Here is a 54,210-nt window from a genome sequence, read left to right as displayed (position 1 = left end):
CACTTAGGTGTTCTTTACGGGGGCGAGGCACGAAATATCCCTCAACACGTAGTCTACTTTCACTTTCCCCGTACTCTCATCATAGTTGCAGACGGCAACTTTGGCTCTACGAACCACAGGCTTCCCTTTCCTAATTTGTGGAACTACCTCATGCACCCTCCCAAGTTGATACTTCCCACGTTTACCAATGTCTTGGAGAGAACCTACCACTACAAGTTGACCAGGCTCCAAATTCTCGGCCATTTTTAGCCATTTTTTCCGGCCCTGAAGACCTGGCAAGTAAAAATCGATCCATTTACTCCAAAACTGCTGAGAAAGTGACAAATTGAACCGATAATCCCTTCTTAATTGGTCACGATCATGTGGTTGCCCAACAGCACAGTATGGGTCTAAGTATGGGGTCAAAAGTGAGGCAGGGGTGATGACAGTAAAATCCCTAGGGTCGTCACTCAAAGGTACCAAAGGGCGTTCGTTCACGATCCGAACGGCACTACCTGTGTACGTAAGCAGTTCAATAAAACTGGGCTTACGTATTGAAGAGTCCAAAATGTGAAAAAAGTATTTGGTCACATCAGCCATGAAACCAAATCTTTCAAGCCGAAATCTAGCCAAGACATCTGCCAGAGGGTTTAACAAGTCAGACAAGTCAAGACAAGAAGACATTAAATCATTAACACAAGTTCCTCGAAATTCAGACTTGCCATCGTAAACAATGCGCTTTTTTAATTGTGACGTCACAAAGTATGGTAAATACCATTCAAATCCCTTGACATTTCCTGCTTCACCAGCACGCTCAATATAGCCATTAGATTTAAGATCTTTCATGGTGTCAGTAAGGAAATCACGAAGTTCAGGTTGTTTTAAAGCCTTCTTTCTTAAAGCAGCAGCTCTATCTGACGCCAACACAAAATTGTTAGGTAGATCAATATCTTCCTTCAACGGAACAGGTATCTCAAATCGACCATCTTTCAACTCAATATTCGGTTCGACAAGTTCTCTAGCCAAAATATCATTGCGAGACAATTCACAGGTTTCATTTTGCAAAGTCAAATCCTGAATGACTTTATTCAGGTCTGCTATTTCCATATCGCGAGACTCAATTTTACGCTGAAAGCCAGAGATGACATCCGACTCTGAAGACGTCTGCACTCTGCACACTTTAGCAACGCTTTCAACTAAGGGTGACTTACCACCACAAGCCAACCAACCGAGAGGAGTGAGTAAAGCATGCGGTTCACTGCGATTTTCACCAACACGTTCTTCTTTTGCCCACATCAAATAAGCGTTGTCATTGCCAATCAGTACATCTACAGTACTACAATCATTCAAATGAAACATATTCACGTCATGAAAATGACGGAAACTACTTAAATCCTGCTTATGTGGTAAAGTCTTAACATCGTCAGCCCAAGCTGGGTTAACCACCGAGGTTATATCACAAAACAGTTCATCAGTCTCTAACGACTGGATGTTGAGTTTAACAAGGTCAGCACAAGTAGGTTTCTGACCAGCCAGAGTATCCATTTTAAACGACGCTTTATCATACGGTTTAAGACCAAGTTCGCACACCAAGTCACTCGAAACAAAGGTCAACTGCGAACCAGGATCATGCTGACAATACACCAACTTCGATTTGCCAGTCATTGGATTCAAAACACGAGCAGCAGTAACGCGGTTAAAGGCTGCTTTAACATTTCCAATCTTAACATTACGCACAGGAACTCTGGCACCAGCATCATCTTTACCGACCAAATCCAGAGAATCACGTGACGTCACATAAAAATCATGCAGAAGATAATAGTGTTTCCTATCGTTGGTAGGTCCACACTTACGACAGTTGTTTGCATGATTACAGTCTCTAACCATATGCTGGCGCAAACAGTTCAAGCATTTTCCAGCTTTCACAATGACATCTCTCCGACGTTTAGGTGTCAAGCGCAAAAATTCTTTACAATTAGACAAAAAATGATATTCAACTTGACCACGTGACGAACAACAAAAACACGCCGGTATGTCACTATGTCTGGCCACACCGCCGCGCGGTGCGCCAACAGCAGTCGAGTACTGCGAACTCCCTGAAATCACATTATCATGGGGTTTTACCGACGTCTGCCTAACCGGACATGAAGGCAATTTTCCTTTGCCAAACTTTTTAAAATGCTGCGACTCACCAGAATCGCCCATTAGCATAATGCTAAAATCAGTCGACTTGCGCGTTTCCTCCCGTACTACAAAATCAAACAAACTCTGAAAAGTAGGTTCCTCAGTGCTACCATACTGATCACCTAAAAAGTCAAGATAACGCTGCTTAGCGTCAAACGGGAGTCGCTTAGCCAAATCCAAAACAAAACGTCCTTCTAATTTATCACGCTGACCATAAGCTTTCGCGTAAAGCAAACACTGCGACAATTCATCTTTAAACTCTTTCAAATCACTGGAAGAGATAGAAGTCAATTTGCTACCATAGCGATACTTTCTAATTTCTGGTTCTGCGAAAAGACCTCCACGAACTCCAAAACGTTGGGACAAGCGAGCTAACGACATTTCTATCCTGTCTTCCTCTGACAAGGCAGGAGTGTCAGAAACCAAATTAGCAATCGTTTGTGCAGCTGTTCTAACACAAGCTGCTTGCAACAAAGTCAAACGAGTTCCCTTAAAGGGCGAAGCTGCCATCAAGGCCATAACACGATTTTTAAAGAAGACAAATGGCATATTATTACCATCGTAACCAATCAAGGCCGCCTTATCGAAGAACGTCCTACTATTTTGGTATTCAAAAAAGCAATCCTGCTGTTGAGAACTCGATTTAGCGGGAGAAGACAAGCTATATCCCTTAAGGGGCTGAGTGGGCTCAGTCACATGCACAGCCCGATCACGATCCTCACACACGTTAAAATCAGGAGACGCGATACGCCTCTCACAACCACCCAAATTACGTGTAGCTGGGCGATCAAAAACTAGCGGCGCTGAAAACTGTGAAGGGGGCAAAGCATTACTGCTAATGGCGGCCCCGTGACCTGTACGCTCTGGGGGAGGAGTTCGGTTGTAATTTGCAGGCCTTGGCTCTACAGCCTTCGGAAGACCCTTAGCCGCGGCCCCGAGACCTCCTGAAACAGCTGGAAAACATGTGGATTGTACAGGTCCACTTACGGATTGAACAGGCGTCTGGAAAAGGTTAGGTAAATTAAACTGTGATTGATGTTCACTTCTGGAATGCCTAGAAGAGCCCTTCCTAGAACTACGCCGGGAGCCCAACTCAGAACGATATTCAGCTAAAACTACCTCTTTACGTTGTTCGGCCCTCAACTGAGCGTCTTTGAGTGCGAACTCAGCAGCTCTCGCTTCGGCTCTCGCGGCGGCCTCAGCAGCTCTCGCTTCGGCCTCAGCTCTCGCGGCAGCCTCTGCTCGTGCGGCCTCAGCAGCTCTCGCGTCGGCCTCAGCTCTCGCGGCAGCCTCAGCTCGTATGGCTTCAGCAGCTCTCGCGTCGGCCTCAGCTCTCGCGGCAGCCTCTGCTCGTATGGCTTCAGCTCTTGCGATGGCCTCAGCAGCTCTTGCTTCGGCCTCAGCTTGGATCTGGAGCTCCTCTCGTCTTAACTGTAGGTTAATTTGTGCAACTATCCGTGACGAGCTCTCAGACATCCTAGTGCTTACATTTGAGGCGCTATCCTCAGGATGTATGTCAGCATCCAACCTATCTGACAACTCACTTTCTTTTTGTTCGAAGTTATTTTTTAACGAGTTAAATTCGGGATCTACCCTATCACGAAGTTCTGCCAAGATTGCAGAGTTAACAATTTTACTCAAAAGAGCATGGAAATGCCGTAATTCCTCTTCTAAAGTAGATAACTTAGATCTAAAAATTAACAGTTCCTGCTTATCACTCAAAGAACCTAGGGCTACAGAAAGTTTCCCAATTTGAGTCAAAATATCCCGTCTAAGATGCCGGGCCTCTCGAACTGACTTAGCCTCATCGTTAATGGGTCCCTCCCCAGAATGGCCTGCCCGACCGCAAAGAACATCATCAGGCTTAAACTCAGTCGAGTCGACGGCGGTCGAGTCCCTGTCACCACCGAGTGTAGACATATTAAATGTTAGGGCTAAATTTAACAATTAAAAAATTAAGTTACACAAACACACAAAATTACAGTAGTTATAAAAAACTTAACTGCAAAGACCGTAAAAATACAAAAAAGAATTTAAATGCACGATACCGTAGCTGTACGAGTATGTGAAGTCCAAACGTCCACAAAACTTGCTTGGATTCTTCCACTTGAATCTTCAAGCACAGATGGATTGCCTTTAATCTTCTTTCTTGCCAATGAATGTCAAAGTTATTTTTTTTTCTGTACCAAACTGAGAAGAAATGTCTTTAATTTTCTTTGCTTCTTTAGACTACCAACCAACAAGATCTTCTTTTATTATTTCTTTGCTTCTAAGTGCTTCTTGGCCTACCAACTAACTAACTTCGTCTTTTATTTTTTATGGTCACAGCGGTAAACCATAATTTCTTCGTGGGAAAATTGTAACTTAAAGTTCCCGGATCCTTTCGTCTGCATATAATGACCGAAGAAACACACACTTGAACTTCTTTTCAAACAGTGTATTTCTGTAAAAATTAGCCCACGGCTACCAAAAACGAGGGGGTGCAACGCGTACACCACTGAAAATTGTCACTACAGAACAGATTACTTGGATAAAAGACGGAACCTTTGTCCAGCTAGCAAGCACTAAGCCAACAGTTAAATGTGCGGCCAACTTTCAAACAATCATTTTACGAATGACCAGAATAGATATCAATATCTCAAATTCACGTAGAAAGTAACTGTGACGCAATAAATGAAAGACAATTATGAAGTCATTCCAACAGGTGTTTAAAGCTGATGTAATATTTCCTGTTTAAACAGGCCCAAACAAGTCCAAACAAGTTTGACACAAGTCTATGAACGATGGTGCAATTTTGGCACATTTTCTAGCAACTTCCATGACGTAATATTCAGTAGACTTGAACGGTTTTATATGACGTTTGATTTGTACAGAGATTGGCCGTAACACAAGTATAAAAGTTTTCAAAATTGTCGATACTCTGTTCTACATTCAAAGCATTCAAAGCAAAATGTTTTTTTATACAAAATGCAACACTATAAAGTTATTAAACTGGTAGAATGTTGAAAACTTATGGTAAGAATTGATTTGTCCAAATAACTAGACATTTTTGTCCAAACGATTTTTATAATCAACTACATTAGTAGGATATTGAGAAAAAACAAAAAACCTCATAAAGTTACCAGTACCGTACCCAGTAGGCTTTTAAATCTTACCCATGAAGAAATGCAGCCTACGTATTATGGTAGTGAATATCAGTAATAAGCTTACATCTGTTTGCCAACTGTGCTTTTTTACAGTTCTATTTTGCAGTTGTGGAATAGAAACTAATCATTCTGCCCAGATTGCAATGCCACATGCAACAGTTTTCAAAGTCGGTGATAATACATTTACATTCATTGGAAAATATTAATGTAGCCTATCTCATAACTTAAATTACAACAATTATGTAAAGTTTTTACACTGGTGAGGCGTTGAAACATTGTGGTAAGATTGATTAGCCCAAATAACTGGACATTTTTGCCCAAATTTGCGACATTTTTTTTCAGTGGGGGAGCGACCGCCCCCCTGCCCCCCATCTCCTACGGCTATGTAATGTAGACGCAAGTAGCTAAAAGTGATTACCACCAAAAACACATATATTCAAATTAAAGAGTGGTTGAAGATACTATTTCGTGTTTTTGAAAAAAAAATCGTGGTTAGGGAAATCACTATACCCGGAAGGGGGCCCAGTACTTTACCATCTGATGGCTGAAGTGGCTGTTTTAACCTTTGATGGCAATTCCTTTAGATCTGATTATATTAAGATCTTGATAATGTTTGAAGTCGCGGGGAATCTTTTAAATCCGGGCCCCCTAAATATTCCGGGCCCGGGTCCAAAAGTACCACCTAGACCCCCCTGTCAACGCCCTTGCTTAAACGACTTCAATAAAAGTTTGTACACAACCTTTATATTCATAACTTTGTCGATGAAGGGGGCCCGAAAATAAATTGGTACCGTGCCCGAGAAATTCTGTCAACAGCCCTGGTTACAACGCCCGTCTAAGATTGTTTACAACAACAATTCAACAAGGTCTACATTTGTAGGCCTACAGAAAATGCTTTGAAATCAAACACAAGCTGTCGCCGAAAAGTTACACAACAATAAAATGTGCTAGACTAGACACAATAAAATCCTGCTGAAAATATAAGCAAGAAACTCAAAATGTCAAAAAAGAGGACATTTGAGCAATTTTGAGTGTCCTCGGCTCGGAGTACCATTCAGTTTTCTTGAAAAAGGAGGACAAATCCTCCTGAAAGAGGACATATGGTAGCCCTATGCCCATACGTCTTCAATAATAGGTTAACCCGTTGGGCAGGAAATGGGATGGAATGGAATGGAAGACAGATTGTGGTATGGAAGATGGAAAATGTCAAAGATGGAAAGGAATGGAAGATCTTGATGATGAGATGGAAGACAATCTTCCATCATTCCATCCCAATTCCATCATTAATTTTCTAACGCTTTATTAAGACATGCAAAAATATTACGACGTTGCTTGCTGAAATAATTCAATCGGTAGGCTACGTTCAAACAATAATTCAAGCACTACATAATCCTTAGGGAAATACTGCTGTTAAATTTTTAGCCTAATATTTAACCTATGGTTTTTAGGTTTATTTGTGACATATTCAGCGCGGAGATCATAAAATGTGAAGATGGAATGGAAGATGGAAGTGATTTCTGAGATGGAATGGAAGATTTCTAAGATGGAATGGAGATAGAATGGAAGAAAATCTCAGGATGGATGATGGCAAAAACGTCTTCCATTCCATTTCATTAGCCTACCCAGGCTACCCTGCCGTTGGGTTATTGAGCCCAAAACAAGGTACCGTAGGCTATATGGTAACTATAAATGTTTTCGGCAGCCAATTGTAGCAAGAATTGATTACGATAGATATCGGTGTTTTGTTGTCTGTAGCTCCTGCGAGCTTTAGGCTCAGAGGCGTAGCAAGCGCCCTCCGAACCCTCCGACCGGAGGGGGCCCCGCAAGGAATGAGGGCCCCTAAAATGTTTGGGTGGTGCCTAATAATTCTAACCGCTGTGCTGCGACTGCGAAAATATTCATCAAATTAAAGAACTTTTCAAAGACCACCACCAACAAGCTAAAGTTAACAAGCCAAGTTTGCTGTTTGCGCGACAAAGCCATAGGACCAACGAGATATAACACAATGAGTGGAAACTCCTCTTTTTGCTCCGTTTTACGTGTCGGCCGTCACGCTTCACTACAGACACTTGCGCAGTAGATTAAACGGACATCACAAGAGTTTTAGATGGGATGTTCCTTCGATTTTATATGCGTTGAGCTCTACCACTGAGCTATCTCACCGCCTAAGGTGCTTGGCTAATTAGTAATATAGTTTTGTACCATGGGTAAGGTGCTAGCCACATCTTAGGCTATTTTCAACCTATTATTTAACATTATGTTATTGTCAGAAGCCTAAAATTAAACTCTAGTAGCCTACAGCCCTAAAGTTAACCCAGCCAGGCTACCGTTAGCCTGTCAGCAACTTAATCAATTTTGAAGGACCTGAATTTCTAATAAGCCGTCTAGACTAGCGTCGTAAGTCTTACAATGTTTTTAAAACCTTAGGCTATAGTCTTGCACTGTTGCTAGTTGAATCGTGAAATTATAATAATAATAATAATGATAGCATTTATATCCCGCTCAGATTAATGAATGATTGATATCAGAGCGGCTCTCAATTTAATGTTTAGGTATTAGTTGTTAGGTATTTATTGTAAAACAACGAGCAATATTCCGTACATTAGTGTCTTTACTGTAACGCTTTACGCAGACTGATGTTGTTTTTCTGAACATCACCAATGACTTTGAGCTTTAAAATCTTCGTTTTTTGATAGGTACGAATTTTAAAATATAGCTTGCAAATGTGGTTTACAATATATGACACAATGTCCCAGTCGTTGGTTAATAAATACAAACTGTTTATATCAATCTCCTTAAACACAGTCTGCATTGTATTACAAAAGCTGAAATGTTTTCGAAAATCCACTTCCAGCCTCAGCAAAATTTTCATCAGAGTAGGACTTGGCTTCAGTAATGTTCCGTATTCGTCGTTTTGTAGTGTGTCAATCATAGATGAACCCGCTGTGCAACTGGTGTCACTTTCTAGTTTAGACAAAATGCCTTGTTGTTCATCTGTGCCACTGCGCTTCAATTTTCGTAACACGTATCCCCCAATATATTCTATTATGTGTATTTCATCAGTTGTAAGCACCGTATTAGTCGTTTGTTGTTGTTGTGAAACTTTGCTATTTTCATTTCTGAAATGTAAATTTCAAAACGTTAATGTTTGTGTATTGAACATAGATGCTGGCAAGAGTATTTAATGGTATACAAATCGTAAATTCGTGCTATTTTTTACGGTAATGTAGGCAAAGTTAAAATATGCATCTTGCCCCGTTTTATGCATCTTGAGTATGTCTCATTTACTGGCTGGTATAGACAATTGCGTTATCTATTTGGCGACTTTATATGAAGTTTTTGGATATCGAACAATAAATACAGACTGAATTAAGACAAGTTTCGTACTTGAAGATAAGACGGAGAGATTGGGATTGGCTCAGTCAACAGCAATCCCACGAGATCACTGGATAAGCATTTTAATCATTGAAGGCAGTTTCTGAAATCTGGCAGAACTGTCGTTCGTCGTACCAGACATGATTGAAATAAATGTAAATCACTGTTGATAAGCTACATTGGTTAAACAAGCTATAGCATCGGTATAGAATGAAAATGCCACTATATGTTTGGTTTTTACCTCAGAAACACATCAAACAATTTTCTTGTTTGCTCCTTGTTTTTCGGACATAAGTGACATCTGCAAAAATACCGGATAATATATCCAAACAATTTTATTCAGCTTTCAACACACAACTGCACAATTTAATTAGAGGTGCGAGGTCCTTTGAAACGCTTTCTTACCCAAATTCACGTTGCACTGTAGACGCGCTCGTTGAAATGGGAATACTTTGAAATTCTTCATCTTCGATTATTTCCACAAGATACTCGACGGTTAAATTATCAGAACTGTTTTCCATTGCACTGTTATAAAAAGCCAAACTTCTTCTAGCCCTGTTGGTTGTTTATAGCTGGATAAGATAAACTTTGATAACCATATAGCCTACAGTCAGTCGTTTTGTATCGTAGGCTATTTCGTAGACCTTTGCTACCCTATACTAATTTAATATTGTTGTTAGCAAGAGCCTATGTATTTACCCTGCTTATTGACCTGTAACATCCTGATTAACCTACTTCAAAATTTCACACAATAATCTGAAAAGACAAGCGGTAACGAAAATAAACTTTTAAACCACCTAACAATAATACTATGGTCGGAACAGTCCAATTGCTTCGTGGTATTCGCCGTCACTTTAGCCTTGCTTTAGTGCATTCTAAGCACGCCGTACACCCGTACGGTCGCAGTCTGTAGCCTTCCATGTGCAAGCAGTGAACCATGAAACGAACGACGTAAGGAAACGAGAGAGATAAAAGAGAAACACTAAGAGAAGAGTGAGTTTCCACTCATTGTGTTATATCTCGTTGATAGGACAAAGCTCTATCAATTGTGATCTGCCTTCTACTCGCTGTGATAAGAGCGAACAACAACACTGTGAATAAGAATGTTTGATTACGAATGTGCTGATGATTCGAGTCTTTCTGCTGAAGAAAAATTAAAATCGCAGTTTTTTCTTGTTCTCACTAATCAGGCCATATCTTCTGTTTCTTCGCTCTTTTGACCAACTCGATCGTGGAGTGGTAGACCTACAAGTTGTTTAGATTTCTGTATAACGCTAAAAGCCTGAAGAAGTGTCTAAGAGAAAATAAACTGGAGAATAACTGCAAAAATTTAAAAAGAAGAATAGGAGACGCTGATGCCAACGAACTAATAATAATGGAATTGAATCGTTTTCTGGGTAGCCTACCCTATGTCATCGCGAAAAAGAGAGGACTTCTCACGGCAATTTTATAACGTAAAAGAACTGCCATCAGGAGATATTTCTGAATCTTTGCATTTGCATCAGAATTCTTCTGACCGCACCAGTTACTGTCGCCAGTTCTGAAAGGACCTTCAGCCAGGGCCCGATTAACCATGAGGCACACGAGGCACAGGCCTCAGGCCCCCTGGTTTTAGGGGCCCCCAATTGTTTTACATTAGTACCGTAAGCGTAGGTAGTGAAAGTTGTTGTGCCAGTGTGTGTGCACAGTTGTTATTTTTGAGTAACGATTTCAAATTGTGTAACGATTGCTAAATAGAATAACGATTCCGAATTGTCATGCTTTTGGCGAAGTTACTGGCAATGCTAGGCAAAAGTAGAGCACTGCTACTCTGCATCGAAAGCGATTGCCAATAGGGGCCCTTAAAATTAGCTGTGCCTCGGGCCCTCGTGAGCCTTAATCAGGCCCTGCCTTCAGCAGAATGAAACTGATAAAGAATACCCTGCGCTCAACTATGACAGATGGCAGGCTTTCTGCTCTTGCTATTAGGCTATATCCATTGAAAGTAGGGTTGCTAGATCCCTGGACTATGATGCATTGATGAAAACAATTTGCGCAGAACAAGGCTCGAAAAAAGTGCTTTGCGTAATTATGGAATACATGTAGCCTACACACTGTTACTGTAGACCTACATAACCTATAGCCTACACAGTGTGGGCGCAGCTAACGTATAAGTTAGCTTTCAACAAAGAAATCAGCGGATTTTCAATAACTTTACTTTCGCTAACGAGTCCGCTAAAATTTCAAAGTAGCCTATTAGCGAAAATGCTTAGGCCTATCTGCGCTTCGTTAATTAGCGGTCAGCGGAACTGTGCCCTCTACTGTGTAGACATAAAATGAACCCCGCATTTTGTTTAAAATAAATACCGCATTCCAGTTTCTGCGTTGTAAGGGGCCCCGAAATTATGTTCGGAGGGGGCCACGTTCTTTGTTGCTACGGCCCTGTTTAGGCTACATAGCCTACGTCATTTCTATGAGATGCACAGAAAAATGGGGGCGTCATAATTGCATCGGGTCCCCAACTGACGAAGTTAGGCTACGACTCTGATTAAATGGCAGTCCAGCTCAATAAAACCATGGTAGGCTATGCTTTCTCTACACTCTACAGCTGTGATATAGCGTAGCCTACCTCAAATATAATTTTATAACCATTAGGCTACCTATATTGTTATTCCAAGTTTGTTTAATTTAGCTAAATCAACCAGCTTGGTGAATGACATTCTTACAGTTATGTCCCTTTAACAAGGCTTACTAACCTACTCCAGTTGATTCATATTCAGTGCAAGCAGGCCATGAGTGATAGCCTACATTGTTTTTACAAGAAGCAAAAAAGGTTAGGCTACAAGCGAAAACCTAGGCTACTTAGCAAATGACAATAATTCTCATTTACCATTGTAAAGACACAGGAATGCATGAAGGAATTTTAAGTCTATCAGAATTGTAAGCCTACAGCGTTTTGCTTTCACACCAACACACGCTACCAGCAGTTCTTTCAAGTGTCACAATCATTGTATCACTCGGCCTCTTTTTCTTATAAAAGTAACTTGAATAAAATATAACAGTCAGTTCTTGGTTTTTTAACGTTGATTCCTTGTTTTTACGAAGATTCTACTAACTGCTAAACAAGTTATTAAGTAAACAGACACAACTCAGCAGCAACACTACCGTACCGTACATTTAACATTAGGCTATAAAAACAAAAACAATAAGCTAACCTTTTCGGCTAGTCATACAGCCTTTTTCAAGTCTATAAGAAAAAATATTTTTTAAACGACATATTAAAGAATCATACACTATTACAGCAAAAATATGGTCATTTGAGACATTTGAGAAACTTGCTTAACTAGCTCACACAAAATGATAAATGAAAAATTACGCAGGACAACGGGTCAAGTAGGCTACTTGAGAGGTAAAATTGATTAATTGTTCAGAAAAGGACTCAAGCAGATTACGCAAGATGGACAGAAGCACACGAAATAGTGGCACAAACAAAGCATAAACACGAGAAGCAAAAGACGTGACTGCATTGTCAAGATATTCCTTTAGATATTTTTTCCAAATGGCAGCTCTAGGTTGAAGGTGAAAGAATCTCATTTTCCAGCAAAAGTTTTGTAAACTTGCAAATAATGCCAACTACAAAGACCAGAGGTCCGCCAGAGGAACCATGGTTCGTGCGGCACAGCGGGGCTAACCTAAAAGCTTCGGCTTTCTTGAGGTGAATCTTCAACCCCGTTAGCTCAGTGGTAATGTGCCGGATTCAAGATCAAGCGGCGCTAGTTCGACTCTCAGAGTGTGTGCTTGAGCATAGCATTTCAGGATTACTATCAAATCAAGGGTACCTAGTGGGTGGAATAATTTCCCAGCAACAACTATCAGAACTTCACTCTGTCAATATTGGTAACTGGGCCTGTGTCATTGGTCCAAAACCTCAACAAGTACGGTACGCGAAACTACCAAGATTAAGCTCTCGAAGTTCGAGCTTTCCCAGTCCAAGGATAAAGGAATTTTGAAAGATTAGTATCAGTACCGGTACATGCTAAAGACAAAACTCCTGTTCGTCATCTACCTGCTTTCATAATTTGGAGTTTTTACCATGTTCAGTTCAGTTGTTTTTATTTCTAACCATCACAGAGAAAACAATACATGCAGAAGTCGTACTTAAGCAAATTTTTAGGCGAGCTTCATACTCGAGTGATAAGGAGACAACAGCCTCAGAGTCTATGGCCACCATATATGGGAACTATAGCCACTATGTAATTTGTAATTGGCTTATGCTAGACCAGGGCTACTCAACTGGCGGACCGCGGTCCGAATCCGGACCTTCTGGGTGTTGAAGGTAGACCTCGGGCTTCTGGAAGAATAACCTCATTGCCACATTTTAGGGCCTCTTTAAACAGATTTCCATTAGGCAAAAGCAATTTTTTGTGATTTTCCAAGGAGCTGGGGGCTTTGCCGCCAGATCCCCCAACGCTTTGCCGTCTTTTCTGATGTGCGATCCACACTACAAAGAAATACAATACATTTTTTTCTTTTTTATTTCTTTGTTTGTGTCAGAAAAAAATCCACGTCAGGTTTCATACTACCTTTTGGTGCTCGTAGGCTACTTGTTGTTTAATTTTCGTGGTTGCATATGAAATATTCAACGGACCGCAAAAATATTCAACTTGTCAAAATGGACCTTGCTAACATTAGTTGAGTAGCCCTGTGCTAGACGTTTTTCAAACGAATATATTATTTCCTTTACTGTTTTTTTTTATGTCATAGTTGAGTATCAAGTGTTATCACACATTATCAACGTTTAAGAAACTGATCATGGTTTTATTATTTCAATAAGTTTTTCATGTATTAGCACATACATTGACTTCATTTAACAATCATACCGAGGAGGAGAAATTCAAAAGAAATGCCAAGAGGAAAAAACAAGTTTGACAAAGAGCGGCACAAAAGAAGGTTTGTAAAGCAACAAAATGCTGTTATGTCCTCAAATCTGTTAGATGAAAATATTGAAGATGAAAAACAATGTGCTGGTACCACACATGGCTTAAATCTGTCTTGTTCTTTGGCTATGTGGGATCTTGGACATTGTGATCCAAAGAAATGCAGTGGAAGAAAACTTGCCAGGAAAAATGTCATCAGTGTTCTTCGATTGCAACAAAGGTTTCCTGGGATCATACTTAGTCCTATGGCTACATTATGTGTGTCAGCAGGAGACAAACAAATTGCTACAGATTATGGGATTGGTGTTATTGACTGTTCATGGGCCAAATTAGAAGAAACCCCATTTTCAAAAATGAAAGGTGGTTACCTCAGACTTTTACCTTATCTTGTTGCGAGTAATCCAATCAATTATGGTCGTCCTCATAAACTTTCTTGTGTTGAAGCATTTGCGGCAGCACTATATATAACTGGTTTTGAAGACAGTGCAACATCGATTTTAAAACTGTTTAAATGGGGTCACGGGTTTCTCTCATTAAACAAAAGTCTTCTGGATATGTACAAACTATGTGAAACTTCAGAAGATATAATAAAAGCACAGAATAAATGGTTAGAAGAAGAACAAAATAAGCATGCATCTCAAACTGATCCAATGGAAATTGATTTTGACATTGAATGTGGGAACCCTAATTATGTTCAAGTTTATGACGAGAGTGATGAAAGTACATCCACAGGGGAGAGTGACTGAAATTCAATCACTTGTCACAGCAGTCCTGAACTTTTTATATTTTAGCTTAAATTGCTGATTGTGGTGCTTTTGCAAGGGATTATTTTTGCATCAATAGAAAACAAGATGTGGTACACGACATTTTGACTTGAGACAATTGGCTGTTGCCAATCTTTTGTAGATCTCATCGCAAGACTATTTGAAGTGAATTCCATGATGCCATTTTAGTGTTTTTACTGCCCGTAAATAACGTTTCTTTACAACGGTTCTGATTTTATTTTGGTTAGTGACTTGTATTACTTGTTTAAAAAACTTTCGCATCACAACAAGTTTCTAGTGAAAGAAATTATGATGAGAAGTCAACACTGGTAGCAAAACATACCTGCACAATGCAAGATAGAATGGAATTCGCGTCAAATAGTTTCGATGTGAGCTGTCCCAATAACAGATCGATCCCAATCAACTGAAATGACCCCAATCAACCAATTACTGAAATGTTCAATTGCGTTTACCTAGTCACGTCTTTAGTCCCCGATAGCTCGGTTGGTCAATGGTTATGCGCCTGACTTCATAAATGAAGAAACTTCAAAATTAAGCGGCGCTGGCTCGACTTTCCGGATTTGCGCTTGAGCAAAGCATTTCAAAGACTGCTCTCTATTCGGCGACACCAAGTGGATGGAATAATTCAGACAACACTTCAGCTACGAGCTGAAACACTCTGTCAATGTCGGTGACCGGGCCTGCGTCAGTGGTTAAAAGCCTCTACAAGCATGTGAAACTGCCACGATTATGCTCTCAAAGAAGCTTTTCCAGTCCGACGATAAACATTTCAATTAATCAATGCTTTAACATGGTCCTCCAAATTGTGTATGTGATATTTATAGACTCATTTACCAAAGGTTTCATGGCTAGTGCATGTATGCTGTCCTGCTTTTTTTCACACTTCTGAGTACCGATTTACTACCTTTGCAGTTGGATACCACGAGTGGGTCTGCTACTATTCGGCGAGAGCCCTTTTCGGCGAGTTCCCTATTTGGCGATTTTTTGAATTTTTTTTTAACTTATCAGGTACCGTAGCCTAATTATCATTGACGCTTTTACATCGTTTTAACATCGCTCAACGTTGAAATAAGACCCCAACCCCGGGGAACTCGCCGAAACGGGCCATTCTGACCACGAGTGTATTTATGTATGCTTGTGGTTAGTTTGTTCTAAAACAAAGTCAACACAGGCTGCTTTGACCAACTACCCGAGTAGTCATCTTAGTTACAAAATCCATACGCTGTTATTGCACTCATTGTGGTCTGTTTAATTGGGAACAATCCCAGGCTTTCAAATTTTTCATTTATTTAAAGATTTAATCAGTCTCAATTTATGATACCGGTAACAGGTTATAAAATATAATGGTTATTGTTTGTGCTTTAATTCACAACTTAGTTTATCGACCAACCAAGCACAATTTCCCTCATTTGGGAAAAAAAAAACTTCAATCAATGGTGCTATAAAAGGCTATTAACCGTCCATGCTACTTACTGTTTGGTGCCTGCTATACTGTATTTTTAAGGGCTGTAGAGTCGAGCGAAAAATATGCGTCTCCGACTCCTCGATTTAAAACTGGCCAACTCCGGACACGTTAAAATCCCTCTGACTCCACGCCCTAATTGGGCAAAAAATATACCGTACGATTCCTCAATTTATAACTGGCCGACTCCAGATACGCCAAAATCACTCCGACTCTACAGCCCTGGTATTTACATTCATCGAGTCTCCTACAAGTCAGCAGTTGCGAACTGAGCATATGGCAGTTAAGCAAGTGACAACTGAGCTAGTAACATTTCAGCAAGTGGCTAAGTTGGCAAATGATGAATCTGAACAAGCCGAAACTTGGCATGTCACAAGTCAGCAAATTCTGTTTAGCAAGCGATGACGAAACAAGTCCGATGCTAGCACGTAAATCTCATTTACTGACTTGACAGTAGCTGAAATGCACTTGCTGAGTTGTCGCATGCCGTTATCCAAAGCATGTTTGCAATGAAATTGTCGAGTGTTATGTTAATTACAGCAAATAATAACCTATATATATGTACATGTTTACCTAGCTAAAGAAGGTGTGATTGTAGATGCCAACTAGCAATTACAAGATAGTAAAGGTCCTGACTATTCCATAATCGTATCTGTTGGACTTCGTTTGTTTTGCACTGCCGATTGAAATACTTGCTGTAATGTTTGTTTATTTGAGCTGCCTATGGCATGTAACACATCATTGACTGCACATTTTAAAACAATTAGTACCGGTAGTAGCAAACACTTGCCCCAACCCTTTTTTGTTTTTTAGCATGTGGACATGTTTTTCTTTTGCAGTGCAGAGGACGAAGCACTTCAAAATATTACAGTTCATACCAATGTTGGATCAATTACATAGTTTTCAGTTCAATAAAATTACAATTACACCATCACAAAGTTTAATTACATTGTTCTGAAACTTGCAAATTACAAACTTACATTTATGTAATTAAATGTTTCAATATTTATCATTATGTTTATGAACGATTTTTGAGAGTTTGATTTTATCAAAGACATGTAGAATTGTATTTAATAAAGATTAAGTTGCAATGTAGAATTTCCTTTTGAACCACAACTAGCAGCTCAGCAAAAGTACTGACATCATGCAAGTTACCAAATGTAATTTGGACCAAATGTTTTTGAAGTTACAATTACATGAAAATATGTAATAAATTACATTCAATGGTAATTGATCCAACACTGGATAGTGAATTACTATATATAATATGCTATTTATTTGGACAGCTTGTTGATGTACGGTAGTTTTGTTTTATATCATAATGGCGGAACCTACAGCTATTGGACAACAAAGCAAACCGAGTCCAGCAGTCATACATGTAGCCCCAAAATTACAAGACTTTCTTACCAGTTGCATTAAATACAAAACTCCGGTCACCGATGAACTCCACGAACGTCCGCTCAGGTACAACTAAGCTTTCAATGATATTTTAGCACTTGACTAATAACGTGTTGCTTCGGCTTTGCCTTGCAAAACCTTTTCATCGTAGGCTATTTTGCATCTTTTTTCGGCGATAGTGTAACATGTCGTAATTTTGCTCTTTGTCACTTCTCTTTTTTAGAATTTTACTTTGTTGAGCTATCTGGTGGTTTCGCCTTAATGACGAGTATGATTTGCTGATGAATGATAATATTCAGTAAAACTCGCCTATAGTGACACTGACACCTGAAGGAACCTTTAAAAAAATGTCACCATAGCAGAATTCTACCTGTAGTTCAGAGACCGAACCTTGCAACAGATGCCACCCACTACTGTACAGCGAAATGTCACTAAAGCTGGAATTCTACTGTAGTTTGATCTCAATGCTGCATCGTGCATATTTTTCTTTACATTAAAACAAAAAAAAACTCTATTTCAAATGTGGATTAAACAAGATACCGTCCAGTAGAATTTGAGCAGTGACATTTCGCTATTGTGATACTTTTTCGAAGGTCCCTTCAGGTGTCACTACGGGTGAGTTCCTCTGTGCTATATTATTTCTTTCAGAGCTTACACGTTGTGCGGTGTGCAACAGTTTGCCTACGAGTTGTGTGCAAGAAATATGACCAAGTCTTATGCCGGCGTGCATTGCCTTAAGGAAAAAGAAGATTACCTTGAATGTAAATCTGGTCGAAAAAGGGTACGCTGCAAGTTACGTAATATTTTGATGTTTGATCGTAATTCATATTCTTCCAGTCTGGTGATTTCCCACCTTTTCACAGTCACCTACCTGCTATTTATGACATTTCGTGGCTAAAGTGCAAAATCTGGCCTGAGAAGTAAATTTGCGAGACGAATGGATTGCCTGAAACCCGTTTCACTCTTTCAGATTTGGACGTAATGTGCAAAGGTCAAGGCAGATTTCTGCTAACTGTGGCTTCGTGACAGAAAATGCTTTAAATTTTTGCATCTCTTGGGTTATTGCTAATTTATAAACGCTTGCATAGGAAGTCGAGTATAACGAACATGGATTGTCTATTGACCAATAAAGACCATAGCTGTAGCGTCAAAACCGTTAACTTCTCCGCGGCCTGAAGTGTTTTTCACCCTAGTTTGATGCATTGTCAAACTTCATTAGTGACATCGTATAGCTTGTTGTCCCTCACTGCATAGTTTGAATGACGTCAAAGAAAATTGAATTGGTAGCAATGGATATATTTTAATAAAAACAATTGTACGATACTTTACTACAGAAATACAGGTATAGAACTTACGAAGGTAATCTGGTAGGGCGAAAAATGCTCGTTTTGTAATAATCACCACGTCCACATGAAACCAGTGTCGGGGACATTTGTCTAAAACTTATAATAAATGCAACGCTTCAATCCAAAGAATTAGAGAAAACCACCAACATAGTAAGCTTCAAAACACTGACATTTACTGAACTAGAGTTTTCATATCAATATTCATCTCAACGTGTTTATTTTGGCAGGTTGCAAGGGCATTGAAACTTAAGGAAGCCAGCAGGCTCGCTGGTGACCGAATCCCAGAAATACACGGGAATCAAACTTGGACTTATTGAATGCGAAGAACTTTTCTTGTTAAAACGTGTTTATTTTATAATCTCTTTAATGCACAACTACGATGAAAATATAATAAAAATCTCAAACAACACCGCTTGATGCTTGTTTATAGGTTTGGGGCTTCGAAATACAATGGCTTCGCACAAAATCGCAAGTGGAACTTATAAGTTTATTCATTTTAGTGCTGTTCTTTGTGTATATATTCAGCAATATTCCTAACATCACGAGTAGCCCCGCCCAAACGTACCTGAAACCACATTTACGGGTTAATATTTAAAGGTAAATACACGTTTTAAACATTTAAGATGCACCTTTTAATTTGTCGACAGTTGCCAACAGTCTGTCAAATTTCCAAATCACGGTAATGTTACAACACAAAATGTCGCCAGGAGAAAACAGGAAAAAGTCAATGTAATTTGTAGAAATGTCAGTCAAAAGTGAGGGATAAATGCGTATTACTAGTATCCACATACATTTTCAATAAGACTGATTTTTTTAATTAAACATTTCCCTAATTGCATTTCAGCACTTATAACGTAGGGGAGGCAGTAAATTTTAAAAAGAAGAAAATTAAATTTTAAAAAAATTTCTGTCGAACAGTGCGCAAAGTGTCGGCCTTCTAATTTGTCGTAAGCAATTGCTAAGATAATTGAACAAAATTTCGTGTAAGTTGGCAAAAAGTGCCGACTTAAATTTCTAGCACGTGTGTAGGCTACAGCAAAGGTGTACAGGATCCGGATTTTTGTGTTTTTCAACGGATCTGGACCTCTTTTTTTGATAGGATCCGAATTTAAATCTGAGGTTTTTGAATAAGCTCCTTGCAATATTTTCCAAACCCAGAGAAAGTTTTGAACCGTGGTGTTTGTGTGTGTTACTGCGTAAAGCGTACATCACATGCCTTAAATGTTTTGAAAACATTCTTTTAGCAAAAAATATGAATATGTTACCTTGATGTCATGCAGTGAAATATTTTTTAGCTATATCAATGATCATAAACGCAAAAATAAAAACGGTTCTATTTACTTGTTAAGCTGTTGGAATAACATTTACCAAACTGCAGTTATCTTTTTGCTGACAAAGTTATTGAGGTGTTGAATCATGAAAATTAGGTTTATACAAATGTTCAAACTTTGATCAGCAATTGCCGACGCCACTTAACAATCCGTAATTTTAAGTCGTGAATGCTTTCGCCGATGTAAAAATATACTAACTTCCAAAACTGAAGCATGGTCACCTAACCTAGAGATATGGCCTGATTTGTCACATTCTGCAGATTTTGCCAACTTTTGGTGACTGAATGAATTCTTCTAAAAATTATACTTCAACGTCTTCTTTACTGTCTTCCCAGGTGACAAGGGGTTTTAACATCATTAGACGTTAAAAAACAATTTCATTCCGAAAAATTCAATCAGACTGTTAATTGCTTTTCAACAGTCAGATTGAGCGTTTTTCAATCTGCTTTTTCTCATTTTCTACTGCTTTTCCAAAGCAACCAAAAGCCTTTCACATCATTACGAGTCAGCAAAAAGTAAAACGCTTTAAAAAATATCAGTCGAAAATAGAAAATATCTACTAGCAGTAGCGGTAATCAAAATGTGACAAACCAGGCAATATCTCCTGGTGGCCATGGTACATCTTATTTTCCAAACTTACTGTGAGGTGAATGGCTTTGCAAAGAAGATAAAAGACAATATGATGGTGACAGCTTTGCGGCAAGTGGTTACAGTGACAGCCAGCAATGCACCAAACGTACGCACCACTTGCAACACGAATAGGATCCCAACATAACCAGTAAGGGAGAATAAAAAAAGCATGACAAGCACATGAGGGTTCTGCAACAGAAGGAATTAATAAATGTGTCTCATAATGCTGCCGTTACTTTCGTGGTAAAAGAATATCAACAAAATTCGAAGTCATAAAACACTCCGCACTGAACTGATATTATCACTAAGAAATTAGGCTTCCTGTAAGAGGAAATTGTTGTTGTATAGCATACCAGTTACCACGCTGTTTCGATTGTTCTAGCAAAACTCTATTCACAGCATAGGCTATATGATCTCATAATTCGTCTACCCCAGGTGTTCGATAACGTTCGTGCTTTGCTGGCCATTTATGCCACCTCAATATGTTGCTAGGACTTTTGAGTGTTTTTTGTCTGTTTGTGATACAGTTCAGTAACGTTAGTTTTATGTTATGCTTATTGCCTTAGTGCATTGCACCGAGTCACGTCATGCCGCCCTGTGGCTGCGAGTAGTTCGTAATTATTGCAGCAGGACTTGGTACCTCCTACAGTGATTTGTCACTTGTACGTACACATAGGTCTACTCGTGTTAAGACCTCTTTTTAATTATTTTACGTTTGTGGGTATCCGTAGCTATTCTGCAGTACCTACAAACGTAACAGTTTGTAACAGCGCAGCAAGAGGAGTCAGTTTTAATTTCAATTCAATTTTTTTTAAATAAAGTGCCGGTATGCAAATAGTAAAGTACGTTAAACAGTAGGCTATTACTGCAGCAATCACAAAAATCTGTAGGCCTACTACTGATACAAAGTGTCTGACCAATAGCGTTTGAAAGCGATTCTTTGTGCATTCTGATATAAAGTCATTGCTTTCAAGCGAATGTTCATTTTGTGTTAATTTCATAATAACACAAAACTTACTTTTAATAGAAAAAACACCAGAGAAAACAGCCCGCCGAAAACCAAATGTCCAACGCACAGTATACAGAAACCCAAACCGTAAGAATATAACACCAGCTCAGCATTCGTCGCTGCATACTTTTTCAGAACTTTTTCTTGAACATTGCCTGGGTAGAAAAAGTCATGAAAGCATTGCGTTCAACAGTGCAGTTCAAAGTTTGTTTAAGGTAACCACCCCATTGTAAGACGTTTCCGCAGCCAGAACGTTCTTATATCACATATTGCCACAGATAGGCGGCATTAGATTGAAAAAATTAGTGCAACAGATTTATCAGAGTTTGAAATTAGGCCGGTTATTGAAGAAATGTATACTATAATAAGTATATACTATATAGTCATATACAATATACACTTTTGCACAAAGTTAGGCACCCGCTTGGTGCAAAACATGTGATTTATGTAAACCGAGGGAAACTCCACACTGTAAACAAGGCAGAAAAACTAACACAAGTCCCACTTACCTATAGCTGCATCTGCACACAAAGCAAGCGATATAAGAAAAACGCCAGTGATATCAAAATTAGGAGAAACAGAATGATCAGCAAACGTGAACAAAATTAACCCAATTGTCATCAACAAGCAAGATAACGCATCCAAGAGAGTATACACTTTTCCTAAAAAAGTAAAAAATTTGTTTCATTCAGAGTCATTTGTTCAATGCGGATGTGTTATGGAGCTGAATGCTGGGCGATGAAGAGGAAAGATATCAAGTGAATGCAAACGAAAAAAATGAGGATTCGAATGATGTGTGGCAAGACACTTTTCGACATTATTTTCGAGCGGTCAAACACGTCCTTTCGAGGGTCATGTAGGCGATCTCGTCACGCAACCGACAGAAGCAATTGGGAATCAGCGACGTTGTTGCAAGAACTGCCCGCTCTAAACTTTTGACGTGAACAAACATTACTTACTCACCTATACAATATGATTCAATATTATAAAAGTGAGTATAGTAAGTGAGATCTGGTCGTTGTGAGAGAATCTCAAAACAAGTACCGTAGGTCAATTGGTGAAAAGCTATGTTGACAATGAGATGAGGGGCTCAAATTCAAGCACTACCGCAATCTAAAAATAATCCTCATCTTTATCAATAGCATGCACTTCTCGAAATTGGGTACAAATTAAAGACAAAGTTAAGGTTTTAGTGTCATAATTACGAAGGTTTCATACTTAATAATCTAAACTTCACAAAATACGGTAGCAGCCAGGGCTATGGAATCGGGCGAAATATATACGACTCCTCGGTTTATAACTGGCTGACTTCGGACACGCCATAATCCTTCCGACTGCACAGCCCTGGTAGAACGGAGATAATGTGGACTTGTAAAATACAATATTTGCTATCGATGGTCTAACTCTAATTAATCAATCGCATAGACCGATTACCTTGAATAATTATTCCTCCGATCATCACCGGTATGAGTTTACTAGATTTAAAGATCACTTGAGTGGGATAATTGAGATAACCCAAAGAAGTGTTTGAAAGGCCCATCGTTCCAATTGTCAAGAAAGCAAGTAGGCAATATGCCAGTAGAGGAATCCTGAAACAGTCACTCAGCACTGCTCTCAAATATTATTACAAATCATCATAAAACCAGTTAGCAATAAAAATATTTTTTTTAGTATTGTCTTCCCACAGCAGTGATGATATCTTGAGCATTCACTAAAACTCCTTAAATTTGAAGAATTTCCAAACAATGCAGATGCGCATGGGATGTCAGTTCTGTACTGATTGAAAACACAAGGCTGTGTTTTAGCAAGAAACCAGGTACCGTATGCTTCAAGTTCAACACAAAGATCGAATTTCTTTTCAATTAATACCAAATCTTCAAATAATGAAACTCAATGACTTTAAAAATATAATACAAAATCAACGAACCTTTTCATTTTTTCTCCTTTCAGTTCATTGATAAAACTTTTGGTATCAATAAAAATTTTTGATTTATTTTGTGTTTTAGTATAAAATTGAATGGACCTACTTTACCCATAAATTGATTGTACGATTTTTAGTTTCGACTCAAACTAAGGAAGTTTTTTTGGGAGCTTAATCTTAACAGGTTCACATATTTACAGATTCCTAGAATTACTGACGCCTGGCTGGTCATCGAGATTGTCAGTATAATTTTAATTTTGTTGAAATGTTCTGGTCTGTGAATTATTTTATCCAGTAGGTGCCCACATACGCGACCACCACAAAAGTTTAACCACAGTTGTTTGATCTGGTGATTTCTTTGCAAGCAAAGGTAAGTGTTTAACCTTTGACTTAATGGAGTGGTTACATGTTTGTGAATTAATAAAATAAACTTTTTGGGACAACTAGACAAAAAATGACTGAGTTAGGAAACTGCACGAAAAGCAAATCTTTTAACTAAATCGATTTATATCAAGAACTGTACTTTTAGTGAGCTTTATATGGAAAACTTAACTAAAGATGTATATAAATGAAAAGAAATTATCAACATACTTCATACCTTCTTTCAAAACTTCCGAGACGTCTTTGCTCTATAAGTCCAAATATAGAATACATTCCGAATTGAACAAGAGTTACAAACATTCCATTTTTTTTTATTTCTTCTACACGAAAAATCCATTCCTATAAATGACAATATTTAAACTTCAACAACAAAAAAATTGAAAAGATTCACTGCACACACTGGTATATCTCAAGCTCCACACTGTCCAACGTGCTTACAAAAAATAATGCGCTATTTGAATGTGCAAAGTTACAACATACCTTCCAGTAATTTCAAACAGAGCATTATTCCTGTCTCTTATACTGACAGTAGTTTAACAACTTTGTAAAACACATCACTTGTTAAACCAAATAGTACCAGTAGTTGTGATGTAGAATAGAGTTGATCTTTTGAAAAGCTAAAAACTTAGAATAAAGAGAAATAATTTTTCAAAAACCTACCGTAATAAGCAATTATTAATATATATAAGTGTTGGAATTACTTATTAGAACCAAAGACGGATTAGAACTAACATTAAATGGATTTGATAATAATTTTTTTGTTTGGGTTATGTTGGTGAAACACAATAATTGGATGCTTTCAACAGTAACATGTAAACATTTATTTTTATATCTAAATTTAACGATATTAGATGAAACAAGACACAGCAGTCAGATATGGTGGTAGGCCACCAGTTTTAAGCAATTGTATAGAATGCCTGTCAAGTTTAGTTCAAGGCTCTGTTTTAAAAGTTTCAAACAAAACAACAGCCAAAAATCTGATAGAATTAAATAGTAACAATTCTTCTCATTAAAATAATACATAAAAAAACAGTTTTGAGAAATATCAAAATTTACAGATATTGATATGAGAAAAAAGAAATCTCGAGGCAAAATCATAAACTCAAATTATCTTTTCAAATTATATAAACTGAGTCCATACAATTAATGACAGCTTGTAAATTGAAACAGAAATGTATACATACTTGACAATATCCATACAAGATAAATAGAATAAATATTGTAACAATGCATACACATAGCTGCATAGTTCTTGAAAGTTGACCAATGTCAAAACCAAATATCACGGAAGCATTTTCTTCTTTGGATGAAGATCTGGCATTTTCAGTTTTGGTATCTTCAACATCAATAAAAGTACTTTTTGTTTCTCCATTATTGTTCACTTTTGACATTATATCTATCAATTCTTATGTTGACAAATGTGCACAAGCAAACAAAGTTTACTGATTATAAACTGCTAAGAACAACACATTCTGCAATGGATACAGCACTTTTTAAATAATCTAGTAATATCACAGCTGAGAAAAATTCACCACAAGCATTGCAAAGGAAAGCAATCTGCCCCAATTGCTCAGTTGGTTAAGCTCGTGAGTTTGTTAATACGCAGTGCTGTATTCGAGGGTATACGGCGGTATACGCAGTATACTCTCTGCTTTTTCGAGCAACTATTAGTATACCCTCTGGTTTTCCAAAAAGAATGCGTACAGCCGTACATGCTATCCTTAATTCTTGACAACTAGTAACTAACTACTTAACCCTTTGAGGACCATTAATAATGTGAGCTGTTTGATGTTTATTAATTGCAATGGACTACCTGTGGCTATCAATTTACCGCTTAAAAATATGTCAGATCCTGGCTGCTAAACCACCGATCAGCTAAAGATATATAGCCAAGCTGACTGCATAGCCGGCTGCATTGCCGAGTGGTGAGAGCCCTGGAACGGCACTCGAAAGGTGCCAGTTCGATACCGCTTACGAGCATGCGGCTGTGTCTTTGGCAGGACATTTAAAGGCATGCTTGAAGGTGGACACGAAGATTGGCTTCCTTGTCTTCCGTCCACTTAATCTAAATCTTCAACCGCCAGGTCTAAGCCTGGAAGCTAAGAATACTAGATCCCAAATTTGTAAAGAGGTTAAAGATGTAGACTGTTTGGAATGTATTTATAGAAAAATAAACAATTTTGTACCTCTCGTCCAATTTTGATGTTGATAATTCATGTTATGGTAGAAATAGAATAAAGATTAGTATTTTGGAAGTTGTGTATTATTTATCATTTTGGCAAATCTGACAGTATACCCTGTGCTTTTTTTACGAATACAGCACTGTAAATACGTACCGGTATATGGACCCAATATGTAGGCTATAACTTTTGTATAATTGGCTTGTCATACAAAAGTTATGGACAAAACATGCATTGTTTCAACTCCTAGACCATAATGATGATAGCTCTTAAATTGCTCCAATTGATTACAATTTGTTTGCTACATATCTGACAACTGTTTTAGCCATAAATATCAGGTAACTTCAGATCTAATATATTCCTGACCATATATACATTATACACTGGCCAGAAGTTACAGTAACTTCTGGATATGTGTAACTCCTTGGACCGCTAAACTCAACCAATCAACAGTTTATACAAACAATACAAAGACGATACAAAATGGAAATATATATACACAATGTTTTAGTTTTGATGTTTTACACTATTGAATACTCAGGAATCAAGATGTACATATTGCGTAAACCCAATAAAGGCTCACTCACAGTGTTATAGCATAAACTGGGCGCCAGAGTTAGATAAAGCCTCTCTAAGATTTAGATTCTTGGCTGAGGATTCAGTCTTTTAATAGTAATAATAACAATATTTATATAGCGCCACATCCACAGTCAAACTATGCTAAGAGTAGGGTTAAGCAGAGGAGCCTATATAATTTTAAGCTAATTATCCGATAATCAAGAATTTGCTTGCACCAAGTTAATCAGTGGATTAGTAACTGATAATTTTAATCTATGGATTACAGTTGGTTCATGAAGAAAAACAACTACAAATTAAGTTAGGTACTTAATAGTTAATTAGTAACCTACCGTAGATAAGTTTATTGGGTGAAAAATCTGTTGTTGGTAATTCTCCTAAAAAGTAGACTATACAAAACTGCTAGGATAAATGTTCTAAATAATCCTTCTCAATCCAAGGATACAGATTCTCATACTCAATGTATCACATGCCTATAATAAGTTTGACCACCTAACAAATGTAAATGAACTAGGTATAATTCTAAGAGTAAAAAAGCAACTAAAAATGATTTACATTATTGCTTAAAAAGTAAAACCACAGATGTAGAAATTATCCGATATTCTGATTTGCAGTCACTGCAGAAAACACCTGATGCAGAACTCGCATTTGCAGTCAAACCTGTTTTCTAAAATTAAGCGCTGTTGGCTGTTCTCAAATGATTGTTAACAGAATATTAAGGAAAACAAGAAAGATCGTGTAGAAAAAAACTGTGTTTGGATGTCACGGTCCAAAGGCCAACCACTGGACCAGAACTGAAAAACTGATTTTCAACAGCAAAGTTGCCGAATCAGCTTAATCAGTTCAAGTTCAGACTGTTCAGTTCAGTTTGTTTTTAATCGTTAGCCTATAAATCGAATCAAGCCACGAAACTGGCTGGCTGGTTGGTTGGTTTAGAATCTTTATCCTTGGACTGACAAAGCCTGGAAAGTTTATACCGGGTAGTTTCGCATACAGGTAGGGTACTTGCAGAGGCTCTTGACCCAGGGCCGGTTACCGATATTGGCAGAGTGAAGTTTTCCGATTGCTGAATGAAGTGTTGTTGCTGGGGAATTATTCCATTCACTAGGTGCCGCTGAATGGAGAGCAGTCCTGAAATGCGTTGCTCAAGCGCACACCCCGAGAGTCGAAGCTGGTCAGAAATAATATAGTCAGAAATAAAAACAACTGAACTGAACTGAACCGCGTGATTTTGAGCCTGGCGCGTAACCACTGAGCTAACGGGCGGACTCTGATCAATAGCCAGAACGGAAGAGTAGGGTTAACCTACCTGAACAACACGAAAAAAGGTAGTCTCAAAGAGCAAATCACAACCGCTTTTTGTTAAAAATAGCCTATTGTTACGGACAATTTTCATATCAAACGTCATATAAAACCGTTCAGGTCTACTGAATCGTAGCGTATTACGTAATGGGATATTTCTAAAAAATGAGCAGATTGCAAAATCGTTGCAAGACCTGTAAAACATTGCGACTGCAGCATAACATTACATCATCGTTAAATCTTTAATAACTTGAACAGGTGTAAGCCAAACTTGAACAGGTGCTTGAATAACTTATCATTGCTTATCATTATTACGTCACAGTAACTGCTTACGTGCGTTTGAATTATCGCAATTTATTCTCGTCATTTTAAAATTGTTGCTTGAAGAAGTTGGTCTCAAATTTAACTGTTTTGCTTAGTGCTTGCCAGCTGGACAAAATTTCCGTTTTTTATCCAAGTAATTTGCATTGTAGTGACAAGTTTAGTGGTGTATCGCGTTGCACTTCAATTTCGACAGCCAGTGGGCTATTTTTTACAGAAATACAATTCTCGAATAGACGTTTTCGGAAAAGTGTTTCTTTTCGATCATTACATACAGACGAACGGATCCGGGAACTTTATGTTACAATTTTCCCACGAAGAGATTATGGTTTACCGCTGTGACCACCTATCAACACGTCAATAAAGAAAAAAAGGCAAGATCTCCAGTTCAAAAGTATGGTGATGCACAAAGGCATGACAACCCATCACCCAGACAACAAAATCCGCGATTTTTACGTTGATTCAACGTGTAGCTAGACGGTGAGCCAAGTATAAAATGACCTAATTTTGCTGTCTGGGAATGCCATCATTTCTAATTTCAGAATTCGATGCTTACTAAACCCTAAAAACACGTGAATAGTCACAATGATATCTTAGTCCATAAACACGCGATTCGCCAAACAAACAAATGGCAAGAAGCACTGATGGTAATATGGTTGTATGCGTGTATGCAACAATATTTGAACAGCTTAGCATTCAGCAGCATCTGCTTGATGGATGTAGCGCTAGAGAGCTCTGTCGTCTCTGACATCACACGTATACATCACTAGATTTGTCCAGAAGGTTCTGCCTTGAGCGCATAATTGCACGTCTCGGGAATTCAATTCAATAATCGGGATTCAACTTCAGTAATCAACCGTTTGTTAGGCGCTATGCCGAATTCCTACCTTGGTTCATCGTTATGTAGATTTGCAGTCGTGTTGCGTTGTGTGATCGTATGTAAAACTCGCCATTCCACACTAGAACCTTCTTAAAGAAGTTTAAATCATGATTCTTACTCAAAATATAGAAATCAGTCTTGGTAATTCTAAATCAATATATCAGTTTCGTTATTGCTACTGCTTCTATTTTTTGCCGCTGCCAGTATGACGTTTAAATCAGTTTAGTGTTATGTTCATAGTCTGTATATTATGATTTCTGGTGCAGCAGCTATAACTTCTGAATCAAGACTGTTAATAATGTAGAGGCGGCAACATTTTTGTATCCAGTTTTTGGTGGTGGAGCTTTAATCATTCCGGTGTTTTTCTTTATTTTTTTGTGTTGCTGGATCGAAGATTAAAAATTATAAACGATTACATTGTGAGCAAGCATTGACCGTCTGATTGAGTTAGCAAACAATACAGCAGCGTAGTCGACCTCGTGTCCTATCATTCCTTGCCGACTTCGCCCAGGAATGTTGCCATCCCACTGATGGCTGTGCATGGGTGGATACGCTGAAAAGCAGCGTCCGCTACAATGGACATCCACAGGCAACAGTTAACACTTTACCAGTTGTTAATTGTGGTGATCGTATCTTCGTCAATGGCGCACTGCAAAACTTAAACTGTATCAGTGGTTTAAAGCCTTTGCACTACAAGTATGCGAAACTGCCAGGATTAAGCTCTCAAAGAAGCTTTCCAACTTCAATGATAAAGATCAAAATTAATCAGCAGAAATCGATATTTCAAAGACCTAAGATCTTTCAAATTCCTAAGTTTTAAGAATGAAAATTCCTAAATCCATTGATAAACAACCACACCACCATACCGTTTACTAATATGTGATATAAAACCACTAAGTGGGGTAGTCTCGCCATTTTTACTATGCAATCACAGCTTTTTTTCTTTTCTGTTGTTCAAGCAACTTAAAAAACATAACGCAACGTTGAAAGCAAAATAGAAAAACTGTTACTCAAGGCTGCTGGAGCTAGAATCACATAATTTTGAAGAGGAAGACCTACAAGTCAATCTCTTCCAAGCAACATATTTTTAAATAGTTTTTGGAAAAACAAGGAGGGTAATATTGGAAACATTTTGCTCATTGGATGACAGTATGAATATCTCAAGCATATTTTTCAGAAATGATAATGTCGGTATACCGGGACAGTTGGCAAGACATTCAGCTGCAGTAACAGAACGTTTCGTCAACGTAAATCTCTCTTTGTTACATGACACAGAGCAGAATATGTGTCGGTCATTTGCAGAAAGAAAAGTGACTCTAGCAGAAATTGTAGCCTGCTTCATATCTATACTTACCGTTATTGAAAATTTTGTGATTTTGATTGCTATTACGAATGGTCCAAGAAGTTTAAGAAAACCACCCTATTGGTTTATAGCAAGTCTTGCTGCTGCCGATCTGCTGACGGGTGTGGAAGTAGTTTTGGCGATATTTATTCCTGTTGGAACGTCGCCACTATCCCGGATATTACTCAAGGTATGTAAACTAGGTTTTGACAAGACATTATTTAAGAATTAAAATTCTTTATAATTGTGAGGAATATTTTCCCTCTAAACCTTTTTCTTACCAACAGTCTAATCAAGTCTGTCTGTCTGTGATTAGATTATCATAACTAAACAAATGCTCCGGAAAGAGCGGAAACAATATCATATTACAATGGCATCTATGGCATCTTGGCATACAATGGCATATTTTAGTTATCTATTTTTATTTCAATAAATTAAACAAGAACATGCCCTCTCCAATCAATACAGATGCCTTATTTCCATATTGTGATTGTTGTTCCGCAAAATATCACTAAAAATAAATAAACATTTTAAGGCAACAGCAGCCTACGTCCAGGTGACAAAACATTTCCATTTTTCCCAAATATCGGGCCCAATGTTGCTCACATTGAAAATTGAGAAAATCTGGTGAAAATGGCTAATTATACTCAACAAACGGACCCATAAAAAAAATGTAGGCCTAGTAGCCCCAAACAGATAATCTTTTCGTTGAACGCTAGACAGAAAATGACGGCAGTTTTTATCATTGCAGATTGTTTGTTCTAAATTTACCAAAATGTAAAGTCAGAACTTTTTAGTCAAGCTCTGGTTTGTCAAATTGGTCGTGTGGACAAAAAAAATGGAAAAAAAAATATAAAAGGCCGGAAATCTAGCAAGTTGGTTGATTTTGAATCTTTATCCTCGGACTGACAAAGTCTTGACATAGGATGTTCCTAATAGTTGCGCGTACTTGTAGAAGCTTTTGACACAGGGCCGGTTACCGAGATTGGCAGAGTGAAATTTCCGATTGTTGAAGTCTTGTTGCCGGAGAATTATTCCAGCCATTAGGTGCCGCTTAATGGAGAGCAGTCCTTAGAATGCGTTTCTCAAGCGCACACTTCGAGAGTCGAACCAGCGCCGCTTGATCTTGAAGCTTCTTCGTTCACGAAGTCACGCGCTAACCAACTGAGCTATCGGGGCGGACAAAACCCTACCAAAACAACTAAAATGTTAACACACACATTGAGCCGTGACATTGATATATACTCGATTAGGATAACGATAGGTAGTTTTGCCAGGGATAATTAACACACAGGCAACGCATTTATGGAAACATGATAAGAGTTGAACAAATTCAGGTCAAGTCGTATCTGGGCTCAAGATCGGGCCATTAAATGAACAAATATCAGTTGTCGGCTATTCCTTGCTCATGGCTTTCACTAGCCTACAGTCTTTTCAAAGTAACAAAAAAAATTACTTTGTGTAAGTTTATTATTGATTATAAAGTTGTATATGGTGCAGCATATCGGCGGCCAGATTTAAAAGAAATTTAATAACATCCTACTGACCAATAAATGTTATCGTAAGTCAGGAGTTTGACACATGTGCTTGTGCCTTAATTGGTCGGTAACAACTGCAACATATTTTAGCTGCTGAGTACGCCTAAAACAGGGCTACTCAACTGGTGGACCGCGGTCCGAATCCGGACCTTCTGGATGTTGATGGTAGACATTGAGCTTTTAGAAAGAATAACCTCATTGCCACGTTTAAGGGCTTCTTTAAACAGATTTCTACTGGGAGGAAGCAATCTTTACTGTGATTATCTAATTATCTAAGTTGCTGAGGTGGCTTCGCCCCCCCCCCCCCCCCAGACTCCCCAACACTTTCTCAGAAATCCAAGTCGAGTTACATTTTACCTAAAACAGTGGTTTGGTACAGATAATTTAGCTTTCGTGGTTGCGTGTGAAATAACCTATTCACCAGACAGCTAAAAATATTCAATTTGTCAAACTGGACCTTTGTTAACGTTAGTTGAGTAACCCTGGCCTAAAAAATAAATTATACAATAATATTGTAACAACGATTATAATCAAAATCTGATCAAATGAGTTGCTTGGTGAGGTAAACTCACACTGCGGGCACCTTCTCCAGAAAACAAACCGGATGGGTCAAACCTACTGTTAAGATTAGTGTTAATCAAAGGTATTTGAATCGTGCGTGGCATGTCAAGAAGCAGTAGTGTTTGAACTTGATTTTATTATTGCAGGGGGTCGCAGTCGTTACCTTTATTGTGTCGATAAACAGCTTGCTTCTGGTCTCCCTTGACCGCTACTTGAGGATCGCACATCATGCCGATTACGAAAGATTTCTCAAAAAAAAAGTCATAATTTTTCTTATTTTTGTGTCATGGTTATTGTCTTTTGCATTGTTCTTGATCGCTCCCTTACTTGGATGGTCGTGCGCAAACCAGCACTGTTGCGCAAATGATGGTATGATTTGCTTTTGTTCTTATCACATAACATTTTCTGTTTCTAGTTTAGCAGGTGTTATGTACAGCTGCGTAAAAATATTTAAAAAGTTTCCTTAGCGTGGACCTACGTAATTTTGCGTCTTTCTAAAGTGCCTACGTGGAGTCGAGTTGTTGTTTTATCAACCTGTTTATAGGTGGCCTTTCGTTACGCAGAATACGAATCATTTTACTCAGAAACTGGTACACAAAGAAAACTACTAGATCCTTATTTGAATGTGGTCAAAACTAAACTTTACTAACTTATATGATTGCTTTACCAGTTCAAAGAATACCCGAGGATTTGGTGTTGGTAATTTCAACGTAAAAAGAGGTTTTCGTTACAAAGCTAAAATGTAGCGATCGATTTGCAATTTCTTTGTCCAGTGATATTTCTTATTCTCTCACCCCGTGCGTTAACCTACCATCTGCCAACGTAGGTGACTACCTATGTTCAGATTGTTTACCTATGTTTACTACCATTCAGACCACCATTCAAAAAACATTTTGTTGCAGGTATGTGCGTATGCATACGCAGCCAATTTGGCACCTTTGTCTGTATCACAGAATGCTCCCAATCCTTTGTGCCGTTTTCCAAAACCTACATTCTGTCTGGTGTTGTTTATTTCATCATATCCATTGTTGTAATGATTTCCTTCTACATGGCCTTATTCCGAGAAGTCAAAAAGAAGACCTTTGGTCATCGTATCAGCGGTTCTTCTGGAGATCAAAAATTGAAGGTGACTGACAGCGTTGGTGATCATAGAAATCAAACTGTTATATGCTATTCATCAAACTCAGTAAACAAAAGAAAGTAGGCTAATTTTTCGCCTGTTCAAAGTCTACAAGATCAAAGATAAATCAAATTAAATAATAGGCCTACTGGAAATAAAATAATTTCGTTTTATCTTGTTTTCACAGTTTAGGTCAATATCAGGGGATCGTATGCTTAGATATTTTTGTTTCGCAAGGTTTTGCTTTTGGCAGTGGCCCAGAAGTTGTTTACAGATCGAATTGCACCTATTCGGACTTCTTATTCTTGTTTGTTCATTTCCGGCACGTCGACTTGCTGGTGTGAAATTTGGTTTGCGGCTTCAACCTTGACAACTTTTGTGCGCACTAAATATGATAAACGACACAAAGCAGCGTCGACTTTCCCTGACATTGTAGGAAATAAATCAACATGGCGCCGATCTAGCTAACAATCCACCAAGCGATTGCTGATGGTTCCCAGAATGATGAAAGAAACCAACGCAATTCTTTTAGGCGTTTTTTAACATTTTCTTTCATGCATAACGGTGAAACGTCCAAATTTCATCGAATGAACCGTTATTGGGGGTAATCGATTGGACTCTTATTTAAAACATGCTTGGACGCAATGCATGAGGCTGGCGATGTTCAACCGTGAGAAATTTCGTCACTTTCCAACGTCAAACTCGCGTGGGAAATGTTGTCTGAAAGACACTTCTCATTACTGGTTAATGAGGAAAATCTCAACGATTAACGCTTAACAGCCAATCAATATTATTACTTTTTTTTAGATAGGCCCATGGTACTTCGCCAAAACCGCAGATTGAGTCTGGCAGCTCCAGACTTTTACGTAAACATAAACAATCAAATTGTGCCGTTTTTAAAGAAATAAAGCAAAGTTTGAGCTAAGTCTATAATTTTGTTGTAAAAATGCCAGATGTTCATTAAGAAATATAAAAAGAAACTGAGACAATTGTCAAAGTAAACTGAATGATCAACAGCAAATTTGCTTCCAAATGGCTAGTTCAAGTATTCAAAATGTTGGATGATTGAAAGCGCTAACGTCATTTGCATTATATTTCCCGAATGAGTAATACCGTTTCAAATCAATTACATATTATTGATACTCTTTGTAGTCTGGGTGTCTCATTACCCTACATGGCTTTGCCTATACCTCCGGAAATCAAAAAGCAAATTTGTCTCGCTTGTTCGAAAGCTGCTGCTTCATTCATTTTTCAAAACGTTTGCACAGTTTGTCAGCTTTTTATTGTTAAATTTCCCTTTAATGTTTAGGCTTGTCCTAATGTCCTTTGACTTTGATCTGCGGTCAGAATATCTTGACTTTATTGAAAAGTGATTTTGAATGTCAATTCAAGTAAATTCTATCCTTCTTTTAATGTGACTAAGGGGAATTGGGAATTATTAAGTCAAATAAGTTAGCATAAAAAGTGTTCAATGAAAATGAAACAAGCCACCAACACCAAATATCTTTGTCTATTTCAGCATGGAACTTGCTTATCTACGGTTAGTCAGGTAGCAAACAAACATGCATGGCTGTTTTAAATGTACAGTTTCAATGTTGACGCTAAATTGTTAAAAAATATTATTTTGAAGAATTGAATTAATTAATGCTTATGCGTGCATCCAACAAGGCATAACCACAAGTTTAACTTGAAGCAATAGTTTATATTTTTCAACTCCAACAAGTTTGCACTCTAGCTTTGAAAGCTTGGCATTATTGACATTGCTGCATGGACCGCATGGTTGTAGCTTGCAAGTTGCAAGATCTCGATTTTGTTTTGTCTTTTTTGTTTTTAATAAAATGCGGTAATAAATACCGATAGCTTCTTCCTAGTTCAACAACTGACTTGATGATAACTTATTACCAAAAATTAAACAGAAGTAGGCCTTCCAATGTCGAGCCATGCCAGTATAGAAACTAAAAATTATTTATTTTATTTTCTTGTACGTTTTTGTATATATATATATATATTTTTTTTTTTGAACAGCAAGTGCTTTGGAAAACGTGCCTTTGAAGAATAAGTTTGCCACATTGGGCTATCTGCTACTTTGCTGTACCGTATTAGAATAAATACACTGGGAGTATGAAAAATAAAATAGCACCCGGCAATCGCAAAAATATTCACCAATTTGTGCTTTTCAGAAGCGAGAATTACAATTGGCGAAAACTCTCATAATCACGTTGGGAGTTTTTGTAATCTGTTGGCTTCCTGTGATGGCACTGTTTGTAGCCGATCTAAGCATCAAGCATTCCACTGACCAACTCGCCAAAGGTAAGTCTTACAACCACGGTATATGATCAATTTGTGAAGTCGTCTTACTTTTTGCATCTTTTAAATGATCTAAAACCAGTTGACGAGCTGAAACCATTGGTCTTCTCGCGAAATAACCACGCGCAGATTAGGTTTGAAAGACAAAGGATAATATGAGATCTTTTGACTTAAATTGTTACTTTATGAAGTTCATAGAATAACATGAAGCAAAAAAAAATTTATTACAAACTCACAGTAAACATAGTGACGAAAGATTGTAGCTGAAACATTGCATAAATTAACGCTACAAAATAAAATCATTTTTATGATTGTTAAAATTGAAAAAAAGTATGACAAAAATTCAACACTTCTGGACCTAAGCTACTGTAAATGATGATTGGCGCAAGTCCAAAGCATAAACAAAATATCACACGCAACTTCCCAATACAGTAGCTACTGGTAACTTTCTTGTACATTTTCCAGACAGCACATCAACGTCCTTTTTACATTGATTCAATGGAGCTTGAATCAATATAAAAAGCGGTTGATTTGCTGTCTGGGTAACAACGTTGTACTTCCAGAACTTTCGATGATTACAAGCATAACGTTTGTGTTAATTCATCATTAAATGTAATGGATACAAGTTTTTGCACTAACAAGAACTGGTAATTTAAGCTTGTATGGTTGCATTTTACACACCTTGTTTTTAGCGTTTAAAATTATAATACTATTTGGGTAGAGAGGTAACTTTTTTAAACCATAAACAGACATAACTCAGCACAACATTACATTTAACATTATAAAAATAAAAAAAATAATAAGCGAACGTTTTCAGCTAGTCTTACAGCCCTTTTCAAGCTTAGGCCTATAAGCAAAATATTTTGAAGGAAATACTAAAGAATCATACAGTATCACAGCAAAAAAATATGGTAAAATCTAAACATTTGAGAAACTGCTTAACTTGCTGACACATATATTTTGCTTGCTCTTGCTCACGTACTTATTTATTTGACCATATTTTTGCTGTGATACTGTTTACATACAATTCATTCTTTTTCGAGTCAATTAACTCTTGTTTTTTTGGGGGAAATCAGACCAGACAACTGTAACAGTAATAATAGCACATAGCCTACCACTCGATAATTTCATTTGTACAGTATTTTTGTATTTTCCCCTTTGATATTATTTTAGAAAAGGCCTCTTGTTTTCGAGAGGTGCGTTAGTTTTAAAGGTATCTCGTTGGTACCGGTCGAACTATCCTCTCAACGGTTCTGGGTATGTTTCAATGGTATCTCCAGGTGCCGAGCAGATGCGTATGACAATGTTTTTCAAAATGCGTTAATTCTAATGTAAAATTTCTTTTTCAGCATTTGACTTTGCTTTGGTTCCATCAGTTGTGAATTCTTTTCTTAATCCAATTATTTATTCTATTCGGTTACCGCGTATGCGTTGCGCAGTCAAGCGAATCATTTTGCCTTGTTTATTTCGAGGAAAAAACAGCAGGTGAGAAGACCTTTATCTTTGTGTGGCGAAACAAAATTTTGGTTAAATATTTTTTGGTTCATATTTTATTTACTCTTCAAGTATAGGATTTAAAAAAGTTTAAGTGCTAAAACAAAATTGATATGTTTGAAACTGTCTCCTGCTTTGCTATTGAGTCACTTCCTGGCAGCAACTTCCACCCACACGACAATCTAGAACACTTCAGTAGTCGTTATTGTGCACGCGGGGAATTTACGTTGAAGTACCGGTAGATCAACAAAACATTCTGTGTAACGCACGTGAATCCTGATGTATTTAGTAAGGAAACGTGAGACATTTTTGTCTTACTCCTGGAAATGTTTTTGGTAGAAAAGGAAGAATCATTGATAAATTATTCAATTAAAACATCTGCGATACTTGACATAGCCCACAACAAGCATGTGCAACCTTTTTGTTTTACTGGCGGGCCAAATATAAAACTTCGAGTGATAACGCAGGACGCATCAACTTTTTTTTTTAAATTAGTCTACTTTTCTTATGAAAGTATAGGTTATTGCGTAAAAACTAGCAAGTAAATCGGAGAAAGCTAGCCTAAAATACAACGGTCAAAATAAATTTGTAGTTTTTGGAAAATTCAAAAATGATCTCTGAAAAACAGATGTACCCAACGTCATTTTTACGTGTGTGAACTATTGTAAGGTAATTTATAGCGACGTCCACGTCTACACGAATGAATAAGCTGCAGGTGTTGGCCTTCAGAGAACGTTTTATGTAGCCTACGCCTTCCATTGTCATTACAATTGTTTATCAAATTGTTTATACAATTGTTTTGTTCTCAAGGACCTGAAAATTTTCCTAAAACGGTGGTATCATGCTCTCTGCACTGCAATCGCAATACTGTAGTAATAATAATGTTATAGTTTTATTTATTGTCGCTCTACAACAGCTAAGGTCTTTTAGCGACAGGGCTCATTTTTAATTCTTTATCAGGTTTACGATGTCATCACATTATTCCCCGACTTATACTCCCTGCGTTATAAAAGAAAAAACACAATCGGTACGGTACCGTTTTAAGGTTTCATCTTCGGTTTGATCCGACCTGTAATCGATCTCAGATCTACAAGCACCAGAGGCGAAACCATTATTCAGCCACTGAGCTGGTTAGCAATACTGTGACCTGTTTTCATCGGGGATTCAATGAGCTCACTAAGCCTACTCACTATGCTTCCAATTTTTACGCAACCATTATTATAAAAACAAGAAAAAACTAGAAAATGGCGGAATATTGACAACAGCAAAACATTCTCAAATTCAGTGTCAAAATCAAGCCCAAAAACTAAAAAAGCTAGCGAAAAAAAACAAGAAACCCGCAAATCCCAAAAAAATGCCAACTTAAACACATACAAGCCCGAGTTTACGCAAAAACTATAAGGTTGGCAACACTTTTCCACACACTTCTACACACTTGCGCGAAAAAAAAAATCCACACATTTCTAAGTGCTAAACTTTCATCGTGAAATTGCAAGGCAGCATTACAGTATTGTATCACAAACCCTCAGCGCAATATTACATAGCGTGCGAAAATTTACTCTTGATGTGAAGATTAGGTGCAAGTCACAAAGTTTCTACAATTCACTGCTCGCCTCCCTCAATTCGATTCTACGCCAATGCTGGAAACAATGAGATATAATTTGTGACAGCTAGCACTCAGAATACGATTTCAGTATTATTCTAAGTACCACGCGGGCAGCGGAAAACAACATGGTTGTACATGTCTGGTCTACAATAACAACAATTTTATTGATTTTTGATCTGTCTACTTTCACGCATGGTTTACTTTATCATTGGGAAAGGGTCGTAACTACAACAAAGTTTTGTTTTCTAAACTTATCTCCCCCACTGAGTAGATTAGCCTACTCAACAGTCTCATTTGTTTTGTAAAAAAAAGCGTATTAAGAAGACCTCTAAGTTTGGTCGGTTGGTTTTGAATCGTTATTATTGGACTGAGAAAGCCTTGATAGTTTATTCCTGGTAGTTTCGCATACTTGTACAGGCTTTTAACGCAGGGCCTGTTACCGAGATATTGGCAGAGTGAAGTTTTCCATTGTTGAAATGTTGTTGCCGAGGAATTATTCCATCCACTAGTTGCCGCTGAATGGAGAGCAGTCCTAAATGCGTTGCTCAAGCGCACACCCCGAGAGCCGAACCAGCACCGCGTGATCTTATCGGGTGCTTAACCACTGAGCTAACGGGCAGACGAATTTGCGAATAATGATAGTGGCAAAGTATTCAATTTAATTTTATTTGTCTTTGTTGAAATGCAACATTAATGATGATGTTAAAATAGAGTTGCCTACGACAACTAATCCTGCAAAAGGCAAAGGTGGCAAACACACAATATAACTTGATATGCATATGATGTAGACTCAAAACTTACATGTGGGTGAAAGTAAATTTAGCACGCCCACCAAACCTTATACCAAGTAACAGCTTGGTAAAGCTTTGCAGGAAATAGAAAGTTTAAAAAAGAAATAAGCTACTCTAATGTGTGACGACAGTAGGCTACTAATCAAAACGTGCGCTACAGCTCATGCAATCAATAATAAAGAACATGTGGTGCGACATACGTAACAGCTTAGTACGTCGTTAATTATAATTCCTGTTTGCGTTTTCACGAGTCAGTAGTTTAATACAAAGTTTCCCTGACTGTGTGCCGCGGCACACCACTAGTGTGCCACAAGACGATCGCATATGTACCCGAAAGTCTGGAGATTGTAATGCGATATGTCAAATTAATTTAAAAGGGAGCATTGCTTTCATCCATGCGGTGGCCTATACAAGGCCTTCACTAGAGGTCACCACGATTTCATCTATTTTTTACATTGCAGTAAAAGTAAATTATTTTATTGATTTATGTAGGCTATTCATTAAAGTAAAGCTAACTTTAAATAATTTCTATTATGTATAGTTTATTTAACGTAGCAGGTTCGATCAAAAAGTTAGTAAAAACAATATTTCGAGAACAAGATTGACCGAGTAAGTCAATGTGCCGCGGTAGATTCCACAATCCTTTGATGTGCCGTGATCCAAAAAAGTGTGAAAACCGCTGATTTAATAAAAATACCATATTGCAATTTCCGCTGGCTCTGTCGTTCAAAAACTCTCAAAATATGGATTTCAAAACTTGCATGAGCATTGAGCAATGTCATGCAAAGTCAGACGGATGTGCAATGTTTGCTTTCGTGATTGATACGTGGTAAACTTCATATCGGTACCAGAATCAATTGAGATCTGCCACTTTTTCTTTGCGTCACACAACTCACAGACATTCCATGAACTGTTGTGCCATTGACTCTCAATTTCGTGAACTCGTGGTATAAGCTAGTGATCACAGGACTCTAGCCGGCTATAACCTGCTGTTGGGCCATGTATAGGGGGGGGGGGGGGGGGAATTAATTCATAGTCTGAGCTGAGCTATCGTCCTGACTGATTCAACGCATAAACTCAAAAGTCAAAACATTGCACTTTAAAACATGCTCACAGATATAATATCATGTAGCATTGTAGCTTATTTGTTACACGATAATAGATCAAAGGACAGTGCCAACAAGGTTCCAAGAAGCACGTTTATCGAATTTAAACTATAAATCATCAACAGACATAACTCAGCAACAACACAACATTTAACATTATAACAACAACAAAAAAATAAAAGGCAAACATTTTCGGCTAGTCATACAGCCCTTTTTTTTCATTGCTGGCTGTGGGAAGTATCAACGTGCCGCCAGGTCCTCCAACAAAACATTGCCCGAAAGGAAGAGGAAATTACACACAATATTGTCGAGAAAAGGGACTTATCCTATCCAAAAAAGAAATGTCTCTAGGAAAAGGAATGGAAATGGGCGCAAATGAGTTGTGTCTCAATAAGACTCGAATAAAAAAAGACGTTCTTTTCTTTTTAGTTTTCAGCCCTCCTGGAAAGATCGTAAACGTAGACTATTTATAGGAGGACGTAACTCAATTTAAAAAAAAAACTCTCTTCAGCTGACAATTCGAGGGAATTCCTCATATAATATGATTATGAATACGGTAGCCTACCAATGTTTCTTTTATGTTTGGTTAGTGCTTTTCAAAGTGAGAGAGAAAAGTAAACATAATATTTATTGTGACTTTTGGAAATTCAAGTTCAATTTTTAATGTTTCTTACTTTTTTGATTGCCAAAAACCGTTTCACCACCTAGTGAGTAATACACCACAATTGCTACCGTTCTGTCTGCCAAAAGTTTAAGGAAATTTAAAGCGCCTAAAATAGCTTTGGTTTCAGGAAATAGCCTACTGTAGCCAATCTCTACAAATAGGGACAAATCTTCTATAGGCCCAATTTATACCAACGTAAGATTTTTTTTCATTTGGTAAACTCATATTTTGACTCTGTGATAATGCAATAGGTTATATTTCCATAAAATGTTAAAGTGACAATTTAAAAGGTAAGAATATAACCATCCGTCAAAAGAGATACTCATAGTCTCTAAGTGATATCTGGGTATAATTATCTCAAAAATGCTTATGTAAAAAACTAAAAAAATTTCATCCGCCCAAAGTCGATATTTTTGTTGAACTTGATGGAAGAGTTCAGGGGCAGTGAGGAAAGTAGCAATAAAATAATGACATTTTTAAAACTCTTTTGATGCTTGAATGAAGTGTGAACTGTTTGTGTTTAGTGGCCCTACCTGTGCTACAAGAATGGTAACGTGGTTTTGTTATATAAGATACTACATGCAAGTGTTTGCGTGGTTGCATTCTTGGAACCACTTTGTAATTAGCTTCCTGTTTTTAACCGTGTGTTATTAATGGATTTTTATAGCGCTTTTTTTTCGAAACGTTCTGATTCAACCCGTAAGCAAATTAATCACTTGTCGTCCATTGTATTGACTGTGCCATTGTGAAATATATGAATTGAATCATCATGCCATGAAGTTAGTCAACGTATTAACATCCCATTTATTTACAATGATTTATCATGGGTTTGTATTGTTATGCTAATGCACGTCTTACTCATTTACAAATGTAAGAGCAATGTTTTTGATGTTGAGAATTTGTTCAATGTCGCTCTCACCCGAAAGGCTTCTCTATAAACCAGTGGTTCCCAACCTTTTGGTTGTCACGGACCCCTTTAGACAAATTATTAATTCTGCGGACCCCTACCTAAATTTTGCCTCAACTACAGTACTGTGTCATATTGTATTGCCGCTATGACTCCTGCGGCAAATATCAGGTTAAACAGTTGCTCAAATAAGAAAATGAATGAATTGTTCAAGAAATGTCAGCAGTATTTGAATATTAAGGTGATCCAAAGTGTCATGCCGAAACTTTTTCAACGTAAGCAAATTTGTGGAGAGGGCTGTTGTTGCCTTTCCTGAACTAAACGACTGAACTGTGGTTGAGTTTTTGACAATGCAACACGCATGTCATCTTCAACGTCCAGGCGATTTCGATGTTTAATCTTTATTGTAACAAGAGCTGAGAATTGTGAAGAAAGGGGCGTTCTTCCCGGCCATCAGCACAAGGCTGAGCACTCACTAGTACAGCGAGCAGTTGCGATTCGCTAACCATTACGGTGTAGCTTCCACCTAACAAAACAATAATCGCTTGCTTTGCCAAGAATGGGTAGGTTTGCAGTTGTGAGCACCAAAATTCTTCCACAGTTTTTGAATGAAATTCAATGCGTAATAACTCTTTTAATCTCAAATCAGTTAGGTCATTTTTACTGAGATCGTCGTCGCTAATGTTGTTTAAGTCAAAAAGAAAAGGATTTCGAATCCATGTTTCAACTTCGTTCGGCAGGTGTTCTAAATTAAAATAACGACGAAATGAGATTTGCAGGGCTTCCCAGTGTGCGCAAAATTTTTCTCTCATAGAGATCAAAAGAGTACATTCTCTTTGAGTTTCATCTATCAAGATAAGATCTTCTAACATTGGAAAGTTAGTGTAATTACTTGCTTCCAATCTGCGTTTTCAAACCGGCAACTTGGCTAAAAACGCCTTCAGTTTTTCAGCTGCATCAATTATTGTCACACCTGGTCCTTGAATGCCACGATTAACATTATTAATATGACCGAAAATATCGGCTAAGTAGGCCAAGGCCATGCCGTGTAGAACATTTTTACTCTCAAACAACTTTGAGAGGGGACTTCCTTTTGCTTTCAAAAGAGTTAATACCTCATTTTTTAGCTACTGCAGTTGTTTTAAAAGTTCTCCTCTAGATAACCAACGTAGCCTAGGCTACCTCAAAATGATACAAAAGTACTTCGTAATCTGACCCTACTTCTTGACAGAGCGCTTTAAAAGTACGGTGTACTTGACACAATTCAATTCAATTTATTTTTCTTTGTCAGAATGCAAAAGAAAAGATATTGTGAAAAAGAAATACGGTAACAAAACCAACAAAAGGAAAAGGTGGCAAAACCTTAATGGTTTAAGACATTTGCAGACTAGACACATTTGCATTTAAACAGATAGATGAAAGTAAAAAGATCGCTTTTCTTTTTTTTCCCCAAAATTCATCAAGGTAATCACGGACCCTCAAATGCTTTCTCACGGACCCCCAAGGGGTCCGCGAACCCCAGGTTGGGAACCACTGCTATAAACGCTTACCACAAATCGATGCATAAAACAACTTGTCAAAACAGACAAAATTATTGACATGCGTGACTGTAAGATTGTAAAATAGCACGTAGGCTACCAGGGATATCTAAAGATATCTTCTTTAGATATCCCTGTAGGCTACTCATGCGTCGTGATCTATGGTATTCACTTTTCATTGGCACGCGATATCGGGAGATAATCCGTCAGCGATGTTATAAATGGATTCGCTTTTATAACATAAGCCGATCTGGTCATTTGTAAATTCAATTACTAATGCAATTTGTTAGTTCAACCGCTTTTTTTATTAACAGATATAATGGTGCAACTTGGGCTACCAACACGTCTATGGATCGCTCGATTAAATGCAAATCAGTTAGAAGACGAAATGAAAACTTATGCGACAAATCAGCGGGAAGCAGCAACAGTGAAAACGGAAAGTCGGTTGTCGTCCATACAAGATCGCAGTTCGCTTCAGCGAAGTCGCTGACCAGTGAAGCGTCATACAGTTGTGTTTCGTTACTACATCAACCGTCAATAGCAATGGTGCCAAAAGGGTGATAAAAAATGGAAAAACTTTCCTGGCCAGCAAAATCATTTTTATTTCGTTGATACGGTATCTGCTCAAACACCTAGACTAAGTCGCCGGCACTGCTCAATGGTTGTATAAGGCAGAGCCCCTCGACCCTTTGAGTGGCGATGAAGATTCATACGAAGAAGAAGAAGCATCAGCAAACGTGGAAAACATGTAAAAAAGACAAATTTTGCAAGCTGAGTAGGCACCGAATGACCGAATCAAAGATTTGCGATGATGAAAGAGTGTGACGCATTTTCTCAATATAGAATTAGAAAAAGCGGGGGCCACAAAGAAAAAGTTATAGCCTAATGTTGCACAGATACTCCGAGTATCAAGAGACTCCGAATATTTGTGTGAATTGATCTGGAATTGTTGAATAAATTAATGGTTTATGTATTAACTTGAACATGTGGAGTTGTCCCAACTAGCAAATGAGTCCTATGTTACAATGTAATTCCACGTCTTCAAACGTTGAATCGATGTAGAAAGGACTGATTTCCAGCCTGGAGCATAACCAAAAAGGTCATATAGGCTAATTGTCACTTAATTCAGCATATTTTTCAAGAACAAAGTTTCGTACAATGATGGCTGTTTGAGACAAACCTGTTTCGAAATACTTCGTTTTATTTAAAACTTCTTGTCTTTATTTTGTTATAGTTTCTCAGTGAAGAAATTTAGGCTACTTGGTTTCATTTCGAAGAAAAATTCTTTATTTCGTTGTGCGTTCGAAACGCAACCAAACACATATGAACTTTGGAAAGCAGAAAATAAAGCACAATTTTAAACGGGTAGGCTATCTTTGAGTCTCAAAGCAGTAACAAGTAAAAGTATGCATGAAGACCAGGGTGAGTTCACCATATCGAAGTGAATTGTTGTTTTAACACAAAGTGCCTTCGACTTATTTTGGTTTTGAATTGAGCTACTCCAATGTTGCAGACTAAAACATTTTGTTGAATTTGGTGTTTTTATCTCTGCTGAAATTGCTGATCAACTACGTTTATTTTTCTGAGTCGCTCTGTGCGCTGCATGGAGTGCATACTTTAACCAAAATAACAACGTAATCTGGAAAATGCTCAATTTTTATTTTTTGAATAGCCAACGAAGTATTGATTTTAACTTTTTCGTTATGTTGGTCCTGACAGTGAGCAATATTTTGATAAACATCAATATAATAAAAGTATAGGGCCATTTCTTGTGTTTGTTGTAATCTTAAAATTTTGATAGCAAGTAAAAGTTTTATGAAGCAAAACAGTTTGGGGCTTCTTGATCATTTTAAGTGATCTATAGCTTATCTGCCTCTAGTGCCGCAACTATTGCCGGTGCAGTGCACTGGGCGCGAAATTTTTTTTTCCCACGAACTTTTTGCTATTTCGCATAGAGTTTTTATTTATACCGTGTGAATGCAGACGTTTTTCGGTGACGCGGTTGGTTCAGTGTTTGCGCCCTGTGCCTTATAATCATGAGGACATCGGTTCGACGCCAATCGAAGTCATTTTTTTTTTCTTTTGGCTTAGTCTACATTAATTTTTGCGGTGCACAAAAGCTTCTCAAAAAAAGTAAAGTTAGGGCTAATGGGTTAGGGTTAATTCTTAATCGGAAAATCTTACTTTTAGACTAGTGACCAAAATCAATTTCTTTACTCAACTTTTTTAAACTTGACTTGACCGGGCAGGCCCGGATTTAGGGGGGGCAGTTGCCCCGGGCCCCCCGACCAGTAGCGGCGCCACGGGGTGGACTGGGGTAGACATGTCCACCCCACTCCTATTTAGGGTCAATTTTGTAATTCGTCGAGATCCGATGAGAAAACTTGGGGGGTGTATGCAGGAGGTTAGGGGGGTCTAGTGACTGCGTCATAAATTAATTTCAACTTCTTACGTATAAATTACTTTTGCAGCATTGACATACAAAGAAATGAAGAATCTTCAATTGTTATCGCTCTGTTGTATTGATTGATTGTAGTCTAATTTTACTATTTTGAGGTGATGGCTTTTATCACAACTGAGACACAAGCTTTATAAGACCTAATAGGCAAAGGTTTTGATGGGGCCACCAACATTTCAGGCAAGGATGAAAGTGTACAGCAACACCTAGTTGCAGCGAGTGCCAAAAACTGTCGGTATATTTTCATTGTTTTGCACACCAATTAAATCTTGTGCTTGGGCGCAGTGTTAAAAACGTAGCGACAGTCAAAACAATTTTTAAAACAATTGGTAACATCTACCACTTTATGGACTGTTCTCCCAAGAGAGATTTTTTGTATGAAGAGCATTTGAAAAAGGAGGGAATCACGTCTGAAAAAATTGCATTGCACTCGTTATCTGATAGGCTACTACAGTAAATGGTCTGCACGTTCAAATTATCTGGATGGGGTTTTAATGTAGCCTCTATCCAGCACTGCTGTCAATGCTCCAACAAATGTCAAACGAAGGTAATGATGTGGCTACTGGTTTGTTGTTCCGCATCAAGCAATCTGAATTTGTTACTGCTAGTCTTATTCCTCATAAATGCTTTTCGTTAAGTAAACAGGCTTCGGATTATTTAAAAAGTGAAGAAATGGATCTCACCACTGGGGTTATTGCTATCAACGACTTGACAAGAGCATTTGACTCACTGCGTTCAGAGGAAGATATTAACAAATTGGTTTTCAACTCATCGCTGTTTGCGGATAGAAATCAAATTACCCGTGAAACCACTACGCTGGCTAAGCGATGCCGCTACCCACCAAGCCATTTCCGAGATGGTAAGATATTATATTGATAGGTTGCAACAGTCTTTTTTGGAGTGAATCTGAATCCATTACAGAAAAGTTAAGAAGAGATTTTTCTTCATCCTTTGACAGAATGCTAAATGAACTTAAAAAACGTTACTCGGATCAAGCATGTGAATTAATGTCAAATGCAACTGCATTTTATTTCACGCACATGTCTCCATCAAATTTGCCTAAAGTTGAATATTTAGTCAAATTTTATAATTTCGACGAAAATCAGGTTGGGCAGCAATAGGATCTTCTTTTTTTGAGGTCAGCTAATTGTCACAAGTGGAAACTAGAATTTGAAAAGCACCAAAGTGGATTGACCAAGACCGCGTGGTTGTGTTCGCCTTTACTTTTGAATTTGTGTGGACAAAACGATCTTAAATCATTTGTAGGCTACAGCAATTTGTTTCAAATTATTGGTACTGTTGCTACTTTGCCCATGACTGTGGCATCTTGTGAACGTATCCACAGCAAAGTTAAGACAATAAACTATTATCTGCGGCCTGCCATGTCATCACAAAGACTTGAACATCTGCTGCAGATCAGCAGTGAGCGAGACATTGTCGATAACACTGGTCCTCAAAAATTGGTGAAAGCTTTTAAACTGACCTGTGAGCGCAAAATAAAAATTTAGTGCAGTGATTCTTAACCTATGGCTATGGGTAATATTGGGTAACAGCTAGGTTTTTAAAAATTATGTTTAAGGGACAACCCAATAATTTTTTATGAGGCCGCCTATCATTGCAGCAGCTCCATGACATAAAATAACGACAAGCTTGCTAACATCAAGATCGTAGTGGGCAATTCTATGGACCACAGATGAAATGTATGGGAGCGTTTGGTCCCATTCTATTATTTTGTTCATAATTTAGAGTGCGCTCAATGGAAAACCAGCTTTTGCCTCCTTTAAATTCCCTTTGTTTATTTTTCAATAAATTTCGCAACCGAGCTGCAGTGAGTCACATCGCAATCGGTAATCTTAGCGACCATACTTTACGGTAGTATATTACCTCGAAATATGTTTGTCCACCCCACTCATTTTTGGCTGGCGCCGCCCCTGCCCCCGACTTTTGAAGGGCCCCCCTATGTGGAAAAAATGTGATTTTGTGTTATTTTTTCCTTTTGGCTTAGTTTCGGCAAAATGCTGTGCAGTACTGGACTGATGCTACTGAAGACGTAGAGGTGGTTTTTCGCGCCGTAGGCGCAAAAAATTTTTTTGCACGGGGGCCCCCCGATCTAAAACTGCCCCGGGCCCCCATCAGCTAAATCCGGCCCTGTGACCAGGTGTGTCTCCAGGCAGTGTCGGCAGCAGTGGCCGAGTGGTTAGCGCCTTGGGCTCGCAGTCGAGAGCCTGCATGTTCGACTCCAGCTACCCGCACTTGCTGTTGTTTCTCTGGGCAAGAAACTTTACGATAATTGCCTCTACCCAGTGATCGAGTACCAAATTTAAGTCATAAGTAGAGTAGACAACCGGAAACCGACATTGCCGTCGGCTGCAGCGTGGGTCAGGTGTACGTTGGAAGGCGTACACCGACGCATAGCGCTCAAGTCCGCTTTCCCGCAATGCAGGATAAAGATATGAAAAACAAACAAACCAGGCTTACGTACTTTTTCAAGTTCAATGTTTAGATTTGGACCTGGAGGGCGAAAATCGGTAAAAACAGTTACGCGCGCGGTAACCAGTAGCCTAATGGCTACACTTACACAAAGACGCAAATGCGACAGAAAGTTTGTGGGAAAAAAAATTTCGCGCACCAGGCGCGGAGCAATATAACCTAATCTTAATGGAACGTTTTGCGGATAGAATTTCAAAAGTGCTTTTGCCAGTTCCAATCTTAAGCATCGACACTTCAGTCCAGGGCCGGATTTAGATGATGGGGGGCCCGGGGCACTTTTAGATCGGGGGGCCCCCGTGCAAATTTTTTTTTTCAAGTCTACGGCGTGAAAAACCACCTCTACGTCTATAGTAGCATTAATCCAGCACTGCACAGCATTTTGCAGAAACTTTAAAGGCTGAAAAGAAAAAAATAACACAAAATCACATTTTTTCCACGTAGGGGGGTCCTTCAAAAGTCGAGGGGCCCGGGGCACCTGCACCCTCTGCCCCTCCTAAATCCGGGCCTGCTTCAGTCAGGAAACGCAAAAGCGTCTTTTTGCGGAATAGTAAAAAACAGGTCTACAACGTACAATGCACAGTAGGCTACAGTAGCCTATGCATTCCGCTTTATTTCTGACCATCAAAGCAAAATACATTAGGCTATCTCTTAACGTAACATAGCAGGGATCCGAAAAAGGATGAAAACGACAAAACGCGAACGTTAAAACGTGCTCAAGAGGAAATTTTTTAAATTCTAATAAAGTGTTGCGAGCGTGCCATAAATTTCTACTGATTGTCCTACTTTGGTATCATACATGGCACGCTATAACGTCCGCTTTTAATCGCTTCTACCTCTTCCTATGCTATGTTTGGCATATCTTATTTTTCGTTATGATGGTCAGAAAGAAAAACAAACTGAACTGAACCCTAAGAAATTTAAAAAATAAAACAATTGCTATGTTGCTTAGCGGTAGCCGATGGTGCGTTATCAAGACAAGAGTGTTGATAGACAATGCATTCACTCGTTGTCTCTGAAGCAAATAATGACTTGTTTCTTTGGGTGAAAAATTGAATCTATAATATTTATTTTGATTAAATCATTAATTCGCCTGATTAATGACAAGTTAAGCTACGTCTACAACTTTATTTCTTTCTGAGAGGTGTAGTGGGCTATACTTCCAAATTTTAATAGTTTATTATTCAGCAAACCTGGTTTGAACTGCTTTCATTTTGTTAAACAACAACCAAGCCTGAAAGTTAATTTATCTTTAGGAGTGCTTCAATTCCAGGCTCACTTGTTCCATAACAGAAGCTACTGCAACAAAAGAATACAATAAATGGATTAAGCCCAGTTAGCCAAACAATTTTTAGCGCGTGACTTCGTGAACGAAGAAGCTTCAAGATTAAGCGGCGCTGGTTCGTCTCTCAGGGTGTGCACTTGAGCAGCGCACGTTATGGACTGCTCTCCATATAGCGGAATCTAATGGGTGGAGTAATTTCTTGGCAAAAACACATCAACAATCGTAAACTTTACTCTGGTAATCTAGGTGACCGGCCTGCGTCATTTGTTCAAAGCCCACACAATTAGCCTGGGACCTAGGCTATGCGAAAGTGCCAGAATTAAGTTCTCAAAGAATCAAGTGCATCAGGCCCACCACGTTTCTAATTCATAAGAGATAAACATTATATAGGCTACAAAATCTCGATAAAAAATTTAGTACTTTCTTTAATATTATGTCTTCTGATTACTACAGTATTTTAATTCTACATTTTATATTCACTACAACAGTATTTTGTACGTTGTTTGATGTAGCCTGCTTGGTGTTGTGTTAGTCTGATATTTTGTGTGATGACTGTTAAAAATTTGAATTCTATGGACTTTGTGTCTGATTGCAACAAAAAAATAATAGGCTACTAATGCTGCATTAAGATTTTTTTGATTAGCTCAACAAAGCCCAAACACAGATTATTATGGTGCAACTGATTGCATGCATGCTAAGAAATAACTTACTTAGCCTACAGTTGACTGAATATTAAATGCAGTAGGCTAGAATTAATCTGCCACAGCAGTGATATTTCGCAGAATTCGGCTATAGGTTAATGGTTTCTTTCGCTAATGATGACACATTTCGAAGGTCCCTTTAGGCAGGCCCGTAACTAGGGGGGGCACAGGGGGGGCGAAGCCCCCCCTGCAAAAATGTTGGCACCCCCTGGAAAAAATTATGTTAATTAGCTCTGTTCGCTGACTTTTCAGTTTTATACTCAATTTTCTTGTGTTATTTAATTGTAAACATTGTGTGTTTAAGGGTGTGGTAGAATGTTGTCTCTAAAACAAAGTTTGCCTAATTTTAAACGAAACTGCATTAAAAGAGCGAGTTTTGCCAATACCAAACATTCAAATATCTCAGCCAGGAATTAGCAACAAGAAAACATAGAGACTTAGCTTTATTACCGAAAAATGCCCTAGAAAACATGATCTTATCCTTTTGCTATGCCACCGGACAGCACCATTTTACAGGAATATTTATACCCACATGTTTGTTTAAAATGCTTTCAGAATGCACCAAATTCAAAGTAATTTTTCAAAATTTTCTGTGGGAGGCCCCCCAGACCCCCCGCTGCTGGGTGTCGTCTTTGGCGAAGACGCCGTCGGTCTTTGCCCGTCGGCCGTCAAACCCCACCCCCTTTCAAAATTCCTGGCTACGCCACTGACTGGTTCTATGATAAACTAGTTTAATGTAAACGTTGTATTAGGCCTACGATTAATGTTCTTGCGTAAATATACCCTCATTGTGTACAAACGTCGTTTTCGTACATGATACGGAAAGTAAAAGTTGGGCCCCCTCTAGAATACTTTTTGCCCCCCCTGCTGCTCCAAGCTAGTTACGGGCCTGCCTTTAGGTGGTAAGTATCAATCAATCAATCAATCAATCAATCAATCAATGTTTTATTTGTCAATAACAGGAACATAGGTACCGGTACATCATGTTTGAAATATGCAATATACACAGTACAAAAGTTACACAAGTTCCCATACCGACAGGGAGACAACGAGACGACCATACGGTCTACTAGTCAATTGCCACCCTACGGAAATTACGATTTTGCCATTTAAAATAAGCTTACAAGAGAAAAATAATAATTGAAACGTTCCCGCGCTTCAACAACAGCATACGCACAAAAAAAAAAAAAAAACATATTGATGATAACGTAGGCCAAAACACAAAATTCCATGAAGCAAGCAGAGAATAATAAAGTTTCCGAAGCAACTGACAAGTTGGTTTCCATAACATATCACTTACGATGCACTGTAGCTTTGTAAAATTAACGTTTTGATCTCTTTTTTGAAACAATGAAATGATAAGTTTTTTAGCCTGCTTGGAACCTCTGACCAGAGCATTGGTCCCAATACCTGCATGGACTTCTTGCCAAATTCTGTGTTTGATCTGTTTATAAAATAATTGTTGCCTGTTTGATATCTTGTGTTATGCTGATGAATAGATGAAGCATTTGTAAATAAATCACAATACGTAGACGGATACTCATTCATATGAACTTTGTACATATGTTTTTTTATTTCAATGTTATGTATGTCTTTTAGTTTCAAGATGTTCATTTTGAAAAATAAAAAATTAGTGTGAGCATAGTAATTTTGTTTCGTAATTATTCTTATAACCTTTTTTTGTAATTTTATTAATGGATCCAGTGCACTGTCACAGGCCTTTCCCCAGCTTGAAATACAATATTGCAAATGACAGTAAATCAAAGCGTGATAGGCTACACATCTTTTAAAGTGTCTGTGTTGACATAATTTCTGAGTTTAAGCAACGCCCATGAACCTTTTGCTACTTTTCCGCAAATTTTATCTATGTGATATTTCCATGTTAATTTGTTATCTATGTAAACGCCAAGGTATTTTATTTGATCTTTTTGTTGAATGCTTGTGTTACCAATGTTAATGTATAAAAGGCAATTTCCACTTTAGGCTACTTTTACCACTAACACAAATAAATCATTGGACCAATCAGAAGTTACAGGAACAGCATTTGAACCAATCAGAAGTTGCAGGGAAAACGCTTCTGATATAAAGTAAATTAAGTCAACTTGGCGTAGAGGGTGCAGGCAGTGATAGTCATTTCGATGACTTGTATTCGATTCCTACCCAAGCAAACCATAACTCTTTTTTCTTCTGTAATTACCAAACAAACTTGCCTACTTTGGCGTCTTCATCATGATATTATTCAAATGTAGCCTACATAAATCTTTAAATAGAATAAATCGTGGAAATTCTACTGTATTGTTTCAAATAGGCTACCTATGACACTAGAGGTCATTGCTTAAAATTGTCCACCTATAAGCCACAAAACTACGTCAAGGCTAAGAAGTAATTTTTTCACAGTGGGCTACGTGTAATAAATGCCTGGAATAATTTACCACCAACAGTCATAAATGCACTTAGCCTAAATGCATTCAGGGTAACGCTTTATTTTTTAGTACAGTAAAAGCTTTGGGACCCTGTTAAAAAAAAAACTAATTGCAGCAGTTTATCCACTAAAGGACACTGTTATATTGGCGCCTTTGAGTGCAAAAGCGTGGATTAATTTGATAGGGTGGGGTGGGGGAAAGTGGGTAGAATTTGCAATGTAATGATCTATAAAAAATTTCTGCTACCAAGATTTTTTCTTTTTTTTTATGGATTATAACATTAAGGCATTCACCTACACAACCAACAAAAAAATATTAAAAAAAATGTTTCACAGAAGTTACAATGACAATTTTTTTTTTCCTTTTTTGTATACCCATTTTACCCCAGTTTGTGGGGTAATGTGGGTGTACCAACTATTTTTCCTTCTAAGTAACCAACATAAACTCATATCCTCCATTTGGCCTTTCAATGTGGTAAAGTGGGTATACAACAATGTATAAAAAAAAAATCAACAAACTGTGACAACACAGAACCATGCTCTTGTTTGATCAAATATGTCTATCAAATTGTATTTTGCGAATTTTTCAAAAATCCTTTTGAAACCAAGGAACAACAACTCCATCTGAATTTATGACTCGTGCATTTAAAATAAACAACCACTGCCAAAGTACAGTACATAGTCCCCAAACCCAAAAATGTTCTTCAAGCGAAGAGAAGCAACAAAATGCAAGCCGGCTTAAATTAAACAGTTTTTTCATT

General features: G+C 38.0%; 4 protein-coding genes across 5 annotated transcripts; 3 read left to right on the top strand and 1 right to left on the bottom strand.

The window, feature by feature from the left end:
• The first annotated feature begins 13,665 nt into the window (after positions 1-13,665).
• On the top strand, positions 13,666-17,013 carry LOC145782000 (18S rRNA aminocarboxypropyltransferase-like). Its single transcript, XM_082593723.1, has one exon. It carries the CDS (start codon positions 13,729-13,731, stop codon positions 14,344-14,346), a length of 618 nt encoding a protein of 205 aa, XP_082449849.1. The 5' UTR covers positions 13,666-13,728; the 3' UTR covers positions 14,347-17,013.
• Positions 17,014-17,110: 97 nt separating this feature from the next.
• On the top strand, positions 17,111-19,003 carry LOC145782001 (uncharacterized). The gene is made up of 3 exons (XM_082593724.1): positions 17,111-17,311; positions 17,894-18,026; positions 18,819-19,003. The coding sequence occupies exons 1-3, from the start codon at positions 17,169-17,171 to the stop codon at positions 18,906-18,908; spliced, it is 366 nt and encodes a 121-aa protein (XP_082449850.1). The 5' UTR covers positions 17,111-17,168; the 3' UTR covers positions 18,909-19,003.
• On the bottom strand, positions 18,987-25,331 carry LOC145781998 (adenosine 3'-phospho 5'-phosphosulfate transporter 2-like). Of its 2 annotated transcripts, none has more exons than XM_082593721.1 (7): positions 25,048-25,331; positions 24,081-24,202; positions 22,996-23,150; positions 22,071-22,223; positions 21,571-21,716; positions 20,563-20,741; positions 18,987-19,156 (listed from the first exon to the last, which is right to left on the bottom strand). In XM_082593721.1, the coding sequence occupies exons 1-7, from the start codon at positions 25,252-25,254 to the stop codon at positions 18,991-18,993; spliced, it is 1,128 nt and encodes a 375-aa protein (XP_082449847.1). In that variant the 5' UTR covers positions 25,255-25,331; the 3' UTR covers positions 18,987-18,990. The 2 variants fall into 2 exon arrangements, with proteins under 2 accessions (XP_082449847.1, XP_082449848.1); XM_082593722.1 differs by having other exon boundaries at positions 25,099-25,331.
• Positions 25,332-30,273: 4,942 nt separating this feature from the next.
• LOC145781662 (cannabinoid receptor 2-like) lies at positions 30,274-45,864 on the top strand. Its single transcript, XM_082593337.1, has 6 exons — positions 30,274-30,654; positions 32,710-32,932; positions 33,466-33,689; positions 35,864-35,993; positions 37,340-37,475; positions 44,411-45,864. The coding sequence occupies exons 1-6, from the start codon at positions 30,274-30,276 to the stop codon at positions 44,655-44,657; spliced, it is 1,341 nt and encodes a 446-aa protein (XP_082449463.1). The 3' UTR covers positions 44,658-45,864.
• The last annotated feature ends 8,346 nt before the right edge of the window (positions 45,865-54,210 follow it).

Source organism: Aplidium turbinatum, chromosome 13, assembly GCF_918807975.1.
Source record: "Aplidium turbinatum chromosome 13, kaAplTurb1.1, whole genome shotgun sequence".
Lineage (NCBI taxonomy): Eukaryota > Metazoa > Chordata > Ascidiacea > Aplousobranchia > Polyclinidae > Aplidium > Aplidium turbinatum.
Note: the sequence above shows the minus strand (reverse complement) of the source record. Positions and strands in the feature narration are given on the sequence as shown.

What these genes read in the sequence shown, in the direction of transcription:
- LOC145782000 (XM_082593723.1), top strand. Translation starts at nt 13,729, where the DNA reads ATGTGGGATCTTGGACATTGTGATCCAAAGAAATGCAGTGGAAGAAAA.
- LOC145782001 (XM_082593724.1), top strand. Translation starts at nt 17,169, where the DNA reads ATGGCGGAACCTACAGCTATTGGACAACAAAGCAAACCGAGTCCAGCA. An exon ending in CTCCACGAACGTCCGCTCAG is followed by an intron (nt 17,312 to 17,893) that starts GTACAACTAAGC and finishes TATTTCTTTCAG; the next exon opens with AGCTTACACGTTGTGCGGTG. An exon ending in GTAAATCTGGTCGAAAAAGG is followed by an intron (nt 18,027 to 18,818) that starts GTACGCTGCAAG and finishes TTATTTTGGCAG; the next exon opens with GTTGCAAGGGCATTGAAACT.
- LOC145781998 (XM_082593721.1), bottom strand. Translation starts at nt 25,254, where the DNA reads ATGTCAAAAGTGAACAATAATGGAGAAACAAAAAGTACTTTTATTGAT. An exon ending in CGGAGGAATAATTATTCAAG is followed by an intron (nt 22,224 to 22,995) that starts GTAATCGGTCTA and finishes TTACTTTTTTAG; the next exon opens with GAAAAGTGTATACTCTCTTG. An exon ending in TGGTGTTTTTTCTATTAAAA is followed by an intron (nt 20,742 to 21,570) that starts GTAAGTTTTGTG and finishes CTTCTGTTGCAG; the next exon opens with AACCCTCATGTGCTTGTCAT.
- LOC145781662 (XM_082593337.1), top strand. Translation starts at nt 30,274, where the DNA reads ATGAATATCTCAAGCATATTTTTCAGAAATGATAATGTCGGTATACCG. An exon ending in TATCCCGGATATTACTCAAG is followed by an intron (nt 30,655 to 32,709) that starts GTATGTAAACTA and finishes TTATTATTGCAG; the next exon opens with GGGGTCGCAGTCGTTACCTT. An exon ending in CTGGAGATCAAAAATTGAAG is followed by an intron (nt 33,690 to 35,863) that starts GTGACTGACAGC and finishes TGTGCTTTTCAG; the next exon opens with AAGCGAGAATTACAATTGGC.